This window comes from Cavia porcellus, unplaced genomic scaffold (genome assembly GCF_034190915.1).
Source record: "Cavia porcellus strain 051 isolate PalLab524CR breed Dunkin Hartley unplaced genomic scaffold, mCavPor4.1 scaffold_25, whole genome shotgun sequence".
Classification (NCBI taxonomy): Eukaryota; Metazoa; Chordata; class Mammalia; order Rodentia; family Caviidae; genus Cavia; species Cavia porcellus.
Genome location: NW_026947508.1, coordinates 32,624,626 through 32,690,519, shown reverse-complemented (window position 1 = coordinate 32,690,519; position 65,894 = coordinate 32,624,626). Strand labels below are relative to the sequence as shown.

General features: G+C 41.6%; 1 protein-coding gene and 1 long non-coding RNA gene across 4 annotated transcripts in view; both read right to left on the bottom strand.

The window, feature by feature from the left end:
- Nucleotides 1–5,574: 5,574 nt before the first annotated feature.
- On the bottom strand, nucleotides 5,575–51,537 carry Smap2 (small ArfGAP2). Of its 3 annotated transcripts, XM_005000117.3 has the most exons (12): nucleotides 51,355–51,520; nucleotides 44,889–44,953; nucleotides 44,395–44,501; nucleotides 23,709–23,842; nucleotides 21,827–21,912; nucleotides 20,671–20,749; nucleotides 17,332–17,418; nucleotides 16,215–16,296; nucleotides 14,852–14,961; nucleotides 13,343–13,508; nucleotides 12,590–12,906; nucleotides 5,575–6,829 (listed from the first exon to the last, which is right to left on the bottom strand). In XM_005000117.3, exons 3-12 carry the CDS (start codon nucleotides 44,483–44,485, stop codon nucleotides 6,704–6,706), a joined length of 1,278 nt encoding a protein of 425 aa, XP_005000174.1. In that variant the 5' UTR covers nucleotides 44,486–44,501; nucleotides 44,889–44,953; nucleotides 51,355–51,520; the 3' UTR covers nucleotides 5,575–6,703. The 3 variants fall into 3 exon arrangements, with proteins under 3 accessions (XP_005000174.1, XP_005000175.1, XP_003462327.1); XM_005000118.3 differs by lacking the exon at nucleotides 44,889–44,953 and having other exon boundaries at nucleotides 51,355–51,493; XM_003462279.5 differs by lacking the exons at nucleotides 44,395–44,501; nucleotides 44,889–44,953 and having other exon boundaries at nucleotides 51,355–51,537.
- Nucleotides 51,538–62,806: 11,269 nt separating this feature from the next.
- LOC134473023 (uncharacterized) overlaps nucleotides 62,807–65,894 on the bottom strand; it is an 11,246-nt gene continuing 8,158 nt past the window's right edge. The window contains exon 2 of the long non-coding RNA XR_010043107.1: nucleotides 62,807–65,894. This exon is cut by the window's right edge and continues 2,971 nt beyond it. This is a non-coding gene — a long non-coding RNA (uncharacterized LOC134473023).

The window sequence follows — 65,894 nt, the reverse complement described above, 5'->3', positions numbered from 1 at the left end:
ATTGCTAGACTGTCAGGAAAAAGAAATGAGGTGTGATGACCTCTAAAATTTTATTTGGTGGTCCAGTGATTTTAAAACAATATGAAAGCATGTAGTTCTGGAAGGTCTATGTTGACAAAAAAATAGGAAATCTGACTCTTCGTGCTGTCCTGATCAGAGACCATGGGCCATCCCAGCAGGATGGCAGTCTACAGAGCATGAATTCTACACTTAGATATTTCACACCAAAGAACTCCCCCTTCCTTACAGGCAGCACTGCCCCAAACTACCGGTGTCTCACTGTGTGTGGCACCAAAATATGAATCAGTAAGGGGGAACACAGGTTCAGGAGGAATTTCAGGCACAGAGCTCGCCTGGCTGCCCTGTAATCACCTGAACTCCCAGATGCAAAGTGCAGTATAAGACAATAGCTTTGGGGTGTATGGGAGAAACAAGAGGCAGAAAACTACTTTGTGGGACAATAAAGGGAAAAAGGATGAATCTACCAGGGCTTAGAATACATCAAGCCACGACTGACAGCTGAGTGTAATGGAGGTAGGATAAAAGACATACAGACCGATATAAGGGATACAATGAAAATCATGATTAAAACATTTGTACTTGTGAGACAGCAACTCCAAGAACCAGTCACAGTTACCCAAGGTCATCCATATCAGTATTCTCTAGGTATGTTCATGCTTTTCTTCTAGGTTTATCATACCTAAAATTTCCTAAAGATTCTGTATGTCTGAAAACTGCTTTAATGACAAAGGGCAGAAACCTAATCTCAAGGGAACACATTAAGAGAGTTCAAAAACATTTTAGGCAAATCATGTTAGATGATCCATCAAAAACCTTGTTAGGGCTTCTGTGTTTCAGCTGTAAAATGGGTCATTTTCTTATGAATGCATCATCCTGTTTCTCATGAATCAAGCCAAAGAAGCAACTTCATACACATGCACAAATTCCACAGATTTAAACACCCAGAGACATATGTATTGCCAACTCCAAACTAATCAACGCCTCTGTCTATCTCTATCGAGTGTCCACTCAGTTTCTTTGAGGGTGTACATTTATACTTCTGCATCATAAATCCCTTTAATTTAATCCCTTACTAACTCACACTAAAAATTATTTTACCTTGATGGGAGTCTTTGATCCTTCAATTTATTCTACGTCTAGGATGGGTTTAGGTGGTATATTACCACTATGGGAACAACCAGAAGCCTTCTCGGTGACAGAATGGTTTTCATGGGTGTCATCTGCATGTAGTTTTCTTCCTTCAGCAGCACAGTATCTGAGTTTGAGGGATTTACAAGCACTCATAAGAGGTGAACTGAGTACGCTATTCCTTTGTCCCACTGGAGGTTTTGAATCATGTTGGATGCCAATTTGGAATATCAAAAGAAAAAATATCCTCCAAAGTTTGCTTTAAACATGAATCTCTTGAAAAGCTCAGTTCCTGAGGTCACTTTCTGACAAAAAAAAAAAAAAACACAAAACCCTGCAGACAGATTGGCTTGTGTTTCACGAAGCTACCAGGAAAGTCCCATCTTCTATGACGCAGGACAATAGGGAGTGACCTGTTGAATGACACAAAGGGAAGGCACTTCCCGTGCACCACTGTCCTGTCCGAATGTGCATGATGATTATCTTCATCCTGTCTCTCTGAAAGGCCACTGTTTCTCCACTGTGACTTCTCCTACATACCCCTTCCTCTCTCTCCAGAGGGCTTAGCTCTCAAATCTGTGTAAGGCATCAAAAGCTTGAGTGATTCTGAAGCGACCATGAAGATTCTTCTTATCAAAAGTGTAAGAATGTAGTAATTTTATTCATCATCAATGGAGAAATAATGATTTGTTTAGCCCTTACGTGAACCAACAAAACTTAGGGTAGAATGTCGAAGAATGAGTCTGAGTAAGTGTTCAGGGGCATATGAGCCATCAGAACAGTGCAAGTAGAGGTAGAGAAGGAATCCACATTGGTTTGACCCTCCGTCCTTTGTTTCTGAACCAAATGATTTAATTGGAACTGAGTTTATAGTCAGCATAGATTAGGGTTAGGGTTAGGGTTAGGGTTAGACGAGGAGAGCATGAGTGAAACTTTGCATACTGAACTTGAGACTCCCAACTTTCTCAGAATGCTCCTGCCCAATATAGGATCCCACACCCTCTGTGCAGTGAAACTGGAGGAACATCACTGGTGACTCGAGTCAGCCCAAGACAAAAGATCTGAAGGTAAGGTGTTAGTGTCAGGCAGATGTTCACCACCATAACAAATACCTAAGACAGTCAACTTATAAAGAAAGTAGGTGTACTTTGGGGGCCTCAGTTCATAATTAGTTAGAAGGGGTTGGGGTCCACTATTCCCCTCAAAGGCACACCTCCATGACCTTCCAGTAGGCTCTCATTAAAGATTCCTCCAACTCCAGCAGCATCACTCTGAGGACCAATCTTTTAACATACAGACCTTTGGGGGACACTTCTACAGCATGGATTCAGTGGGTTCCCAATGACATAGAGCAGGCAGACCACCACACGCTTCATCATGGAAAGTTCTGGTCACTGGGCACCAATGTTCTCATGACCTGGGTTTCAACCACACTAGGCCAAGAGGGAACAGTGACTTGTCAACGCTTGTCAAAAACCATAGCTTACTCTTGTGCATCTTTCCTTGGGGTTTGTTAGTATCTCCATGCAGTGCGTAAATCTGCTACTGGATCTGCTGAAGCTTAACAGCTGGGGGCAGAGTTGCCCATATCCTGAAGAAGACTTCCATCTTCCTTGCATTCACTTGAAATAGGCAGCTTTTCAGGATCCCCCAAAACTTGTTGAGTCAATACACCCAGATATAATACATGTATGCCACCAACCCAGACACAACCCCCGAGGTCCCTCCTCAGCCTCCCAGAGTGCCGAGATCACAGGTGTATGTCACCACGCTTGGCCCAGTTGCATTTTCTTATTCCAATGTTTCCCTCTTTATTGGTTTGGAATTTACATCATTTCCATTCTTAAAAGCTTACCAAATACAGGATGTGATTTTTAAAAATGTTAAATTTTTGAATTTTAAAATATCTATCACAGTAAAAGGCACATCGACATTAATCCCCTTCACAGTCTCCCCCCTCACTTTGAGCGCAATTATCCCCCCATCGTTGCCACTTTCTGAAGTGCTTTCGGTTCTCTTTCATGAGTGCCTTTAGTTGTGCCACTGTGGTTGCCTTGATGTCCTGAATTAATTCAAAACATTTACTTTTCATGGTCTGATGTTAAAAAACCGAAATTGCAGTGCCAGACAGGTGAATGGGGTGGGTGAAGGGCAGCTGGTAAGGTTTTTGTGAACCTGCTTTTCCACTGGACGGCACTTGGTGGCAGCATTCACACTTTGGAGAATACCTCATAGAGCAACTCACAGAGAGAACTTCCAGAAGCGCTTCAGAAAGAAGCAGTGATGGCCAAGTGTGTTCAGAGTGAGGGAGAGCGCTTTGAAGAGGGCTAATGTCCGTGTGTCTGTGCTGTAATACTTGTTTATTTAAATGTTCGAGCTTGTTTCTCTACTTTTTCAGACTTTTGCTAATCTTCAGTCCACTGTAACCTGGCTTCAGGCCCTGCTACTTCATTGACGCTGCTTTTATCGAACTTTCCAAATGCCGCTTTCAGGGGTCCCTTTATCTCACAGGATTTCCTTGCCCATTTGACATCTGTGGTCATCTCTGCTAGATACCCTAGTCCCGAGGGTTAGCTGGCCTTATCTTTTGTCTTGTTTCCCAAGATTTCTTCCTGCCTCTGACCCCCTCCTCGACTCCTATTACGAGTATTTTCCAACTAGTTTCGGCTCCCATCTACTGCTCTTACTTGACAAATCTATCCTGTGCAATCCCCTCCCATGGCATCAACTACATCTCTGTGGGGCTCTCAACTTCTCCCGCCCAGCCTCTCCCTTGAACCTGACTCTAAAATCCAGTTGCCAGCTGATCTACAAGACTTCCTGGATATATCGTGGGGAATTCAACTTTAGCATGCCAAACACCCAACTTCCAATTATCTACTTTTCCTCTTTCTGTAAATTCTAGAAACTCAGATTTTTTTAAATCCCTTCCCTTCCCTGTATTCCACGTATTCCATTATGGAGACCTTCCAACTCTAACTCTACCTCTGTGCTGCCTGCTTTGCCCAGAAAGTCCCCCATGGCTATACTGTATTCCAGAAAAGTGTTTCCCTGATAAAATAATTGTTGGTAGATGTTAGAAAACTAGCAAAAGAAATTACCTCCATCTCAGGTCTCTTCAGCAGCATCACTGTGTAGATGTATTCTGAACATAACAAGCTGTCTTTTCAAGCTTATTCTAGCAAGTCAAAGGAATACCTTGTGGCATTGAATGTGCCTTGTAATTGGGAATGAAATGCTGCTCTAAGTCACTCCATTCTCCTCCACACCTGCCCATGGCCTGGTTGGGCTCTTGTCCTCTCTTTGGTCCCCTAGCTGTGGTCTTGTTTCTTTAAACACACTGTGTACAGAGCAGTGCAAATGAGCTGCCTGGCACTCAGGTCCTTATTATCGCCTCACTGCCCACACAGCATGCTGAGTTCCTTTGAAGGGTTTATGGGTATCCCCGAAGGCTATACCTGTATATGTATGTTAAATTCCTTCCTTCCAGACCTTTGGTCTCACCTCACAGCACACCACAGACTCACATCATAGCTTAGAAATAACGAGCCGCTTGTGTGTGCCCCACGTGGCCTGCACCCTTGCAGCGCTTTGCTCACAGGGTACAGTCTGGAGTCTCTCCACACCCCACTTCTGGCTGCCATCGTCCCTGTAACACTCTCCTCCAGCACCGTCCTCAGGAAGGCTCCCTGGCTGGCCTCGGGGCTCCTGCTTAGCTCACATAACTCACCAGTGTGGAAGTACAGCCCTCCTTGTTCTGACAGCTTTCAGACTATCATCAGACAAAGCTCTTCTCTTGGCAGACTGGAGTTTTTAAACTCCTTGAAGTACCCAGGCACAGGGAAAGAACAAGAGACCGGAAGCCCAGCGTCTTGGGAGTCAAGCGTGGGCTCTGCCAAGTATTCTGTAGTGGATCCCTGACCAACTGCTTCTTTTTTTCTGGCATTTCTCTACCGATGGGAAAAGTATGCTCAGTCCTGGAGTTTTGCAGCCCTCCCAGGTTCCTTTAACTCTGAACAGCCCTTTTCTGACCACTCAGGCTTGGACCTGGACTCTGGTATATCAAGAATAGAATGTTTTTTCAACTATAAGAAGTGAGGGTTGGACACTGCCCACCTGTAACTTCAGCACTCTGGGAAGAGGATCACAAGTTCAAGCACAGGCTGAGCAATTGATCGACTTAGCAAGATCCTTCCAGAAGAAAAATACTGTCAGGGGCTGGAGATTTAGGTCAGCGGCATAAGCACCTGCCTGCAAGCAGGCAGTCGTGAGTTCGATCCCTGGTACCGATAAAAAGGAAAAAGACAAAAAAAAAAAAAAAAAAAAGAAAAGAAAAAACAAAAACAGGAAAGTAGAAAGCAGAAAATCTGTATGTACCTCTCCTCCTCCACAAGGGACACCCAGAAACAGTCAGCCAAGCAATGGTCCTTCCCTGCAGTATTTATTGAGAAATTTACACATACACAGGAGAAAGGCAACCAGGCGTTGTGGTTCCTACACATGACATCTTTTAAGCAAAGTTTTCTTGCTTGACTTTTCAGACGGAATGAACAATGGCTGAGGAGGAAGCTGCCCAGGCTCTGTCCCCTCACCTGGAAAAGGTGGGCAACAGAGCCGCCAGGTCCATGGGCGGAGCAGGAGGGAATGGAGATAGGGAGCTATCCGTGAGACCACAAAATTTTGAAACTGTAAGAAAAACTGGCAACAGTTTTCAGCTTTTCATAAATTAACTCCCCTCTTTTGTAAACCTGAAACAGAAACAAAAACACCAGAGCAAACGGGAGGGCGGGACATGGGATCCACACGCATGTGCACACGAGCAGTGCACACACTGAGCTCTGCGGTCCTGCGAAGGGCTGGGTCCTGCTGCCGGCGGCCAGGGTCTGTCTCTGTGGAGGACCTTCAGAGTCTTTGGTGCTAATAAAGGTGACTGAAGCGGGGATGCTAAAGCCCCAGGCCCAGAAAGCAATTCGGAGCAAAGCAGAGTAGCATGTTTGCTCATCTTCATAAGGTGGAGCTGGCTTTGCGCCAAGGCTAGGGTCAACCTGATCCAAGATCCAAAAGGGGTTTAACGTGATTGCAGTTGTTTCTTCATTGCTGTAAAGCGTGAGAACACAATGCCGCCCTCTTCAATCCAAAGTTCAAGCACGTGGCGACGTCTTATGAACACGTAGAAGGCCCTCTGCCTCATACACCTCTCCAGACTCACGTGAGGGCCCGACACGGGAGGAACTGAAAGACGTGCACACTTTTCCCGCAGTTCCAGTGCCTTCTGCTGACGATTTCTAAGGTGCTGGTGCAGGATAGAGTAAGGGCTGTGGCTGGGGAGGTGCTGGGATGGCTTCAGACATGAACAACGTAAAGCAACAGAGAGGTCTGAGTGTTTGGGAAGTGGCTGGGCTGGGCAAGATGCCAAACCCTAAATGACTTATTGAGCAATTTCTAAACCAAACATAGAGGTAGGAGAGGGGGATGGGTGAAGAAGGGGATGGGGAAAGAAGAGAGAGGGGAGAGTGAGGGTGGAAGAGACTGGCAGTCATACAGGTGTCTGTGTTTATTTCCACATCTGAGGACTGAGGGTTTGACTCGCTGCCTGTCCGTTTCCGCCGCTCATTGGCTGTCCATAATTCATCATGCCATTGGCTCCATAGAAGTTCATCCCAGCCATCTGCTGGGTCATCTGGAAGGGAGAGAGGACAGCTCAGGTCAGGTTGTGGGCATCCAGCCAGTTAGTGCAGAAGGCTGGGTAGGAGTTCTGTCTGCAGCTGGGGGAGGAGCAGGCAAAGGCAGACTGTCCCAGTACACAATGGCCCCACACCTTGCCAGTGCACAGGACTGAGTGTGAGCCTCCTTCTTTCCGGCCCCGCATCCTAACCATTGGCCGTCCCTTAACTGCCACAGCCAACCCTAAGGTAGAGAGCAAGTCCCCACAGCAGGGCATCTCTCCTCCAGCAGAGGGCGCTCCCTCAGCACGAGCCTGCACAGGATCCCGCTGGCAGAGGGGAAGAGGAACAGCAATGAATTATTCTAAAAGGACTGGGGAAAGGGGGAAGGGGCTGAGAGAAGAGCCAGCATGATGGGGCTCGGTGGACGGTGGACGGGACCTCTGTCTGATGAAATTAAACCACTGGCTCCTTGCCATCAACACAAAAATCAATTTGTCAAAGAAAAATACCAGAAATCTCCTGAGCATAGTACATTTGCTTTGCAAGAAGGTCTATATTCTTCCACTGATTTTTTTGAAATTCAAACTAAAATAGTATAATGAAAGTCATATATCTCTTCCTTAAATCTACAAATTAACATTTTGCCACATTGTCTCCCCCATTTATAAAAAGTTTATAACTTTGATGAGACTCAAAAATTGTAGGTACCATGACATTTGTCCGCTTGATAAGTCAGGAGGTATTCTGTGAGAACAAATTCATTTCTAGAACCATACCGGGACTGATACCCTAGAACAGTCAGGGCAAAACTATGGCAACTGCTGTTATTTACTTTCAAGACAAAAGATGTTAATGTAGGGTTTTTTTCTAAACTAAAAACCTCAGCATTCAGGTTTAATTGCAGTGCTGGTACTTCTGGGCTGCAGTTTGGGCACTCACCTTTAAAAGGTCTGCCATCCTGCCCTACAGAAATACTAATACAGTATTCTAAGATACATTACATTTCCTTTCCACCTTAATCTCCTTTAACTTGTACCAGTTCCCCCACCACCTTTCCTTTCCCCGCTTGACAGTGACATTTAAAAAGATTCCAGCCAGTTACATTGCAGAGTTATGTCTCAATTTGTATTTTCATACTTTCTCAACACAGGATCCAAGTCACGTATTTTTGGCAAGAATTCTACATAAGATAATGTGTTTTTCTCAGGACAAGATATCAAGAAACAAATGATATTAATTTGTCCTTTGCTAAGTCTCTATCATACTTGCTAAAGTCTCTATCATACTTGCTAAAGTCTCTATCATACTTCCTAAAGTATAACAAAGTAATGAGTCGTATCTGAGTGAATGAATACCTTGTTCTTTCTACAATTATTGGCTATCATTCTTGTGTAAAGAAGACTATCTCTCCCTCAATTCCACACTTTTCTCCCCTTAGTATTACTATGCATTCGCAGATTTTTTCCCATTCAGTGTATAATAATTCATTACTACGATTATTCTTTTTGATGTTCAAATTGGCTAGTGGGAACCTCTAGAAACTAGCTCATATGTCCTTTAAACACGGTCCCCTCCAGTACTATAACATTTCCTATTTACATAAATAAAAATGAAAGAAGGAAAGAAAGTGAATTAAAATATCAATGATGAAAGCTAGAAAAAGAATAATAAACTGAAAGAAGCATACAGAAGCAATCAATGAAACAAGACAAAATTTCAGGTAGCAGTGAAAATGGCTGGGTGCAGCAGCATGTGATTGTAATCACAGTGCTCGGAAGGCTGAGGCAGGAGGATCGCCCCAAGTTTGAGGCCAGGCTGGTCTACAGAGTAAGTCCTAGAACAACCTGAACTGCTCTGCAACATCCTGTCTCAAAAAAAGAAAAAAAGAAAGAGAAAAATGTAGAGCCAATAAACAAATCAAAACCCCAGAGCTTTTTAAAAAATTAACAAGGTTGATTGGCAAAACTTTTGATAAATACATTTGAAAATTTTGATGAATTGGGTAATCTGAGAAAACACAGTTTTCCAAAGGTGACTTCTAATAAAGAAAAACTACAAAGGAACTACTAAAACATGACATAGGGCCACACAATTTCACATGGGAATTCTACTAAATTTCAAAGACCAATACTACTTAAATTAGTCCGGACTAAAGAAAATGAAAACACAAAAATACTTTAAATGAAGTTAAGTCTGTGTACTGTTTCCCTTATTCTGCAGCTTAAGTCCCAATAAAGCCTCTTTGGGATGGAAAAAACACAAAATAAAAATAAACATAAACTGTAGGTTTGGCACAGTGGCACACATGTCTCGCCCCAGATGCTCAGCAGCCTGAGGCAGGAGGATGACCTGAGCCCAAGAGCTGAGGCCAACCTGGGCAACACAACAGTCGTAACACGGAGCACCTCTTATAAGCCAAGCACAGTGCTCACACTACTCTGCAGAAGGCAGCATGAGGACACAGCACCACTCCTCCAGAATTCCTGTGCCCATCCCTTCACGTCCACGCTGAATGACTTGCTTCAACTCTTTTCTTCTTTGCACAAGCACACAATTCAGTGTTGCTTTGTGACCCAACCTGAACATCCTTTCTCCTAACAGAGGAGCTGCCTGTGGATGTGAGTGATGTATTTGGTTGCAACTGTGTTATATATTATTGTTTATTATATAAGCCACACTTTGTACTCGACGGATTCTACTTTGTTTTTAAAAATTCTTTTGGTATTTAGAAAATTTCCCATTTCTGGTCTAATGATTATTTTTATATTAATATTGCTTGTAAGGCCCTGGCCTCCGCCTCCCTTACTTAAACATCTACGATTGGGTTTGAGCGCATGTTACATACACCCTTTGACTTCCATTTCTTTTGCAGTAATTAACTTATCACGCTTTCCTTTTTTCCTCCTCTTTCCTTCCATTAGTTTTGGTTGTATTACTGCTGGTCAGAACACAACATGTCCTCTTCTGCCCCGTCACTACCTTTGTCTTAGTCTTAGATGCCCACTTAGACGTTCAGTGCTTACTACCAGCCCTTCTTCTACAAACACCCAGTCACTAGGTGGAGTAGATGAAGTTTCTCTTCTGCTACATTGCTCAGGAAAGGCCAGTAAAAATGATATTTCCATAATTCTGATAAATTTAAGATCGTTTGCTTCACAACCTTCATATAACGGGAGCTTGATATAAAGTATTTGCACGTATGTGAGTGTCCTGAAGGAAGCACTCGTGCTGTGGCGCCGCCTTGCAGTTGCTAAGTCTGCTGTCAACCTGGGTGTTCTTGTTTTGTTCTGTTTTGTTTTGTTTCATATTTGTGCAGGGTGAGGGGTGGAAAACATCAAGAAGCTGAAGACCTGAGGACTGTTCTTATTTTGGAAAGTGTAAAGGTTTACTAAGATGTTTTAGAGTTGACTGTTCTGGGTCAGTTTTCCCAGAATTGCAGTGGGCTCTTTAAATATTAGATTTAAGTCTTATTTCACGAACGTTTTCTGAGTTTTTTTGTTTGTTTGCTGGTCGGCTGGTTGGTACTGGGAACCGAACCCATGACTGTGCCTGCCAGGAAGGTGCTGTGCTGCTGAGCTTTATTCTCAGCCTAAGAAAGTTCTCTTGCACTTACAGTTGGAAATATATTAATTCTGTCCCTCTCTGCTATTTTTATTGCTTGGGTATCTCCAAGTATATGTACATTAGGTTTTCTTTGCCTACTTTCTGTATTATTCCTATCTATGTTTATTTTTCATTCTCTTAAGCTGTTCTACATCTTTTCTCAATGATGTGTGTTGTGTATCCCCAGCTCAGTCTGTCCTCTGGTTACTTATACATGAGTATTTCTAACATGATTTTGTCTTTGTTTTCTTTCCTGACTTCAGTAAGCTTTCACAATTTCTAGTTTTTGTCCAGTTTAGTTCTAAGTGTTTGAATTTTTGATTCAAACTGTTTTGTCTTATTTGCAGATGCTTTTATTAGTACATGATGATTACATTCTCTGTGAGGAGCTGTTCTGTGCAAGTAACACATCTCAAATCCTTTTCATCCCTTTCTTTTTCCCTTCCTCCATGTCTTGGTCACCTTCCCTTTTGCAAAAGTTCTGTCCAGATATTTATTAAAGTTGGTGGGCTATGCAACAATATTTTCCTACTTCATGACATTTTTAAAGGAGAATTTTTATTAACTGAAATCATTTTCTTCAGTGCTGGGAATTTAACTCAGGGCTTTACACATGTCAAGCAAGTGCTCTGCTGCTGAACTGCGTCCCTCCCCTTTTTATTCTTTGGACAGGGTATTGCTAAATTGCTCAGGCTGAGCTTGTGATCCTCCCCTCTCAGCCTCCCATACAGCTGAGATTACAGCTATGTGCCACTGCATCTGTCTACCTGAAATGTTTTGATTTTTTTCTATTTTCTTCTCATAGTAGTTTTGTATAAAACCCACCCGCTACAGTCTATTTATTTTGTGGTGCTTTATTTTTCTGGATCAGCAGTAATGCAAACAGGTGTTGTGAGAGATGGGTGAGGCTTACTACAGTTCTGAGTTCAAGAGTATTCTCTTATGTTCCTGAAATGATTAATGATTATTTGGGAGAAGGACAGAGTAACTTCTATCTTTTCAGTGGTGGTGGGGACCAGGGATCAAAGTTATGTCACACTTACCAGGCAAGCACTTGAGCTGCTGAGCTAAATCCCCAGCCCTGATTTTGTTTACTTTTGAGGCAGAGCCTCACTGTACAATATGGGCCTTGAACTCACTATGTAGGCCAAGCTGGCCTTAAACTTGCAGCAATCCTCCTGCCTCAGCCTTCTGAGTACTGGGATTACAGTTGTGCACCATCACACGCAGTCTAACCTCGGATTCTGAGACATTCCTTTCCATTTGCCTCATCTGTTTCCCCTCACCACCTCATCTCCAGAGTCCCTCCTCTTTCTGCATCATGTTTCTCTACCCAACATGCAATGCTTTTCCAAAGCTACCACCTATGACCCTATGTATTTCCAGTCTCTTGTTTTGGGTCCCCCAAGTAAAGGGAGCTCTAACCTACCGAGTCTCAGACTCAGTAATGTCTCCATTAGGGTGGGTCTCCTCCTTCTAGGGCACGACTTTCTCATCCCAGGCCTCTGTTTCCTCTCCTCTTTGTGTAGTCTCCTTTAAGCCACTGGCTATTACGGTTTAGGTCTAAAATGTTCCCCCCAAATCTTGTGTGTTTGGAGGGTGACTGGATTCATCCACTGCTGAGTTCAGCAGCCAAATGTGCTGTCAGGAAGCGGGGCCTGGATGGAGATCAGTACCTGGAGATGTGACTTGGAGAAGGGTACTCTTGTCCCTGGCTTCCCCATTCTGTCTGCTGCCAGGCTACCAGGAGATGCAGCTGTCCTCTGATCAGGATCCCATGACAAGAAAGTGACTAATGCACTGGCTCTGCTGCATTTGGGTTTTTCTGTTTCTAATGCCAGGCCATTTAGGGTTTTTATAGTGGTGGGCAGTAGGTTATAATGGTCTTATTAGAATTTCTCGTTTGTCTACATATGTATTTCTCTAGGGCTTTTTATCTTTTTGAGAAGATATAGAGAGATTCAGATTTAGGTAATTACCCTGCTTTCTAGGAACTATGAACTCCTCAGAAATTCTGATGTTGGACAGGCCTTCTAGGAAAAACAAACAAACCTCAGTGTTTCTTGGATAATCTCATCTGCCTGGAAAAATTCATGGGATAAGGGAGAGTCAAAAAGTGAAACCTGGGGAATGCTTGTACGTCATGTCCCAGGAAAAATGGGGCAGCTTACCTGAGTAAGATTCCACTGCAGCTGCTGAGCAGGCTGAACCCCATACATAGTCTGGGGCATAGCTGCCATGCCTGCCATGTAGCCAGGCTGCTGGGTGGCCATCATCCCATTCGGCACACCCATCATTGACGCCTGCATGCCGCCCATATAACCTGCAGGCATGGCCATGGGGGCAACCATTCCAGAGGCTCCCGGCTGAGCTACCATGCCCACTGGTGGGGGCATCATGCTCCCCATCATGTTGCTAGGAGGTGTCACCCCTGGGAAGCTGGGATAGGCTGCAGGATATGCCATCTGAGCAGGAGCCATGAACATTGCTGCCAAGAAAACACACATATCAGTCTGTTAAAGAGGAAAGGACAGAAAGTTATCTCATGTTCACTAGCTACCCTTTCCAGTTAGAATTTTTCAAAATTACTCAACTTTGAATGCTGCCGTACGTAGCAAAACAGCCACACAGATTCTCTACAAGACTTGCTGTGGCTTACCTGAGAGGTACCAACCTGCCACTTCCCATCAGGGAAGATCTAGACCTTGAGACAGATTTCATGGAAGGGTGACAGAAGGTGGCTCTGGGTTACATTGCTCATCTATCTGCTGATACTCTGTAACTCTACCAGTAATGTCACACTCAGGCTTGTCTGGTGTATGAGGTTCCTGTCCCCAAAGTAACTGTCCCTGACACAACAAATAATTCTTTGATACAGTTCTCATGACTCTCCCTGGCACATACCAGGACTCCAGGGACTCTACCTTGGGCAGGCATCTGAGGCGTCTGTGATCCATACAGCGAAAGGATGGAGTCTTTAGAGAGCTGCTTCTTGCCTACTTCCTCTGATTTGCTCCCTGGCTCCGGAAACAGGTTCAAGTTTTCAGGAACAGAGCCGGCGCTCCCTGCGGTTGGCATGGAACCTACCACCTGGGGGCACAGAGGGCAGAGGCAGAGTTGGAATAGTCCCCACAGAGGTCCATGAATTCCCTCACAGGGCTAGGCAGATCCTCTTAATAAGAGTGGGCCTCTGCCAGCTGGTCAAGCTGAAGTCCTCTCCCGCGTCTGATCTTCTGTCAGTTCCTCAAGCTAATGTCCCTTGATGTTTTCTCTTACTTTCTTCTTCTTTTTCCCTTTCCTTGCTTTCTAATTAAAGCTTTTCCCTATTACAAAAATAAAAACAAAGACTTCCTTCACCTTTCACTGCTTCTAACATTTGCAATAAGAATTCATGGCTAATGTCAAATTAATACTTTCGTGACACCTTTACCATACAAATAGCTGATAGTGCCTTATAGATAAGCTCTGGTACAACTCTTTGTTCTTCAGGAAAAGAATGTAATTTGATTTTTTAAAATGATGTATCAAAGAGATGAGTTTAGTTCCCAGTGTGGCCATTTACCAGGTGTACATTCAGAGGCCCAGTCACATAATTTTTCTGAGAATGTTTCTTCATCTATATAGAACGTCCATTTTGTGGCCTTCTAATGAATATTTAAAATTATTAACGAAATATTCAAAATGGACTGGTGTGGTGATGCATGCCTACAATTTCAACTTCTCAGGAGGCTAAGGCAGGAGGATCAAAAGTTTGAGGCCAGCTTGGACAACTTACTGAGACTCTGTCTCCAAATAATATTTTCAAAAGGGTTAAGGACCCAGTACTCAGAAGCTGAGGCAGGACAACTGCTGCAAACTCAAGGCCAGCCTGGGCTACACAGTGAGTTCAGGGGTAGCCTGAACCATACAGCAAGACCATGTCTCAAAAAAAAAAAAAAAAAAAAAATGTTAAGGATATAGCTCAGCAAACACCTGGCACTGTTCCTTGTACACAGCAGCCATTATACAAATGGTGGCCCTTAAAGCCTCAATTTTTTTTTTACTGATAGTATCCTGACTGGAACTCAGGTTGAGGAGCTGACTTAAAAGTATAGATGTGACAACAGGACACATTTTTGATAGGCTACTCAAAGGGCTACCCTTTTGGGACAGGAGACAAAATGGCATGAATAGCCAACCAAAGGACCTATATAATCCCAGCACTTTGAGAGGCTGAGACAGGAGGATCATAAGTTTGAGCCCAGCCTAAGCAACTTAATAAGGGGAAGAAAGAAAGAAAGGACAATGGACAGTAATCTTAAATTGTGACAGAGATGACACAGTATGAAGAAAACCAAAGTCCAATTCCATGAAGGAAGCATAACTTGGTTCCATGATTAAATTATCACTCTTTCTGGAATGCTCTTTAATCCTGAGAAACCCTGAAGACTCACCTTTCTGGAACCTGACGAAGATGGAGATGGAACAGAGGTCAAAAGGTCTAAATCCTTCTCCAGGGTATTGCTGGTCTTACTATTTGTGATAGAGCAAGCCACTGGAGCATCTAGAAAGAGAGAGAAGTCAACATGTGGCACTGCTTATTAAGGCCGCATCTTCCTTCTATATATATAAAGAGAGGTCAGAGAAGGTCTAATGTCTTATATGAACATGAAAACAGAGTTCTCAGCAACTACTTAGCTGTGATAGAGCTGCTCCCAAGCGGCCTCACCCCACATTCCTGGTGGCGCTCCAGGGCGGCCTAGAGCCCAGCTAACAGACGCAGGGCAGCAGAAACCGAGGCCTGAAGGCTAAAGGGTTGGCCGGCTCCCTTCTGGCTTGTGAAAGGCAAAGTGTACAGAAAAGTACAGAAACTAGCTGTCTAGGCAGCCAGTAACCTAAATCAGCAGCAGTGGACTGAAACAAAGTATAACCGTTGGTGCAGTAAGAGGTAGGAAACAGGCTTTCTTTCTGAAAGGAGTAAAATCACTAGCTCAGCATTTCAAAGGGGAAACAGCCACAATGTAACAACGCCATCTCAAAAACTGGTTGCAGGGAGCTAGGCATGCTGGTGCATATCTAATCTCAGCATTCTGGGAGGCTAAGACAAGAGGGTTACAAGTTTCAGCCCAACCTGGTAATTTAGTAAGACCCTTTGTCAAAATGAAAATGAGAAAAAGAGCTGGAAATACAGCTCAGGGTGAAGGCCTTGGGTTCAAGCCCCACTACCACACGTTAAAAAAAAAATGGGGGCTGGGGATTTAGCTCAGCGGGGTAAGTGCCTGCCTAGGAAGCACAAGGTTGTGAGTTCAATCCCTGGTATCCTCCCCCCCAAAAAAAGGGTTGTACCTGAAAAATCAAGTGGTAAAAGTAAGAAGCAGAATTCAGGAAAGTGCAAAATGTTCCACAGAGCCCCTCAGGGGGGCTGCAAACATTTACTGAGTGCTGAGTATGTGCCAGGCACGGGGTCAAGCGCTTTGGGGGCGTCACTCCGCTTAATCCTAACATCTATGAAGTAGGGATTCTCATCATTGCCAGGAAAGTGATGCTCAGAGTAAGGAGTGCAGCTCAACGTGATACAGACAGTTAACGGGCACAGCTGGAGCTCTGGCTCCAATGCATGCTACACTGGTGCCCTGAAAAATGTCACAGTAAACACTTCCTTTGAGTAACTGCTCAGATGAAAACAACAGGAAGAACACGAGAGGATTATCTTAGTGAAAAAGACACAAAGAGTCCTCTTTCCACCAGTGTTCCCAGGGTCACTGAGAATTCATCAAAGTTTGTAAGGATTTGGGAGCTGAACAAACTAACTCTTACCAAGGCCCAACAAATCCATGACTGGCGCTGCGGATTTCGGGGAGCTTTTCCGAGGTAGCTGTGCATCTTCCTTTTTCTGTGGCTACAGAGAAAATAAAGAAATAGGCACGTGTTTCTGAATTATTTTCCTCCCCCCACTGTAAAAACCACAGGTTTTCTTCCTGCTTAGCTTTCTAGAGTGGCAGGGATTTCTGAAGCCAACAAGTGAGTAGGAGATTTGACAGAAAGTGCAGTTTTTTGGTCCCTCCCCTCAAAAATCAAGGATAAAGGTAGGTAGAACGGTCAGGAGCCAATAAATCTTCCAGTAGTTAGAAAACTTTTAACAATAAAAGGGCCGCTGGGAGTGGTGGTGCAAGTCTATATCCTAGCACCTTGGGAAGCTGTGGCAGCAGGACTGAAAGTTTAAGTTCCACTGGGGCAACTCAGTGATGTGGCAAAACCAATCTCAAAATAAAAAAGGGGCTGGGGCTGGGGCTGTAGCTCAGTGTGAAGGCCCTGGGATCAATCCCCAGAAGAGGACAGCAGGGAAGGGGGCAGGAGAGGAGAAGGGAAGGAAAAGATGAAAGAAGAAAAGAGAAAAAAGGAAAATACATTTAAAAATTACCTAATTCACCCTGCCCTATCACCTGTAACTGGCTGCACAGGCACCGCAATTCACAGACTCTTCCTTAAGCAATAGTAAAAAGTCCACTCCCCTAACAGTCCAAGCTTGTAGAGAACCCACCACTACCGCCACAGTGCATTCTATCGTAAAAGGAGTTACTGTGGCCTGACGTGGGCTCCTTTTAACTGGAAAAGGAACACAAGGTACAGGAGACCTAACAAGAGACAGCCTAATGTGGGGCAGCCTCTGCTCTGAAGGTGACATGCAGCCACTACATTCTGGTGCAGAAGGTGCCTCTTGCTTAGATGGGACAGATGCAGTTCCCAAGTTTCCAACTGGCCCCACAGGAAAGTTTTAGAGCACAGTAGGGATAACGGCAATGGTCTGATCTAAATGTGGAGCCCTGTGCAGCACGGTATCGAATCCCCCTATTGCATGCTCTCCTCTTCTCCCTTTCCATGCATGTGAACACACCCACCATCATCCACATGATGCAATTACTTTTCTACTTACCATTTTCACTTTCTCAAAAACAACAGGTTCCATTTTCTTCTCCGTAGCTGGCTCATTTCCTCTTTTCCATTTGTCATCTTTTTCTTTCTGAAATGATTTAATAAGACAATGAACATGGTGACTTAATAGTTCAGTAAATGATAATTCCAAATGTCCAAAAGGTACAAGAATTCCAAATGTTCCTAATGAGTCTGGCATAGGACTGTGACAACTGTGGGACTGTCTCTTGGGATGGGGATTTCTTCCACATGAACCTTACTAAGCAATACATATTCCAAACATGTTAGACACTCACCCTCTAGGTTTGTCTAACCCACTTATGACTCCTGAAATTTGCAGCATAAGTTACTTACAGAGGCCAAAAAGATCGTTCCTCATTTGTGTCCGGAATTTGTCTCCATCTCATCTTGATAATTTGGTTAGTAAATTCATGTTCATCTTACTCAATTTATGTCCTTGTGACTTTTAAAATTTAACCATAGATCCCTCTTACAATTCATCTCCTTTTTTTAAAAGTCAGAGAAAAAAATCCCTAGTTTCAAGACTTAACATGAGAAAAACCAAAATTAAGGAAATAATGTGAGAAAGAATTAGGGAATTCTAAACAGGAGTTATACTATGTTTTTAAAGATGTCCTGAATGAGTCACTGTATAAAACCAAAAAACATATCAAAAATAAAACATTGGGAAGTCTCTCTCAGTTCTTGTTATTTTCAGAGGCAATTTCATAATGCTTTCATAGATGATAAGACTATTGGTCACATGTTGACATCAAATAAACATCTACTAAATGGAAAATAGAACCAAAACGTAAACTTGAGGGCTGTGGATGTAGCTCAATAGTAGAGCACTTGCCTATCAAGAATGAGGTCCGGGGTCTGGGGAGTTAGCTCAGCGGCATAAGTGCCTGCTTGGCAAAGGTGAGGTCGTGAGTTCAATCCCTGGTACCAAAAAAAAAAATATAGACTCAGGAGGCTACGAGGTCACTATGATCACTATGAAAGCCAGCCTGGACTACACAGTGAGACCTCCATGTGGAAAACAAACAAAATCATCATCATCATCATAGAAGGCACACAGATGGCTCATGCCTATAATCTCAGTACATGAGAAGCTGAGGCAAGTTCAAGTCCAGCCTGAGAAACTCAGTGACTTAATGAGATCCTGTCTTAAAATAAAAATGAACTTTAAAGGAGGCCTGGGGATATAACTCAATGCAAAGGCCTAGGTTCAAATCCTAGCACGACAGAACGGAACGTAACCAAATCAAACAAAACAAAATGTGTAGCATGTGTATGAAAAAAATGCAGTCATGGTGACTGAAAATGCATTTTCAGTAGGAGAAAGATACTAACAGTAATGATACCTAATGTTAGTAGGGATGAAGTAAAGCTAGTATTCTTTTTTTTTTTTTTTTTTTTGTCTTTTTCCTTTTTATCGGTACTGGGGATCGAACTCACGACTGCCTGCTCGCAAGGCAGGCACTTATGCCACTGAGCTAAATCCCCAGCCCCAAAGCTAGTATTCTTATACAATGCTGAAAAGACTAAAATGGTACAATTTTTGGAAAGTAAATTGGAAAAGGTATGAAGACACAAATGTTAAAATCCTTTGATCTAAACAGCACTTTAATGAATTTTTAAAAAAATAATCTAAAATATGAAGAAAGTTATACACACCAAGACATTAATCTCAGAATTATTTATGGCTAAATAACAACCTTTATGGCACAGAAAGGGAACAGTAAACTATGATAATACCTACTGAAAGATGTATAACATCATAATGTGTGACGTGTTAAGTGGAATGGAAGCAAGAGACATCCTACACTAGATTTTCATTGTGTTTCTAGAAACTATATATGCAAAAGGGGATGTATCAAGATAATCATTATCAAAGACAAAGAATCTGCATAATTTTTAATTTTCTGTAAAAATGCATAGCACACACAGCTTTGTCTTTTTCATACAGAAGACTTTACATTGCAAATGAAAATCTTCTATTAAAAAAATACTTGCTTGGATTCATGCACCTCGGGAAAAAAAAATACTTGCAAGAAAAATAAAAAAGTTAACTTGGGCTGAGGCTTTAGTCTAGGGGTTGTGCCTAGGAAGCACAAGGCTATAGGTTTGATTCCCAGCACCACCACAAAATAAACAAACAAAAAAGGATATACTTTAAGAAAGCCAGTTTTTCTTTGAAATTTTCACTTGGCAAATATCAATTCTTCACATAAAAATCTTCATGCATATTAAAAAAATCTAAATACATCACATTAAAAGATGTTGATACAGCTTTCCAGCAAGCAGGAGGAATATACTTCCTTACCAAAAGAAAAGGTCTGTTTTTGTGGGGATGGTACCCTCGCCATGTACTTATGAACACCTTAGGGACTGTCTTCATGCAGCAACTATTTCCTGATCTCATCTGATTTTATATTTCAGGCACAATGAACACACATACCATAGTTTTCAACAAATAAAAGGAAATGTGTGTGCTCTAGTTCTAAACCCTTTATGATAACGCCATTTAAACCATAGCTGTATGCTGGGTTATTTCTTCCTAGGAACATTTATGATATAACTGACAAAGTCTTTTTCTGGACAACTGTGAGGGAATAGCCCCTCATATTTAGTTGGGCAGGAATTATTTTTCCCTAACTACATGTAATACCCGGTACTGACTTGCCTGTGTTGAAATTCACCTATCAGCTAATGCCTATTTCACACAGCTTCTGTCTTATGTTTCAGATCTTAACCATGCTTCAGATGGAACGTGTTCTTTGCAGTCAGTATCAGTTTCCCACCAAAACCCTTCTCAGCAGCAAGAATGAGTACCCTCGGCAATCAGTCCATTGACACTCTGGTCATCAGCAGGTAAAGACACAAGTACACACTGGTCAAACTGAAGGGCACTCTGCTGATTTAATTACACCTGTTTCTGCTTACATTATTTACAGAAAAAGAACATCTACATATATATCAGTGTATATGCACTATCGACATATATGTATACACATACATGTACACGCTTACCATTCTGTTTGGCCTATTATGCCCGTGTTCATTTTAAGAAAAAAACTGGAACTGGGAATCAATCACACCTACACACAGATTAAGGTGAAGAATCTACTGGTGGTTTTCCCTGCCTGTCCTCAAGGCAAGAGTCTGTTTAAGGATACTGCACGGTCTTTCCTCAATAACATTTTCTACTTTTGCATTATTTACACAAAAGTGACGATTTTAGAGTACTTTTGCACCAATTCTTCAAATTCCTCCCTGGCCTTATTAATAAGCAAATTACTTATTTTGATTAAAATCTGAAAGATTTACAACCAACCCTAAAGGCATTGATGTCCAGACTTCGGTCCATGTATTTCTTCTTCTCATATTTATCTCGAATAAATCCCTCAACCGCTCTGCAAAAAGCTCATTAAGGATTAATCAAGTCCTTCCCACAGTAAGAACATGAAAGGTCCGTTTGTACCACATGCAGTACTATTCTCTTCCTTCCCGCCTGCCTGGTTTCCCCACATGACTCATGTCTCTTCCTATGCAGTTTTCTTGCCCCAAATCTTAAAATGCTTCCTTCAAGATACTGCAGAGAAACTTTTATTTTGTATGATTTCCCTTTAGAGTGAGGACAGCAGCAAGTCAGGTCAACCTGCACATTGACATCAGATTCACAGCAGCTGATCCTTATTACAGGTAAAGCAGTCAGTTATCTATCTCAAGGCCCTTAGATCACAGGACTCAAACAAAGCCATCTAAATCCTCTTCAAAAACACAAACATTTGTACTTCACTGCCAGATTCTGATCAAGTGCGTCTTCTGATCAAGTGGGTCTTTGAAGTTAACAGGTTCAACTTCCATGTAACAAAAGGTAAGACAATTGTCTATAAACCACATTTTGAGAAGCCACATTTTTATAGGATTTGGTTTTCTGTCTAGGTATTAGGGAAAGGGTGTTAAATCTATGGCACACATGCCACAATAGTGGGCTGTTCGTATTACTGAAAACTAAAAGGTTCGCCTCATTGTGTTATGGGGTTCCCCTGTTGAGGGGATGGAGGAAGAACATTATTGATAAAACTGGTCTACAAGTTAATTCACAGTAAGATATAAAAAGGTTATAAAAACAAATGATAGTTTGCTGACTGCCAGAATTCAATACAGTACAATAAACTATTCTTTTTATCAAACAATTGTTTCAGAGTTATACAAACTAATGATGTCACTTTATAAAAAAATTCACAGTGAAATCATGCAGTTACAATTCCTGAGTTTTCTCTATGTGGTCCTACATGACAATCTTAACATCAGCAAGCATACGTATAGTTTTTCTGATGTCTTGGTTGCAGGAGAAAGGAAAACCCAGGCCTCTGACTAATCCATACAGAGATGGTCTAGTTAGATCATAAGGACTTCAGGCTTGTCTAATGCTCCCTGAACATCAAAATACCACTTAGCGTTCTAAGTTGCTCCACAAAAGATACGGGTCTATCTGAGGTCGCCGAAAGGTCTCAGGAAGATAGGCTTCATAAAGTCGGTTTGCTTTTCCATTTCCCATCTCTTGCATGCACTGTGATCAAAGAGAATATAGAAAAACATGGAATGTCAGATTAGGAAAGAAAACTGTCTCATCCAATTCTCCCACTGTACAATTAAAAAACCAATCTAGACAGAGCCAGAAATAATATTCAAATTTGTATATTCTGGTTTCCAATCCATGATTTTTACTGCCCTGCTAGGAATTTCCAATCACTTATCCCCACATCTGTCTTTCCTCACTCTATGAGTTCCTTTTGTAGAAAAATTTGCCTGCCAAGATACATTTAACTCAGTAATAATTCAAGATTTCACTTGAAAGTCCAAGATACATAGCTGCCAATAAAAAATGTCAAGTTGGCAGCCAATAATGGGTGTCATAATTCTAACTTTCTACTACTGTGCTAATTAGCCCCATTACTAGCAAATGTGTATTTCTCATTAGATTTTTGAAACAGATCCCTTAAAACTTGTGAAGGATAAGCCCCAAGAGCTAATAATCTTCAAACTCCTGAATATCTCCATGATTTGTAACTTCCTTCATAACATACAGTAAGTGAATCACAACTGCACAATGTAACTCACCATTTTAGACCTTTTAATACAGTCTGAACATTTCTAAGGACAGTTTCTGATTTGAATAACCTCATTTCTTTTCTTTTTTTTTTTTTTTTTTTAATCTTTTTGGTACCAGGGATCGAACTCTTGACCTTGCGTTTGCCAGGCAGGCATCTGTGCCACTGAACTAAATCCCCAGCCTTGAATAACTTCTTATTTTTATCATCAACTTTGGCAATTAGGTTTTTTTTTTTTAGACCCTACACTTTTACCACAGTCGCCCCATGAAGAGAAAAAAAACTGAAATTTTCAATGTAGGCAGGAATAAAGAACAACAAAATCAAGGTGTAGAGTAGGTCAGTTGGAATTAACTTAAGCCTCTCCTAGCTCACCAAGTTAACAGGGAGCAAGATATGTGCTTGAGTCCAGACTAGGTTAACCAGTGAGTTTAAGGCCAGCCCCAACTACATAGTGAGATCTTCCCTCAAAGAAAAAAACAAAATTACTATGTGTATTTTAGTAATAAAACAATACTGTAAGTCTCTTATTTGAGAGGTTGGTTGTTTGAGGGCTGGAGTTTGAACCTCAGACCTCATGCTCTCCTCATGCTCTACCAATGAGCTAAATTCACAGCTGGGAATTTTTTTTTTTTAAGTGAACACCTATATTTAAAACTATAAATGCAAGATCTGCAAATGCCAAAGGTCTTAGAAAATAATCCAAAGAATACTTCTTAATCCTTTCATGGATTCATGGGGTTCTAGAACATAGATTGTGAGGTTTTTGGTTTGTTTGATGTATTTGTTTTGTTTTGTTTTGCAGTACTGAGAAATTGAACCCAGGGCCTTCACACAGAGCTACAATTCCAGCTGTTTTTCACTTTACTTTGAAACAGAGTCCCACTAAAATGAGTTGTCCGGGATGGACTCCTGCCTTCAATAAGATTAAAAATTTCTCTACTAAGGTACAAGAATTTGGTTGGCTTTTTCTTTGTCTGTTTGTTCGAGACAGAGTCAGGATTCAGGCTGCCCTTGAACTCACTACTGAGCTCAGGCTGGCCTCAAACTCATAACGATCCTCCAGCCTCAGCCTCCCAAGTGCTAGGATTACAGGTGTGCACCACCACACTTGGCCAAGAGTTTGACATAGTGTTTAACAACTAAATTTTTCCTCATTATTACCTTTGTGCCCTTTTCACTAAAATTCATCTTAAACTAATTTTATGTACAGGATATATGGGAACAGCTGACACTCCCTTAGCTGTGTAAGTACCTGGATCTGTTCTTGAGTCCACTGATCGAGGTTAACTGATTTTACCCTGGATATGTGCACCCCCAGATTCCTGTGGATTCCAGCACATCGAATGCAGATAAACACACCAATGTTCCAGGAGGCCCATCGTGGCCCTGTGAGGGTCAGGAATAAGACAATCAAATATAAGTTACAAAACTCAATGCTCAAACCATATTATTTAGATTATCAAGCAACATTTTTTTTTTTGTAGTACCAGGAACTGAACTCAGTTCCCTGGCCCCTTCAAGCAACATTTCAGCTAGAACAAAAGTGGAAGTTTTTATCACAATGACCTCTTTATTAACTTTGTTCACTCCTCCACAGATCAACCTTTTTTTTTCTTAATTTAAATTAAGTATAGAGTACAGTAGTTTTTAGTATATTCAGATAGTTGTGCAAAGTCCACCACTATCTAATTCTGGAACACGTCCTCTCTCCTTCTTTCCCTCCCTAGATTGTTTTGTTTTTGTAGTACTAGAAATTGAACTCAAGACCTCATGTTGAGCTATATTTCCAGCCTTTTTATTTTTTGAGACAAGTTCTCCCTAAATTCCAGGCGGGGCTCAAACCTGAGATCTTTTTGCATCAGTCTCCCAAAGTGTTGGGATTACAAATAAGTGCCACCACCCCTAGCTTTTTTTTTTTTTTTTTTTTGAGGTGAAGTCTTGCTATGTTGCCTAGGTTGGTGTCAAACTCATGAGCTCATGAGTACAACGGATCTTGCTATGTTGGATTTCCATGCAGCTGGGACTATGGGCACATGCTATCATGTCTGACCTAATTCTAGAACATTAAATTGCATAAAAGAAAACCTAAACCCATGAGCAGGCACTCCATTTATTTCCAGTCTTTACCTGCTTACCCCTGGGAATCATGGATCTACATCCATCTCAATGGATTTGCCATAGAGACACTTAGCATAAAGAAAATTATGCAATATGCTGACATTTGCACAATGATGAGTGTTAAAAGCAGATATTGTAACACTCTGTTACATAGAGAAACAAAAAACCAGCAGGACAGTGCAAACTCAAGTCACATTCCAGCACCCTTATATCAACAGTCTCCCCCAAGAAATTCTCCAACCTAGCAGGTCTGGATCCTGTTTTCCAAATAGGAAAAAAGATACAGAGGCGGCTTGCTGGCCTAAAGCTCACCCTGAAACAGAAAACTGTGTCCTCTTCTTCCCTCCAGGCCTATAAAATATGCATCCATATTAACTTAACAGGATCCTTTCCCCTTGGGCTGATGTCCCTGCTTTACCCAACTGCAGAATTATCTAGATTCAAAATTGCCAAATAATGCAATTATTTCAGTGCTTATTGGAACAAAAGAGAAATCTCTCATACGAATTTTAATAAACTGTCACAGAATCTCCTACCCCCTGACAATTCTGTTCACTCTAATAATCACTCTGTAAAATTCTCAAAGTCCTCTGTACAAATTATATATGGAAAAAAGTGACTTACTTTTAATGACACCTGCCAGACTTACTAAAATAATCTGAAATAATTCCTTCTTCCTCATTCCACAGAAATTTACCACATAAAGTCTGCATCATATAAAATTAAGTGGTTGCAATAAAGAGAAGAAAAGACACAAATTGATGCTCTGCAGAGTTAAGCAGGGCCTGTGTCTGGAATAAGGAAGACTTGAATTCTGCAAACACAGACAATTATCTGGTTAGCTCACATGATTTGATGGTCATTATAATGAAGGAATATTAGATTGCTGTGGTAAAAATTATTCTTAAAAATTTGAGTCCACAATTATTATAAGAATGTAATTTTTTGATAAAGCTTTCATTTACTGAAGCACTACTACAAATTCAGAAGGCTTATTTCTCCTGATCACCACCAGGTGGGGATCTCTACCTGAAATTTTATCCCAATACCTTCCTTCAATTTTCTTGATAGGCTGATTTATCATCTAAGACAATCTTCAACCCCTTCAAAACCTTAAACGATTTTCAGCTCACCTTCCGTATGATAAACACACAAAGACTCACACACTTGTTTCAGGTGTTGGGGTATCATACAAATGCAAACTAAAAGTGAACAAATGTGGCTGAGACTTCTTAGGGCTCTCTATATCTAGTTTTACTAACAGTCTTCAGAATGCCAATAAAATCTGTTACGTAAGATTTAAAATGGAACCCCTTTATTCTATGGTCTTTCTGTTAGTGTTTATTCTAGTGTATTTATTTGCTAACAAAGTCAGAAGCCAAAAACACTGATTAAAAGTTAGCTGAGGATGTTAACATTGTCTGCTTCCTCATGAGAAGGCAATTCCCAGTGTAAGCCACCGTGACAACTGTGGAATTTCCCTAAATCCTTAGTTTTTTGCCCCTGAGGAATGTCAAGACTGAGAATCGATGCTCTGACAAGCCCGTAGAGCAAACGACAGCAACTATGTTCTCATGAAAAGCCAGAGGAGCGCCTCCTCAGCCCCTCTAACAGTGCCCCACCTGACATCTTCCTACCACCTCTTCCCAGTCCAATAGTGACTTCTAGCCTAGACACCTAGGCTTTTAGTTTAGAACCACTACACGTATTAGTCAGTAACTGCTTGATTCTGAAAGATTCTGAAGTTAGAGAAGAGAAAAATACAAGAGACCAAAGTTACAGCAGCTGGGTGTCGCGGTGTACACCTGTAAGCCCAGCACTTGGGAGGCTGAGGCAAAAGGACATCTGTGAGTGAGGCCAGCCTGAGCTTCAGAGCAAGTTCAAGGCTAGTTCAAACTATGTAGTGAGACCTGACTCAAAAACAAAACAGAACAGTTGAGCATTACTCATAGACTGAGGGGTTTTGGTCAGAGGCAGAGTGCTTGCCTATCTTACGTAAGGCCCTGGGATTGATCCCTAGCACTAGGGAAAAGGTTATTTATATATTGGGAAATACGGAGAATGGTGGAGTTATTAGAAGGACGAACTTTTCAGCCAGAAAACACGAGTATAAATGCAGCTCCCACCAATGGTTACCCAGGTGACTTTCAGTAAGATACTTAAACTTGCCAGACCATAGTTAATATAGTAACATTCTCTCAATAGCTCCTAGAACATAGAGAGCTAATAATGACAGCTAATGTGTGAGAATATGATATAGAATGAGGTTCCAAGAACCTATTTCCCATCCACCCTCACTGATAAAAGCCAGTTAATTCATTCATGCATTTGTACCATCACTCTATGTAATTTTTTTTTCGGTACCAGGGATCAAACTTACAACCTCATGCTTGCCAGGTAGGTGCTTATGCCACTGAGCTAAATCCCCAGCCCATCCAGCACTCTTATGTAACACGACAAAATGCTTGCTTTTGGATAGGAAAATGATCCTAAAATGTCAAAACTAAAAAACTGAATTATCAGAAAGGAATTTACCCTAGACACAATTGTTTCCTTATTTTAAAATAAATTTTATTGTGTATATTTAAAGTATACAACATGATGCTATAAGATGCATATATAGTAAAATAGTTACTGCTATAATGGAGTGAACCCAATTTCCTTTTTTCTTTTGTTTCTTCCTTTTTTTTTTAATCAGTACTGGGGATTGAACTCACGACCGCCTGCTTGCAAGGCAGGTGCTCATGCCACTGAGCTAAATATCCAGCCCCCTCTTTTTTTTTCTTTTGACACAAGGCCTTGCCCTGTAATTCAGGCTGCCCTTGAATTCACTATGTAGTCCAAACTGGCCTTGAACTTGTGGTGAGCCTCCTGCCTCAGCCTCCTGATTATGGATCAATTTATTTTCCTCAAAGTAGTCTCTGAAAACGCACTATCTAAAGCTCCCTCTGTTCCCCTCCTCTGCTCCATTCCCCACCCAGCCCTTGTGTCCACATGTGCCCCATAGCACACACAAAGGAAGAAGGGCTAGAGCTGTCTGCTTGAAGGTGGGGTTCTTAGATTCTGCAGCACTAGCATCACTGCCACAAGACCAGCCTAGTTACATCTGGAATACTTACAAAATAAACCAACTGCTCACACACACACTGATTATGGAAAACAAGGAGAAAAAAGATACCACTTGAAATTGTAAATGGAAAGAGATGCTGAGACGGTATTCTAAACAACGCTGTAAGCAAAAATGATAGAGAAATGAAATAAACTGGTAGTGATTTGCACAATATGAAACTAAGGTCACAGGCTGTGGATGTAGCTCAGTGGTAGAGCACTTGCCTGGCCTGTGTGAGGCATTACATTTGATCTCCAGCACTACTAAATAACATCAACTGTAGAAAATGCAATTCAATATGCAGAAACCTGAGCTCAGCCTGGTTGCATACATTTTGCTAAGACTTTCTAGGGCTTACAGTCTCCATTTGAAAAATGGGAAACATGTAAATAACATCTAAGTTAATATCAACTTCCAGACAGCATCACATATCAAGTTACTGCTGTTCTCCTGTAAATCTCCCTTGCTGCTAAACTTCCCTCACCACCAGAGCAGCCAGGATTAGAAGGGTTCCAGGCTTGCGAACTCAGAAGAGGAAGAACTAGATACAGACTATTGCTTCCAGCTACCATGATAATAATTACAGCCTGTTGATCTCTCACTTACAGAGTTCAGGTAAGTAAAATTTGGAAAAATGATAAATTTATGGCTATCTATATTTTGACTTGACATACTATGGTGTTATGAACAAGATGAAGGAAGAGAAAGAAAAATATTTTCCATCTTCCATCCAACCTCTGTTGAATGTACCTTGGAACCTTCTAGAATTTATCTGTTTCTTTCTAGACCTTTTCATCTCTTCCCCTATAAGCATTCATTCTATCAGCATTATTTATTGTATACCTGGTCCCAACTACTCTTCTTATGTGTATGGGGGATACAAAAGTAAAGAAATGAGATTTCTCCATTTGAAAAAAAGATTAAAAAGTAAGTAGGTACTAGACTCTTATAAGAATCTTTCTAAAGCCAGGCATAGTGGCACATGCTTGTAATCCCAGCATTTGGAAGGCTGAGGCAGGAAGACTGCTGCAAGTTTGAGGCCAGCCTGGGCTACAAAGTAAGTTCAGGGCCAGCCTGAGCTGCATAGTGAAACTGTCTCAAAAAGACCCAAAAAAAAAATCTTTCTAAAACAAATCTGTACAGACCAGACCTCTGAATATAAACCTTCCACGTGATCTCACACACAAAGGTAAAAAGTAAAGTGATGCCAGGCATGGTGGCACATGCTTATAATCTCAGCATTTAGGAGGCTGAGTCAAGAGGATTGCTGGGATTTCAAGGCCAGCCTGGGCTATAAAAAGAGTTCAAGGCCAACCTGACCTGCAAAGTGAGATTTTGTCTCAAAAAAAAAAAAAAAAAAAAAAAAAAAAATCAGGGCTGGGGATTTGGCTCAGTGGCAGAAGCACTTGCCTTGCTAGCAAACAGACGATGACACAGGATGAATGTCTGTTAAATGAACTCGTGAGCAACATAAATCCATTGTTATTTAAAAGAAACGAATACATGTATAAATTTGAACAGGAACCATGTCTAGAAACATAATATGCAAATACTAAAAGTTATTAACTCTGGGAAATGAGATAGTAAATTATCTATTTCCTTTCAATTCAGAAAGTATATGAAATGAACTTGTATTAATCATGTACTGAGAAACAAAAATATATGTTTGTTCATTTATTTTGTAGCACTGAGGATGGACTTAGGCGTCACATATACTACACTGTTATGGATTAAAAACTGGTGGTCAACCTAACACCAGCTAAATTAAATCAGCAAGGTGCTGAGCATAGATGGCCTACCTGAGGAAAGTTGCCAGCATAAATAGAGATGTGGAGAAGGAAAAGGGACATGTTGTGGGTTCTCCTACGTTTTGCTGTTTGAGCCACTGGTTCTCCTAGAGGAGCCTGTTGTTATGAATTAAGAACTGGTGGTCAACTTAATGCCAGCCGGATTACATCAGCAGGGCATTGAGCATAGATGTTCCACCTGAGGAAAGTTGCCAGCATAAATAGACATGAAGAAGGAGAAGCTGTTGCGTTGAGGCACTGTGGGTTCTCCTATGAGCTGCTGTTTGAGCTATTGGTTCTCCTGGAGAAGCTTTAGTCCTCACATCGAGCATTGCTTCCTGGCTCAGAAGGGGAAGAAGTGTGCCACTTGGTCTCCAGGATGAACTCATCACGCTGGCTTCCTGGCAGGTACTTGACTATGCTTGTCGGCGAGGAGCTCGGGGCCTCCGTGTCACTAAGGATGGCTGTGGTGCTTTTCAGGACTGGTCTTTGTTGTGAGTGTGACTTGTCAGATCCAGTGTTGAACCCACAACCCATCAGCACAGCTCCTTTACCCTGCTGGCATGGACTTTCTGGCTTCCACTGCTGACCTTTGGGCCTTCCCAGCTGTAAAAGAGCCTAGCATGAGTCCTTCTTGTGGGCTCTAGACCTCCAGTTGGAATTGTGGGAGGCACTGTCATGAGTTCTGGGTCTTCATCTGGACTTATGTAGGACATTGCTGTGGGATTCAGGCCCTTGGCTAAATATTCTATGTCGCTGATGTTGTGGATAGATTTTCTGCATTTTCTTGTGTTAACTCCAGGTGACCATCACAAAAATATTATAAACTCCATGTCCTGATTGTAATTGCTCTCTGTACAACCCCTGTCTACAACATCTGTCATGACTAGCTTCCCCAGGTTGAGTTCGACCATTGTCTTCGGAGGAGCCTGGAACCTTGTTGGTGAGAGTGGTTGTGGTTCACTTTGAGGAAGCTCTGGTCCTTACTTTGAGCATCACTTCCTGGCTCCTGAGGGGAAGATGTATACTGTCTAATCTCCAAGACAGACTTATCATGCTGGCTTCTGGCATGTACTTGACTGTGCTTATCATCAGAGGATCTTGGGACCTCTGTGTCGCTGAGGATGACTGTGGTGCTTTGCAAGACAACCCTGTCTTCTTGGCTCCAGCTGAGAACCTACTGGCACAGCTCCTTCACCCTGCTGGCATGGACCTTCTGGCTTCCACCACTGGCTTTGGGCCTTCCCAGCATGGATCCGTAAAACAGACTGGTGTGAGTCTTTCTTGTGGACTCTAGACCTCCAGTTGGACATTGCCATGGGTTCTAGATTTTCATCTAGATTTAAATAGGACATTGCTGTGGGATTTAAGCCCTTGGCTAAATATCCTATGTCTTTAGTGTTATGGATAAATTTCCTACACTTTCTTGTGTTAACTCTGGGTAACCATCATAAATAATATTATGAATAGATTCTGTGTCCTGATTGTAATTGTTCTCCCCACAACCCCTGATTACAACACTCCCACTGAGCCATACTTCCAGACTCAAAAGTACAGATATTTTAACCATGTGTGGTGGTACACGTCTGTAATCCCAGCATCGGTAAGCTGACAAAGGAGAATTGCTGCAAATTCGGAGCCAGCCTGGGCTACAGAGTGAGTCCAAGGCCACCTGAACTGAACTATATAGTGAGACCCTGTCTCAAAAGAAAAAAAAATACAGATATTTTAAAAACAACATTCTATAGCTCTGTATTGGCTTCAGGGTAATATCAAACTCCTGTACATGATATATAAAGCTGATTAAGGAAGCTAGGGATAGTGGCACACACCAGGAGAGGCTGAAGTGGGAGGATCACAAGTTCCAGTCCAGCAATTTAGCAAAACCATGTCTCAAAATAAAAAATAAAAAGGGCTGGAGGCGTAGCTCAGTGTAAAGGCTCTGGGGAATGGGGGTCTTGGGCCTATGCTTTCACATGCTAAGTATCATTCTGAAATACACTGCCTGTACCAATCTTTCCACCAGGAAAGGCTTTGTCCTCTACTTCTTGCTTGACAGATTTCAAAATACAGTACAATGTCACTCTCTGAGGCTCTCCTATGAAATAAATCTTGACCTTCTGTATGGCTACCACTGAGCTGCACCCTTGTTCTTCTGACACTTAACAGCTTATAAAAGTTAGCTACCTACAGGTTTCTCTTGCACTAAATACACTGCAACTACAGAAGGCAAGAACCATATCCCTCCATTATTTTATCCCACACATTTAGCCCAATGCTAGCAAACAGACGATGACACAGGATAAATGCCTGTTAAATGAACTCATGAGCAACATAAAAGTATGTAATTGTTTTTTTGAAAAATGAAGGAAGATGTAGTTTTCAAACACCCTAGAGGCTGAGCAATCACACAAAAAAGGGCTGAACTTACTCTAGTGAGATTTCTAAGGCAGAACTAGCTCACTGAATGCAAGTTGATTTTACCATACTCTGGGGAAGAATTTTCTAACAATTAAGGTTGTGTGAAAACAAATGTAGCATATCCAGAAACAGTAAAACCCAAGCAGGGGAAGAGGCTGGGTAATCTACTCTCAGGGCATGGCAGAAAAAACAACACTCACAGAGTAAACTGGGTGAACAGTGAGCCTGAGGGTCCTTTGTACTATGACAGTTTTAGCTGGTGATTTATAGGTAATTTTTACTCCATTTTCTGATTAACAGTCAACAACTCTGAAGATGCAACATGGGGAAATCAATTTACAAAAATGTTAGTGTTGATGCACCTAAAACACTGAATCAGATTCAGTTCAATTTGCCTCAGACTGGCATTGAAAACTGGCTTCAATGTAATACCTACAAGAGGAAGATCCCAAACCAAAAAACTCCGATAATAAAACTTGTCATTAATTTGACACAAAATTTGGAAGACAAAGTAAAAAAGGAGTATTTAAGAAGAAATTTAATGCCAGTTACCTTAGCTCACCCTTTATCTGCCTCCATTCTCTAGATTCTACACAGAATGCTCAGAAACACAATTATCTTTATGAAACTAGGTAGGATGACTGAGAGGTATATTTATCAGCCTATTTTCATCTATATGAAAGCAAATTCATCCAATTCCCTATTTCAAATAACAATAAATGTCACTTTTACATTTAAAAAAAAAAAAAAAAAAAACTAACTTGAACTTCCGTAAGCATTTTAAGGAACCATGAGACCAAAATAAAGAGTTGCCCAATCAACCTCTGTTCTTAGTGTGCTCTGCAAGAGAAGTCCCTTTTCATCTAGGCCACCTTGCATGAATGCTGTTTCCATAGTCAAACACAGATACTGTCCATGTTCAGAAATTAAACACGGAAATTAAAAGTTTCCAAATGTTTGAGACAAAGCAAACTGCAACATTTCTAAGACTGATTAAGGAATAAGGGTAAATACAACACTAAAAAATTTAAAATTATGAAATCAGAAGTGGAAAGAGCCTCTCCCACTGAACGCAGGAAACGTTTCTATGATGACCACCCAGCCCATGAAATGCCCAATTAGGAAGCATTTCACCAGTCAGTCAGATTAGATGGCATAGACTACAAGAAGTCTTCCTTTGTCTCCTATTTCCTGGTGCTGTTTTTTTATTCCTTCCATATTTATATAAAACTATCAAATGAGACAAGATGAAGGCGAAGGTTGGGAAATTCTAGCAGAAGAGCACAGCTATTCATATACTCAACCAAAATACAAGTCAGCAGAGCCAACATAACCCAAGTGACCACCGGAAGAACAGATATAGTAAACAGACTATGACATTGGTGAAGAAGAAACAAAGCAACCCTACCCTCCTACCAGATAACCAGAAAAAGCAGCTGTAAAGTATGGAACACTGCAAAGTAGTCATTGACAAAATGACTACAGATGTAGTCCTTCTACATCTGTACCTATTTCAGCATTTACCTTAAGGTGGTTTTTCTCAAAACACATTAAGGGCTACAACACTCGTATATCAGCAGGGAGGCAGATGGAATGTGGTGGAAAAAAGGAAGGACAGCGACATTCTGTCTTTTTTTAGATTGTTAGCAGTGCTCACAGATAGTGGGGCAGCCTTGACTTTGCTCAGTTCTGGGCAAGGGAAATCCCAAAATGAAAAAGAGAGATGAAAGGAACACAGAAAGTAATACAGCTCCAAAGCAATAAAATAGCCGAATGGCTAGAGTGGAAAAGAGCTCGTGTCCAGCTCTGGGTGCAGCGGTTTATATCCCCTATTAATCTCCTTCAAATCCTAGGAAACCAGTACTTCCTCTGAGCTTGTCTAGTTTGTACATATCTTAGGTTATTTACCCAGCCCCTTCTACTCAAGGAACTAAAGATAGGGGTTATCTAAACTGTACTACTAATTTACTGTGTGATTTCAGACAAGTCAGTTTACTTCTCTGAAAGTCAATTTTCTTTTTTTCTCTCTCTCTTTCTTTCTTTCTTTCTTTCTTTCATTTTGTTTTTCTGAGACGGGGTCTTGCTATGTAGTGGACTGGCCTTGAACTCACTTATGCACTCCATACTGTCCTCAAACTCATATCAGTCCTCCTGTCTCAGCCTCCCAAGTTCTGGGATAACAGGCATGAGTCACCACACCCAGCTGAGAGCCAGTTTTCTTAGATAATCTCTAAAATCTACCTCTTCTAAAAGATAGTAACTGTATCTCTAACTTCACTAAACTGGGCCTGGGAGGTAGCTCAGTGGCGTAACGCCTGCTTGCCAAGCACAAAGTCCTGAGTTCAATTTCCGGTACTGACACAAAACAAAGCAAAAAAACAAATAAGTAAATAAAATAAAATTCACTAAACTGCTGAGCATGGCAGCACACGCCTGTAAGTCTAGCACTTAGGAGGCTGAGGCAGGACTGCCATGAGTTCAAGCCCGTCTGGAAGCTACAGCAAAAACCTTTGTCAACAACAAATCATATATATGATATATTACATGTCATATATCATATATTATATATGATAGATAACTATAGTATTAATCTCCATTAGTTTATCAAAAAGAACAGTTTATGCTTCGTTTGATCATTTTTTCATGCATAAATTTTGAATCTGAACAACTAAAGATAACAATAGGCAATACATTAACTAGTGTTAATTTCCTATTATTTTGTTTTGAAATTCTGTACCATTTTTTTTTTTTGGTTTTTAATAAAAAATTTTAAAAAACAAATCCATGTAAGCATGTATCAACCCATCATGTAGAACACTACAAAGATACACAATTTTCATTTGCCAATTATATCTTAATAAAAAAATATTATGCATAGGCCTTGGTTTCAATGCCCAGAGGGCACACCCCACACACACACTGGCACACACACTCACATATATTTCCAGCTGGTCCTGGGTAGCTGTGCAGAGGTCTTGGTGGTACCAGCTCTTGGCAGCACCCTAAGAGACTGTTACACGCTTCTACAACCTGTGTTTGTAGTAAACTGCAGACTATTTTAAAGAGGAAAACAAGGCACCCTAAAGATTTTCTCTGTGTGTTGAAGAATCTCATGAAATCAGTGAGATCCGAGCCTCCCTATTCCACCTTCCCTGGCACTTCATGACCTCTCCTAAGTCTCACTCATCTGTGCTGAGTTCTGTTGTTAACAGCCCTTTATTTTTATTGAAAATATAGGATCTCAATGTTACTTACATGCATGGACTGAGCTTGAACTTGAGATCATCCTGCCTCAGTTTCCAGAGTATTTTCTTGTGATTGAGTTTTAAATGATTTATTACAGAAACTAAAGTAATTTACCCTAATTTATATGTTTTGAAATTTTGTTTTAGTTTTAGTTTCTTTTTCTTCATCTTCTTCTTTTTCTTTATCCTTGAAATAAAATGGATTTGGGGAAATAAAGTAATTTAAACATTTTACACTGAAAGTCTAAGGAAAAGGGGCCCATAATGTTCCTTGTCTCCTGGTTCAGCCCATCATATTTTGACTCTAGCCAATTTCCTCCACACAAAGAATGCTTAAAGCATTTATGAATAATGTAGAAATATGGCTTCTCTGAAAAGGAGAGGGAGAAAACAAAAAATAGCTGCTTTCATTGGAGGCAGGAAGGAGGTTATGTCATCAGAGGTCAAACAGTGACACTATCTCAGTACAAACAATCATTCAACTTGAAGGCTCCATGTGAGCAATTACTCCAGCAAAGGAGCTGGAATGGAACAGTCTACCAGGACCCAAGGACAGGGACTGAAGTATCAAGAGTCATAGCTTTGGATCCCAGCACATCCCTGCCAGGATGCCCATAGAACACTCTGCCCGCTTGGCATCACTCTACACCTGACCCACTGAAGAACACAGGTTTAAAGAGTTGGGGTGCTACATGCCTGTAATACTAGCACTCTGGGAGGCTGAGGCAGGAGAATTGTACATTGAAGCCCAGCTTGGGCAATTTAGTGAGACCCTGTTTCAAAAAAACACAAAAAGGTAGGTGATGTAACTCAGTGTACATGTATTCAATCTCTAGTCCAGAGAAAGAAAGAGAAATAAGAGAGACAAAGAGACAGAGAAACAAAGACAGAGTGAAGAAAATTTGGGGGCAAATTCAAGTTATTCAACATATACAAACATTTCATTGCAAATGTAACAAGTACAAAACACATCTCTTGAGAAATCTAATACATTTCCATCACTAGTACATGAGCTAACAGCTGGCTGGAGGGAGTAGGTATGCACAGGGGGACCACTGAGCTAACAGCTAGATAAGCCTTTCAAGCTGGTCAGTGGACCTGATATTTTAAAACTTGATATTAGAACTGAATTAATTTCCTAGAGCTCATGACCTCACTTCAGGTAATAGATGCAAACTTGGTTTGCCAGATGTCTTCACCCTCCAAGGACATTCAGTTCTCTTTATACTTCTAAAATTAAAATTATTTCACACTAAAGCTTTAATTTCTTTTTTGCAATAACCACTATCTACTCATATCTCAAAAACATAGTTAAGAGTCTACTCACTGCAGAATATCTTTAGAAGCCACCAAAGGAGGGCGAGACAGTCACTGATAGGTGATGTTGCTTTTCATTCACTGTGTATCCCTTGGATATATTCCTGACCCAGCACACCGACGACAGGTTAATTTCTTTTCCTGGGCAGCTAAAGAGCTACCGGAACACAACTACTATAACACTAGATTCTAATGCCCAAGTCCCAGTCCTGCTCAGCTCTCTAATTCACAAACCCAGGGCTGCCTCCACTGCTACATGATAGCCTTTGCAAGAAAATATTTTTGTACATTTTAATCATACCTCAACCAATGACTGACAGCAGGCAGAGGGAGTAGGAGTAGGGAAGAACTGGTGGGCCAACAGCTATACCATCATGTCAAGATCAGCCAGGTGGACTCAATAGTTCAAAATCTGGCATCATTATCATTAAACTTCACATAATCAAGTCTTGGTATTCATCTGTGTTATACACTGACTAAACACTTGATGATAAAGTACGTAGTGAGTAGAAAGACAACAAGAAAACTGACTTTTTTTTTTTTTTGAGACAGGGTCTAATTCTGTAGTTCAGGCTAGTTTTGAACTCACTATGTAGCCCAAGCTGGCCTGAAACTCCTACTGATCCTCCTGCCTCGGCTCCCCTAGTGCTAGGATTATAGGCATATCTGTCAAAACCTGACATTTTTTTAAAAGCCCTAGTAGGCATGATGGCACACACCAGTAGTATCAGAATCTCTCAAAGACAGAGGACAGGAGGATGACAAGTTTGAGCCCCAACCCAGCAACCCAGGGACTTGGCACAACTGTTTCAAAATAAAAATAATCATTTAAAAAAGCTGGGGATATAGTTCAATGTAAAGACATGGGCACAAGAGAGAACAGCCCATGCTTAAATAGTCTGAGGCTTCTGGGAAGATGGCAAAGTGGTGAACAGCAGAGAAAGAGCCTAAGATTTGGTGTCCAGACACTAGATTATAGCAATGTGAGGAATAGAAGGAGGGAAATAGGTTCTGAGGACCCGGCAAGGATCTGAAGCAAAAAGTGAAGCCCAGAGGAAATAAAAGAGAAAGATTTCAACACAGAAGAGGCAAGCAGCACTTTCTCCCTGAGCCCTGACTCACTATGTGCAGACCCACAGTGACAACTGGTAACCGCAAAGACTGCCACAGAGAAATGCACCAGTGGAACTGAGCAGTAGGCACTGTGGACTGCAATAGCTGGTGAATTATTCAGGTTGAGATGTCCTCCAGAAAGGGTGACTGGCCAGTAGCTATCTTAAAGAGGGGCCAACTGAGCTCAGAACTCAGAGCAGCTGTGAGCTGTCTCCATTTAGTAGCTTCCAATGTCAGAGTGAGGCAATACCAATTCAAGTTGGCAGGAGGTCAAGGAACCAAGTTCAGGCCAGCAAGAGGCACATGGAGTATTGCAGGCTGAATGAATCAGGTTCCAGCCTCGAAGCCAAAAACCAGCCTGAACTTTAGTGGAACTACAGGTGCAGGCTTGCTGGGATTATGCAGTACCTGACTGTATATTTATGGCTGGCTTGGTGGGATTAATCAACATGGATCTGGGCTTTCTCTGCCCGCTCTTGTCTACCAGTGACAGCAAAGGCACAACCTGAAGTGGATGGACATTTTGTCTTCTTTTTGTTTTCTCTTTATTGTTTGTTTTTTTTTTTTAATATATATAAATGTGGTGGGCTGGGTATTTAGCTCAGCGGCATAAGCACCTGCCTTGCAAGCAGGCGGTCGTGAGTTCAATCCCTGGTACCGATAAAAAGTTAAAAAATTTTATCAGGATACCAAGGGAAAAAAAAAGTTTAAAAAAAAGAAAAAGAAATATATATAAATGTGAACATTTTCTGATTTTTGTTGTTGTTCTGTTCTTATTTTTATTTCTTCCTTCTCTCCTGTCTCCTTCACCAGTTTCCCAAAGTTCATGAACTCTTCCCTTACCCTCCAGCCTTGCTTTTAGTCCCTTCCCTTTCTATTTCTCTAGTTTGCCCCCAATTCCCCTGAGGGTAAAATCACCATATTAAGAGCATATTTACTGTGTACAACTTTCTAGTTTGTTTTAGACTTTGTTATATAATCAGAAATACACTTGATATAATTAAAGGTGGCAATTAAGTTACCATAGTCTGTCATCTTTTAGTCTGTATCTGATGCTCTTGTTATTGCTGACTGTACAACATGACGTAACTGTTTTATTCAGTTGTTCTTCCTGGTATGCCAAGACTGAGATTGTCTAAGGGTCCTAAAAAATACTATAGGCTAGTGCCAAAGAACCAAGGGATAGACCAAACAGGCAGCAACTTCTCATCACCAATAAATTGAAAAGATACAATCTTGCAACAGACACAAAAGCCATCCCTAGAAGACATCCCTGAGAAGCAGTCACATCCTAAGGGTTCTAAATAATAGCAATAAAGCTGCTTTCCATGAGCAATTTATAAGCATCAAACTAGAAAGTAAACTAAAAAAGAAAAAAAAAGAAGCTGGGATTTAGCTCAGTGCCAAGAAAGAAAGAAAATGAAAAATAAAAAGAGGACACTTGGGGCTGGGGATTTAGCTCAGCAGCATGAGAACCTGACTTGCAAGCAGGTGGTTGTGAGTTCAATCCCCGGTACTGATTTAAAAAAAAAAAAGGGGGGGGGGGGCTGGGGATTTAGCTCAGTGGCATAAGCACCTGCCTTGCAAGCAGGCGGTCATGAGTTCAACCCCTGGTACCGATAAAAATGAAAAAGACAAAAAAAATTAAAAAAAAAAAAAAAAAACCTGTTCACAGACGTAACAAACAGCAGGAAACTGTCCATGCATGCAAAAAGAATTTGACATATATATATAAGCAAGGCACACAGAACTCTAATCAACCATGGTAAAAAAAAAAAAAAAAAAAAAAAAAAAAAAAAAAAAAAAAAAAACCTATACCAGGCATATAATAATCAAGATTCTGGACATTCAACAAGAGAACAGAATATTAAAAGCTGTTAGAGAAAATAAACAAATCACCTATGAAGGAAAGCCCATCAGAAACACAACTGACTTCTCAACACAAACCCTCAAGTCAAGGGAAGCTTGAAGTAAACTATTTCAAGCCCTAAAAGAAAATAATCTCCAACCCTGATTGATGTGCCCCACAAAACTATCTTTCAAAATTGATGAAGAAAAAGGATACTTCCGTGACAAAAAATACCTGAGGAAATCCATGACCACCAAACCTACACTCCAAAAGGTTCTAGACATTCTAGGACATTCTAGAAAAAGATCATGAGGACTACAACTTCATGAACACAAACAAAATGAATCCACTAGGAAAGCAAGTAATTAGAGGGGACATCAGTAACAGGAAAATAACATGACAAATATAAGTCAATACATATCAGTTATAAATAGTCTCAATTTACCCATCAAAAGAAACAGACTGGCAGAGTGAATCAAGAAGCTAAATCTAGGGGTTGAAGAGAGGGTAGAGAAATACAAAAAAAAGAAACAAGTTACATCACGTACATGTACATGTGATCATCTATGATGAATGTGATCATCATATATACTTGTCAATAAAATCTGATTATAAAAAGCAAGATCCAACAACATGCTACATTTAAGAAACACATTTAATTCAAAGAGAAATTCACAAACTGTAAGTCAAAGGATGGAAACAATATTCCATTCAACAGGAACCCAGAAACAAAAAAGCAGGGGTAACTATACTATTTGCAGACAAAGTGAATTTCAAGCCAAGACTGATTAAGACAAAGATCACTACATCCTTATAAAGGGAACAATTAAAGAGGATGACACATAAATAGTCCCACTCTTCTTCTGATCCAGTGGTTCCCAACCAAAGCAATTTCTCCTCAGAGGGAAAACTGAAAACTTTCTGGTTGTCACATCTGTCAGGAGTTAAAGAACTGCTAGGCATCTCAGTGGGCAGAAGCCAGAGGAGGCTGCTACGCCATGTGCTGCAGTCATGATGCACACCCCTGCCAAAGGCGTAGCAACCTGGGGCCATCTGAGCTTGAACCGGAACCTCCAAAACCATGATCCAAAACAAATCTTTTCTCCTTGTAATTGAACTGTTTTAACTATTTTGTTACAGTGACAAAAAAAAAAAAAAAAAAAGTCTGATAAAAATACAGAACTCTAAAACTGGAAAGAACTTTGGAGTCTTTTCTAGTCGAGGCACAGTTAGAGAACCAAGGCCCAGAGCAATAGTCATGTGGCCAAGTTCCTAGAAGAAATGACCATCAGCTGGCCTGGAATTAGAACCATCTTTACTACCCCAAATATGTGGTACACCCAGGTGCTCAGTTACTAAATCAGTATTTTGTTCTGTAGGTGTTCTTTCTCATTACAACATACAATTCAACACCCAAGATTGTTATGAAGAGTTATTCACACTCCTTCTCATCCACACTCTCCTTCCCCAAAAGGTTGCAGGAAGGGGAGAAGCAGGTAACATACTAACAGGACCAAGAGACTCCACAGTTTTTCAGTGGTTTCCAGGGCAGTGCACACCTATGCAAAAGTTTCTAAATCAACAAATGAACTCTCCTATGAGGAAATGGGCATGTGCATCTCCCTCCATGCACCAGGGACAGTGGCTTTCTTACCATGTCAGAGGAGCCCAACCAATGTCAAACTCAGGGAGAATCGTTGTCACTTTACTGAATCATAACCCAAACTTCTATTCTTAAACAAACGATGAATAGACGTGTGTTCTCGAATTAAAGTACAAACACGTTAGTCCACTGGCATGTTGAAAAGTTCATCATTAAAACAGCTCTGCCTTAAAGACAGAGGGCAAAAGGCAGAGATTTGCCCTTTCACAAATAAAAGACTCACCAGAATATTTCAAAATCTAGGTATTTTAGAAGTGAATTTAATAATGTATAGAGGTCAAAAGGTGTGACACAAGGTGTGAGGCAAAAATGCGATGTGAATGGAAAGATCTTACATAAAACATTATGCAGAGGAACCAGGGCAGGCCTCTAGGAAAATAATCATAGCTTCAAAAGAGTCAAGGTAAGATTCTTCAAGTCAACCGGACCTGTTTCAGTGGGTGCAGGAGAACTTCTAAAATGCTGCAAGGTTGTTATTAATTTCTATGTCACCTGAGAGCGATGTCTAAACATTGACTCCCATCCCACCAAAAGACCAAGGATTACCAGTACTGTCTCTTATTTCATACCCCCTGCTACATTTCATCCAACATGATGTGTCATACTAATACCTCCTACTTAGAAGGCACAAGACTGGCTTCATGACTGGCTCCACTTTCAGTGTGGGAGACACACAAATGAAATGGTACCAAGAAGCATTGAGCACAAAACAAGATTCACCTGCTCAGCTTCCTGGAATGTCACAGGTCTTTAAATATATGACTTAATAGTATGAAGATAGCTGTCAAAAAACAATATGACCTGAACAGAGACACTCTGTATTAGGTATGCAGACACTCATAGTCTTCATCCAGTCTAAGGAAAGTCCTTGTTAAAAAAAAAAAAAAAGGCAGCAGTTAGTAGTTATCCCCTTTCTACTAATGTGGGCCTCTAATCCACCTTCCCAGGGGATGGATTTAAGTGAAAGAAGACTCTGTGAACAACATGAGAGGCTAATCAATAACACAACAGTATCCCTGCACACCAGACGTCTACTGTGACATGCTGGGGCATCATGCTGTTATATGAACCATAAAGCTGTCCTTGTGGTCAATCTTTGCATCAGCAGATGTCTAATGCAATGAATCATGTTAAAATAACAATCTATACAGCAAAGCTACCTCCAACCCAGAGGACCTCATGATAGGCAAGCACTATACAAGGAGCCACCTCCTTAGTCCTATGTTTTAAAATTAGAGGGCCCGCATGCCTACTCAAATCTGAATACATAAATAACCAATCAGCAACAACAACATAAACATTTACATTATACTATTATTTGTAACACTGAAAAACTAAACACCAAAACGTTTAACAATTGGGCTGGGGGTAAGTAATAATGACATAGTATCATGATGGAATAAACTAAATGTATTTAAATATTATAACATCATGAAAATGCTTATGACAAATGCTAAACAAAACAATACTGATAATAAGGGCCACGGATATAGCTCAATGGCACAGTGCCTGCCTGGCAAGTACAAGATTATGAGTTTGATCCCCAATATCCCCACCTCCAAAAAATACTGATACAAGTTCAAGTAAGTAATGGGTGATGAGGATAATGGAAGCTATCTCTGGCATCATTCTGTGTTTCATACTTTCCAGTAATTTTTATCATAAATATAGACAATTTTCATAGAAAAGGTGAAATCTCTGCTTTTTAAAGAAACAGCATTTAATGTTCAGATAATAAGCATGAAAAGCTTTCCACTTCCTCACTCCCCCAAATCCCACAAGACAAAAAAAACCTAGTCTAGGAGTCTGTTTCTATGGCAACACATTTCCCCTCTTAAATGTATGAGAAGACTAATGAAACTGGAACTATTTTTACTCTACCATAACACGGACTCGACTTGAGTCACTTGTATCAGGCTACTTCTGTTCGTAGATTGGGCTCAGAACCCAGAAACCTGGTTGCTCAGAGGGGCTAAACTGGAGTCTTCTTGGTTCCAGTGCTGCATTTAATGAAGCCCATGCTCTCTCATATAAGCTAGGAAATTCACAGGGCACTTGCACCGTAAGAAAGACCTTTTCTCAAATTCCTCCTCTGTCTGCAGCAGTGCCTCTGATTCGACTCCTCATTCCCACTTTCAGAGCAACAAAGTCAATTCCTATTCCAAAATGCTATTCTTTGAGCAAAAATAATTTTCTTTTTCAAATTAGTGGTTGTACTCAAACCGGTTTCCATTACATTACCTCTGCCATTTACAGCTATTTTGAACAAAAGCTTCACACTAAGAATAGTGGTTTCCTTCCTGTTTTTCCTCTGAGAGCTTATGTCAGTCATCACATGTTATCAACAACAACAAAAAGACAGCAATGTCCCTTCCCTCAGGAGCTTCATCCAGCAGCATAATAGGTCACCAGCTTACACAGAAAATTCTGTAAGATATTATTTTAATGCACAAGAATAAAACAATCATCTAAACAATATTAAGGCAAACTTTTTAACTCAAAACTAGAAATACTAGAAAACTCATTTCTAAACCCATATTCGGGAACTTCCAGTTAAACAAGAAAAGAGGAAGAAGTTAAACAAGAAAATTTATTGCATGCGCACATAAGGCAAACAAGGTGAAGTAACACTGTAGGATTAACATATAAACCCACAGCTACAGATGTAAGCTCTGAGGAAAGGCTTGGGAATTTATGATCTTCATCACCAGCAAGTACAGCTGGAGACAGCATGCATGACTCTCTGAAGAAAGGAAAAGACTATTTGTTCCAACCACTATGCTAGCACAGGCCTATCAGCTCCAGGCCCACCTATCCCTCCTGCATTTGCTTTACTATGCTTAGTGTATCATAAAACAACAGCATTTCACATTTGGTTTTTTAATGAGGAGAAATGACATGAAGCCTGAAGAATCCAGTTCTTATTTGGAACTTCAAAATTTCTTTTTGAAAGCTCTGATTTGATTTTTTAAAAAAATCAACAAAGTGTTCTCCAATTGGCTAATTCAGTATTTAGATAAACTATACTTTATATGTACTTAAAAACAAACCAGGATTTAAAAAAAAAAGCAACCCAGGATACTTATAGGGAATACACAAATTGAGGATAAAGTTATCCAGTTAACAAAATTGTCAGAGACTCCCTTAAAATTAATTTAAAATGAAAAGAAGCAGTCATAATAAAATCCTATTACACACTACCCAGTGATACACTACAATGGTAGGATCCCAGGGCAAGTTTCAGCCACACAAGAAGGAAGATGGGGGAAGAGGAGAATCGGTGGACAAACTTAGACAACCACCAGGGCAACCTTACGCTGACGGATGGCCACAGCAGAAGGTAGCTGAAGGTAGATTTGGCTCATCTCTGGGGCTTTCCACTGGGGAGAGACCTGCCGTTCAGTCATCAATGGCCCAGCACTCCTGTGGGGGAATACAGGATCCAGAAGAATGGGGTAGGGAAGGAGAAAGTACGGAAAAGGGAAGAGTCAAACATAGTAATGAGAGACTGTAATTACTAAACACGAGGCTTCACAAACGAATAGATGTACCTTTTAGGATATATCTTTGAAGCTGAAAAGAACAGTACTCTGGGAAGAGCTGAATATGCTTTTTTAAAATACTAAATTACATTTTAATTATATCTGTGAGTTATAACAATCCCTGCCAAGAGGAAATTACCTTTTCGTAGAAAAGGGAAAAGCAATGAAACCTATGTGGTATTTACAACTGATGACTTTACTCAGACAATGAATGTCCCTTATCTGTTGCCTCTACAGAAAGTAACAGCCGAAAAGCAGACATACTCACACTGCACTGAAACGTTCTGCTGGCCTAGTTCCACCAGTTCCATTAAGGGCTCATATGCAGGTGACCTGATTGACAAAAAAAGCACTTCTAGAAAGCACTGAATTTGTACCACAAACTCAAGCACTTCTATAATCAAGAAGAAAACTAGTAGCAGGCACTTGGGAAGCTCTTCCTTCAAATGGAGCAGAAGCAACGTTCCTTATACACAAAATATTTTTCTGCCTAGTGTAGAAGAAAATAAAGCCAGTGATTTCACTTCCTTCACCCAGTCTTCACCTACTGAAATTGCAACTGGGGACTATCGACCACCAACTAAAAGGCTAGTAAACATCAGCCCAGATAGAATGGTGCATACCTGCAATCCCAGCAGAGAGGCTGAGACAGCAGGATCAAAAGTTGGAGCCCAAGTCGGGCATAGTGGCGCTCCTGTAATCCCAGCACTTAGGAGGCTGAGACAAGCTGATTGTTGCAAGTTCAAGACCAGCCTGGGCTACAAAGTGAACCCAAGGCCAGCCTGAACTACATAGCAAGGCCTTGTCTCAAAAAGGAAAAAAATAAGTTGGAGTCCAATCTGGGCAACGTAGCAATTTAGTGAGACCCTCTCTCAAAGTATAAGTAATAAATAAATAAATGGCTGGCTGGCTGTGGATAGAGCTCAGTATGAAAGCCCTGGGTTAAATATCCAGTACTGGGTGTATGGGGAGAGTTAAAATGATGTGCAACACAAAGAAAGTTAGCCCCATAACAATGACCTTCACTATCAATTAAAAACTACACTGTACATTATTTAAGGCCACCATCCTCAAACTGTCCATCTTCCAGCTACAAGTGGGGAAGTCCAATGTAAATATACCTTGTCTAAGCCTTTGACTTCCCAGAATTGACAGGGTAGGAACTTATTTTCTGAGTAATCAAAAGATAAATTGCTCCTGGAAGCAACCAATGGTCAAATACAAATTCAACAGAAGCTAATTTGCCTAGTCTCGTGCCATAATTATACAGGTCATGACTGAGCTGTTATATTACTTTCTGGGACTAAATGTTGTTTCCATAACAGTCTCATAAGGCTTCCAAAGCACAGGAAGTTGTCTGTGTCTCAAAACCTTATCTCTTGTCCCTAATCATTTAAATAAGGAGAAAGGATCAAGTCCTAGAGATGTTTTAAGTGCCTGTGTGTCTCTGCCTGTGCTTGCATCCTTCCTTGCTCCACTCTTTGTCACAGGGAACTATACCTCCCGGCTTCCCTGTCAACTGATTTCTGGATAAATTCCCTCAAGGGGAGGTAGTGCTAGGCATAAGAGGCAAGAAGGGACAGGGTTCTTGCTCTTACTTGGCCTGGGTTCCAGTGGCCATGGACAACTCCTCTTTCCATACTTCTAGTTCACACCAGTTGGCTAAGGCTTCTGCTCTTCTATCTTCCATTGGGGCAGAGTATTGCTGATCCTGTGGGTACCTCTTCAGTCTTGGTTAGTTCCTGGCACTTATCTTACCATTATAGTCCATTCCCTGTATTATATTCCTTCTGCTTATATGAGTTACAGTGGCTTTTCATTTCCCTGTCTGGTCCCTTACTGAGGGGACCTTCAAATAGGGACTTCAAAACACATTTGAAAACTTTATCTTTTGGAAAATAATTTTCCAAAGAATTAAAGCAGTTATTCAGATAATGAATGAAAGATTTCTTCCAGTAGGGAACAAAAGATTTATGGATGATAAAATCCACTCATCTATTCAAACAAAAATGTACTGATGGCGTGGTCCTGTCAAGCCCTACTCGTTGCTGGGAAGACTACAATGGACAAAACAGGCCCAACCCTGTCCTCATGGGCTTATATTCTACTGGACATGCCCTGTGTAGCAAATCATGATTCTGAAGTCAGACAACACAGGAACAGTCTTCAGTGATAGAGGAATACAGTGAAAGTGTACTAACATTAAGCTGTTCTACTCTTTGTAGACTTGGTTCCTACCTTTTAAATGTGGTATGCTGAATTGTTAAAGTTCCAAGGGCCAATACAGACATTCTTCAAAGTTTGAATCTATTTAAACTGGCCAGTTATGCAAACAGAAGTAACCACTGTGGTAAGGACTGAAGCAGACAATTACAAAAGTTAGGCATTATATACCTAGACTGATACATGTGTTATATGCAGATTTTTGCTAGGATCCTCTTCACAGGGAATATCACTTGGAAGAAGAGAGACTGACTCAAGTTTTGTTTTTGTTTTTGCGGTACCAGTGATCGAACTCACAACCTCACGCTTGCCAGGTAGGCGCTTATGTCACTGAGCGAAATCCCCAGCCCAACTGACTCAATTTAATAAGCTACTTTATCCCTTCTCAGTGACACAGATAGACTTCATCAACATAACAAAGCTAGCTGCAATGTACATCATGAGTAGCATGTCACAGTCACCAATAACATGACATTATTTCCAAGACGGAATTTTCAGGCAGAAGAGCAGAAACAACCCATGACTCATGTGGTAAGCAGTTATACAGACAACTGTGCCCAAGAAAGCTGCCACCTACATACTAGAATGACATCAAATGCAAAATGCAGACAGAAAATCATTTTCTGATTCATCTGGAAACAAAAGATTTGTGCACAGTATACCCCAGAGGTAAGACTGCAGTTACCTTATAGATCCTAAGCATTTTATGCAACAATAAACATACATCAGATACTCAAAATTTAACCTGCTTGAGCACAAGACCATGTTCAGCCCCCGAAATCGCAACACTGGTTCCAGAAATGGTATAATATCTATGGTTGACACTTCATTAGATTTTTCTGAGATAAGTTAACGTGGCCTAGGGATTTAGCTCAGTGGCATAAGCGCCTGCCTGGCAAGAGCGAAGTAACGTGTTCAATCCTTGGTACCAAGGGAAAAAAAAAAGGTAAGTTAATGTGCCTATGAAGGTAAATTCCCATGGAGATCTTGTGGGTACAATATTCAGACTGTTCTTCCTACTAGCAAATTAGAAAGCGTTTCATGCTTGCAATACAATTCGTTTGAGTAGCAGGTAGACCCATAATACTATGCCGTTCATAATCACAGGGAGTCTAAGGCATGATGCATATTCAAAATCAGTGCCTTAAAGCAAGTCAACTATAGAGCTGGGATTTTAACCTTACTGGCCCTTAACTAGCTGCCAAGTTCTACCCAATACTCCACAACATGTAGTCAAAATACACATCCCCTCTCCACATACACATGACACAGCACAACCTGGAGTTCTGCGCATTCTGTCTCTTCTTCCTAAAATACAGTCTCCTAACCTCACCGGGCAAAGTCCTTCTTTATCCTTTAAAATACAGTCTAACTGTCTCTTTGAAATCATGGCTTCCAGAGGAAGATCTCTTTGCCTTCTTCAATGCTTTCATTTCTCCTTGTACAAGATGCCATAATAGTGATTCCTATGTTGTAACATTTATTTGTTTCAGCGTAAAGTCCTTGGAACTCAAGTCTTTATCTTTGATACCCTTTGATACCCTGGTACCCTGTCTGACTCAAAACAGGTGCTTCAGAAATATTTTTTGAAAATATATGTGTAGTGTAGGATCTTAGGCTTACAAAGAATTCTCCCTAAAGAAGGTATTTTGAACCTTTTTTCTCACCTCACAGAATATGTAAAAGACATAGAGAATAGGAAAGTATCTCCAGGTTCAACATGCTCATATTAAAAGACAATTTAATGGAGACTTTGATAATTACTTTCACTACTACTATGTCAATATAACCATGACTGTCAAATTAAGTCGTATTAGCTGCAAAAACTCAAAAAGTTATTTGATCTTGTCAAAAAAAGGTTTAATGGAAGCAAAATTCTTTCTGTTGTTTAAATCTGGTGGAACTTTCTTTAACCTTTCAAAAGGTGCCAAAGATAGAGCTAAAATAATAAAAATTTATATGAAAGTTTTGTTGTTTTTGGTACTAGGGATCAAACTCATGATCTCAGGCTTGCCAGGCAGGCACTTGTACCACTGAGCTATATCCCTGACCCTATATGAAAGTTTATAATGACACTTAACAAGCAATGATTTATCTGCCAATACAAAACAAATAAGAGGCAAACTAAAGATTAATTTATGTAAGTTAAAATTTACAACTACCACTAGCAAATCTTCAAAAGAAATTCCATGGTGTAATCTTTCCTACAAAATTGAAAAGTCAGAAAACATCCACAAACCATTCTCAAGGGTAATATAAAGTACATTTGCAAAAATGCTAGGCCTCCCATATAGAGGAAATGACTTTGGCTTAAAGACTAGGGAATTACCAACTGAGTCACTCTATCCGTGGCTTCCAGGAACCAAAGTACTATGAGGGAATATAGTCAAAAAATGAAAATAAAAAAAAAACCAACATAAAACAGGATAAACATTTGTAAAAAAAAAAAAGATGCTTACTTTTGAGTAACTCTTTACAAAGCACTTTCCTTTTAAACTGGGAAAATGAGACTGAAAAAGTTAAGTGCCATGTTGAAGATCAGAAAATTCCCATAAGCAAAGCAAAGTTTAGCTAGATAATATCCCATGAAGTCTCCAAGCCTTTTCATTACTCTGCCTCCTGCAATCCGGAAGGTGGGCTTACAATGCTGTGAATAGGCCTGAAACACTTTCTAAGATGACATTAATGAGAAAAGCAGCCTTTCAAATTACTTAAGAATCTCTGTTTCAGGATTCAGAATTTTATCATCAACAGGAAAGACTATAAGCAAGCAGCTACTAGTTCTCATTAAGAACTAGTTTTTAATACCAAGCAAGGGAAATTTGGAGGAAGAAGTAGTGAATCAATCTCTCTCTTCCATATGCTCGATTTTAGTGGAATAAGAGTAATATGAGAAATGCAGGGTTATTAATCATCAAAGTGGCATGTGATCCTCAAATGTAGCAATGCTCACTCCAATGGGCATTTACTGTGACTCAAGATCTGTCAAGCAAGAACATGGGGAATTTGAGTAAAGCCAAGGAACATTGCTAAGTCTTTTCATTTGTCTGTTTGAGACAGGATTTTACTCATTATCCGCCTGCCTCAGCTGTGTGCTGGGATTACACAAGTCCACCACTATACCCAGCACATTTCTAAATTTTAAAATGAATCTACTGACAAATCTGGCACAAGATCTAATAAGAATAAACCTCTAAGAAATTAGCCAACTCAACACAAATTGATTCTAAAGTACTTTTTTAAACTGAGTTTTTCCCAATGTAAAAATGCAAGACAAGAAGTTTGGGAATCTGCTTTCTTAATGACACGTTTCATTTACATTTATCTAATAGTAGAGGTCACAAGAATATGCTACGAGGTGTTTACATCAATGCATCATTTCTGTCCTCCTTATATAACCTTCTTCTAAAATAAATGGTAAGCCAGTGAAAACATCGATTAAGCAGCTACGTCCTTTCTTGAAATAGATAAATGAAAATATATTTGAATTTTTGTTTTATACTATATGCCCAATATACTACACGGCAACAATCCTGGCAAATCCACCCGGTTAGCAACAAAAATAAAGGAATTAAAAGCCCCCAAAATATAGCAACTTGCATCTGTAAATGTCAAGTGCAAACATTTCACCAATAACCAAGCTTGTCGATCATACTGATTTTTAGTTGTATTAAACCATTCATCGTTGAGGGCGAAAGAAACAAAGACTAAATGATTCTGCCAATTTACCAAAATCTCATTTCACCTTCAGAAATGTAATCACCATGGAAGCAACGAATCTGATGAATTCTTTGCTTCCTTTACTTTACTCCTTCAGCACGACAGCCCAAATCTGCTATTTTTCTGGCAACACATACACACACACACACACACACACACACACACACACGGCCTCCCTTGCACTCTACAAGCCAGGGCTACGCTGTCTTAGAAATCTGCACTGTGTCACTGCATAAGGCAATTTCCCGCTGCACACATTTAGAAGAAGAATGCCACCTAAGCACTCTGTCAGATCTCAACAGGGCTGAAAAATGACAGGAGTTGCTCGCGAAACAGCAGGCAACAACAATCACCACCTTTAAAAAACATTCAAGCAGTTTTCCCCTCCGTCATCTCACCTCCCTCTATGCCTTCTTGCGCGCTCTCTTTCTCTCTCTTTCTCTCTCTCTCTCTCTCTCTCTCTCTCTCACACACACACACACACACACACACACACACACACACTGCAGTTCATCCATAGCTTTGCGAGTGAATGACTGGCTAGCAGCGAGCAGAGTATTAAGATACATTCTTACTTGAATACGCCAGGCCACTTCCACCCCCACCCGTGCCTCAACCCCCATTCTACTCTGCCCCCTGCCCCCACCGACACGCACACGATCGCCCACACCAAACCCCAAGGCAGGCTCATCAGCCAGAGCATCAGGCGCTGCCATTTAGAGATGACTCGGGCGCGCTGAGCCCCGGAAGCCCCCTCCCCAGGCGCGGCCCCGCCAGGAGCGACGCGCTACCTTTAGACTGGCAGTCCGCGCAGAACTTGTTATCCTCCTCCAGCAGCAGGTTGGCCAGGACAGCCTGGTACCGGTCCACGTCCTTCACCGACTTGCCCGTCATAGCCAGGGTGCCGGCGGGGGCAGAGGGCGACGCGCCCCCCTCGCCCCCAGAGACCCTTGCCCCAGCCCAGGGGTGAGGACTCCCGGGCCCCCGCCCAGAACAGCTCCCTAGCGAGAGCGAACCTGCTTCTCGGGCCTAGTCCCGCGCCCCTGCTCTGTCAGCAGCGTTCGCCCCTCACTCCGCCGCCCCTCTGTGCGGCGCCCCCTGGCGGCCTCAAAGAAAGACCTGGGTCCGGCGGTGGTCGCTGGACCAGAGACCCTTGGCCCGGGCAAGAGTGCCCTCGGCCTGCTGGGTGCCGGGCACCGAGACGAACACCGGCCTGCCTTTTCTGCTGGCCGTGAGTCCCGCGCCCCGGTTTCCCCAGCAGCTGCTGCCCGCCCGGCCACTACTTCTACCGCCTACTTCCGGCAGCCCGTCCTCTCCACCTCCACCCAGCCCGGCCTGCGCATGCGCCCGTCCCATCCGCACCGCCCAGAGCTCATCTCTCGGCTCCGCCTCCCCAAAAACCAATCTTTGGCGGGCCAGGGGTGGGGCTTAAGGGCGGGAGGACACGCCCCCTGCTTGTCCTTGGAAAAGAATGAATGGAGCGGGTTGGGAAGGAGGAGGGGGGGGGGAAGTGGAAGAAAAAAGGAAAACAACTGACGTTGGCTGAGTTCTCACTGTGCCAGGCTCTGTACTAAACAGTTTACATAAATTATCCCAATATTATCCTCATTGCGGTTAAGTAGTTATCATGCAGTGTAACCCGAGGATTGAGGATACCACAAAGTCTTCCAGGTAATTCTTTCCTTCAACCACAAATAGAAGAGTCCAAGCCCTTACCCCAAATTAAGGAGACAATCACTTTCCCTGATTTTCTTTCTTTCTTCTTTCTTTTTTCCCAGTGTTTTGAAACAAGGTCTTGAGGGGCTGGGGATTTAGCTCAGTGGCATAAACGCCTGCCTTGCAAGCACACAGTCATGAGTTCAATCCCCAGTACCGATTAAGAAAAGAGAGAGAGAGAGAGAGAGAGAGAGAGAGAGAGAGAGAGAGAGAGAGAGAGAGAGAGAGAGAGAGACAAGGTCTTGCTATATAATTCTAGCTACCAGGAGTTTAGCTCAGCAGTACAAGCACTTGCCTAGTAAGTGCAAGGTTGTGAGTTTGATCCCCGGTATCAAAAAATAGTAATAATAATTATTCCAGCTGGCCTTGAACTCAGTATGTGTAGCCCAAGCTGGTCTCAAACTTGCAGCGATCCTCCTGCTTCATCCTCCCAAGTACTAGAGTTACAGACATCTGATTTTCATAAGATGCTGGTCACCTCTCATTTGGAACACCTGCTTCCACTGACTTTCATTAACTCTTTCCTTGTGACTACTGCAATCTTTGAACATTGTTCAAGTATCTAGTCCTTTTTTCATGTGTGTGTGTGTGTGTGTGTGTGTGTGTGTGTGTGTGTGCTTTGCTGAGGACTGAGCATTCTACATCTGACCTACATCTCCAGCCTTTTACAAAAATTAATTTTGAGGCAAGGTCTCACTAAGTCACTAAATGATCCAAGCTAGACTTATATTTGGGATCCTTCAGCCTCAGCCTCCCAGAATGCTAGATTAGAAATGCACCACCATGTTTGACTTCCTCTTCAATTCTTTAGAACCAATACAGTTTTGTGTAGCTAACTTTTACCGAAGGTTACAGGGGAGAGTGGTGATTATTTAATAGCACTGAATAGGCAACTACTTAAAATGATTATTAAACATCATCCAAAACTATCCTTACTGTAGATAATGTTTAGCACCTGTAATTTTCTTTAGGAGTTCACCTGGTATCTTAGTCATGCTTTTATTCATTCACTCATTAAATTGTTACTTAGAAACAGCTAAGAATCAGGCACTGTATTGTGGGAGAGGGTGAAAACAACCTGATTTGTAAGTTTAAAGGACTATTGTAAAGGCTGAGAGTGTAGTTCAGTGGTAAAACACTTTCCCCATATGTGTGAGGCCTTGGGTTTGATCCCTAGTATTACAAAAAGAAAATAAAAATCCTTCTGTATAGAAATGATGGACCAGGAAGGCTGGAAAAATGAAAGACTCAGGGCTGGGAATTTAGCTCAGCAGCATAAGCACCTGCCTTGCAAGCATGTGGTCGTGAGTTCGATTCCCGGTACCAGTATAAAAAAAAAAAAAAGAAAGACTCAGAGTTATCTTATCTCTAGTATAATCCTTTCCTTCATTTTGACTTTCTGCCAAGACCAGGCTCCCTGCAAAACTTCCCTCATACCAGGAGAAAATGAAAATTGTTACTTTATTAATCAAAAAAATTTAATTCTGGTCGGGCGTAGTGGCTCATGCCTATAATCCCAGCACTCAGTAGCCTGACCCAGGAGAATCGTTGAGTTTGAGACCAACCTGAGCTATAAAGTGAGCTCAAGGCCCGCCTGAACTACATAGTGACACCCTGTCTCAGAAAGACAAAATAAATAAAAATAAAAAGTCAAAAAAATTCTAATTCTGTTGTTTCCATTCAACCCATGCCTAGTGGACTTTCATAAACATAAATTCTAAGTTGTTTTCCTAAGGAAAAAAATCCTCAAAATAGATGTTATCTTAGCTACTTTCAGTTGATGACACAGAGGATCAAGTTATTTGTGATGAGAGGCTCAGTCTAGGTTCTCATCTTCATCCCTTCACTCTGCAAATAGCTTCCATGCTTCTCATCTAACCAGCTACACTGACCCTTCACCTTGCTCTTTAAAAAGAGCTTGGAAATGGGCAAATCTCATTGGCTCATGCTACCTGCTTATAATGCTTTAGTGGCTCTCTATCACCTATAGCGATGCTTCTCAAACTTTTCCCTCTTGTGAGAGATGGCATAGTCTAAAGGTTGAGCATGGATACCAAGGGGCCAGAATATGTGGGTTTTAAATCTTCAGCTTCAACACTTACTGTCTGACTATAACAGGTTACTTAACTTCTCTGTGACTCCATTAGTTCACTTGTAAAATGGGAATGATGATGATGCCAGTAACACCTATGGCACAGGATCACTGCAAAATTTAGCTGACATAATGTGTGTAAGGTATACTCAGAACAGTTCTTGACATATAGTGAAGGATAGTATTTTTCACCAAGTATTTCTGGCTTTTGCCTTCTGGTATATGATAGGGTTTCATTTCCTAGCCTTCTTAGGGTTTGGTATGGCCAATGCATTTGAGCAGAAGGGATATGTCACTTTGTGCCTAAAGTACTTGTTGCTCTAAGATTCCTCTGATTCCCCTTTCCTTGGGCATGGCAAAGATCAACATTTTGGATGTTGCTCGTATATTAGCCTAGATACCTGAATAAGTGATAGGCAAGAGCCCTCTGCAAGTTCATAAAGGATAAGTAACATGATGAAGAAATAAACCTTAAAAAAAAGAAATAAACCTTAGTATTGAGTCATGGGTATAGTCCATCAGTCCACTGTCTATTCAACCTAGCCTAAAGGAACTGTTACATCAAATAGCAACTCTTTTTTAAGTTTCATTTTTTTAGTGCTGGACTTTAGATGTGCTAGGCCAGAGCTTGACCCTGGAGAGACACCCTTATAGCCCAACTGTCATTTTTAATGGCAGAGAAAGTAGCCTGGGTGTGGTAGCCCACATCTGCAGTTCCAGCACTCAGAAGAAGATTGAGGTAGGAGAATTGTAATTTTGAAGGCAAGTTGGGCTACCTAGTGAGTTTAAGGCCAATCTGGACTACAAAGCAAGACCCTGTCTTAAAATCACAAAAGCAAAAACAAAAACACAAATGCTAGAGGAAATAAACATATTTCTCAATTCCTGAGCATATGGATTAGACAAACGTCTTTTCTTCCAAAGCACAGTACTTAGTAAAGTCTTGTATTTTCCCTTGACAATTCTTACAAAAATGTTTACACTACTCCATAACATATTGGGTTATCACAAAATTGTTCAGTGTTTTGTTTTGTTTTGTTTTGTTTGGTACCAGAGATCAAACTCAGGACCTCATGCTTGCCAGGCAGGTGCTTGTACTGCTGAGCTAAGCCTTCCTGCCCAATAAAATTGTTTCACATTACTTTGCTATCTGTCCTAGCAGCTAGTGGGCACAGTTTGATTGCATTGTGTTTATGGAAAGAATTGTAGAGTCATCTCATATCATGCTTGACTCCCAGATGGTTTTTCTTCTTCATTTCTAAGTAAGAATATTTTTTCAGCTGCAGCTCACATAGATAAGAGATCAAAACAGAAATGTGATTTTGAAACTGTTATATTACAGTAACTATAGTAATAAATGTTTAGAATATTATCCAAAAGGTGGCAGGATGAATAGTTTGGGACTATTGCCAAAGGAGATTTTCACTAATATATCTTCTAGCTAATAGATCTCTCGGGTCATATGATGAACTAAAACTGTTTTAGATCCACTGGTCAGTCACTTTACCAATTCAGGGTGATACTAACAAAATGGCTTTTCATTAGGAAAGCTGGATAATTATGTTCTCCATTTTGCTGTCAGTTCTGTACTATTTGTCACATTAAATGAACTAAGGGGTCTCAATGAACCATACTCTGTTCAATCAACTCTCTTCCAATGACTCTCAAACCTTTTTTAGTGTACAGAACTTGGTATGAGTATTAGTAAGTCCCCACTGCCCTGCAGGGGATTGTGTTTGCAGCTTTGAAAACAGGTCTGCTCGGGAAGCCAGTTCTGGATGCCTCTGCCACCTGCTCCCTCTTTTCTGTACTTGCATATGTCTATCTACAGCCTGACTCTCCTGGAAACGCCTCCATTTGTCTGGCTAAGGATGCCCACCTTGACAAAGCCATTATCTTTCCCAGAGTCACTGGTTCCTGCTGCTCAAAGCATCAGTACTGCTCAGGATTCTAGGTGACCAGAGATCAGCAGCCACTGGTCCCTTAGGAAGAGAAAATGGCCTTTCCTCAACTCTGTGTCTTACATTGTCATCTGGCCCCAAAATAGCCCAACTTGTATACAGTCCCACAAAGTCTTACACAGTGTGGGGCTAAGGACTCAGCTGTCAGGGACCCTGCAGTGAGTCCCCTGTTTCCTACAAGGTGTTATAGTGTACAGAAAAAAAGGGTGAGGGAAGACAATATGGTGATACTTCAGGGATCTGGGATTCACAGAGAACAAAAAAGCCTTGAGGTGGCCAGAACCTCATATTTATTGATCACATTTACATTGAGGAAAATGGTGAGGAGATTAACAGGTGACTCAGAGGTAATGGTGGAGAGAGGTGGCAGGTTAATGAGAAATCTGTCCCCCAGGTAGAATCTTTTTTTAAATTACTACTCGGGTTCTCAAGGAACCAGGATGTAATCTTTTTTTTTTTTTTTTTTTTTTTTTTGTGCCAGAACTTAGAACTCAGAACCTGGCACTTGCCAGGCAGGCATTGTGCCACTGAGCTATATCCCTGGCCCATTCGACTGATGGACTCTGACCCTGGAGTGTCACAGCATCATCCAAGTGAGGAGACCCAAATGTGACCAAAGGCACACGGAGTTAGGTTTCCACATACTATCGCCAGTTTACATGGCAAGATACTAGGCCTCAGCAAGCTCTAGTCACAATTTAATTGTGAGTGAAATTATTTTTCTCAAAAAATAGAAATGGCCCTTGACACTTAGGCCCAATGCCAGGGCCAGAGTATAAACTGGGAAGAGATTTCACGCTGTGCCAACTTACCAATCTTCCATTTACTCCACAAAACTTGTGGCCTCTCCCCTACCAAACTTCTCCCTCTTCCCTCCTGTGTCCTGATTGCATAATGAAGTCTCCATGACTATTCGATGGTAGAGTCCCTGGAGAAAAATTGCGGCCATTTGCACCTGCAGTGTCTGAATCCTGGCTCAGCTCACCACTGAGGTGAGCTCACTGTGTTGTCCACAGGTGCACAATGACGGACAGCATCCACAGGCATTTGCATTGCACTCTGTAATGGCACAGGATGGTGCGTACCTACAACAAGAGGTCCTGTATGTCCAGTGCCTAGGAACTGGGCAAGTATACCTGGCCAGTGTCTGTCCGGGAACTCTAGATAACAAAATCAACCCACATGAAAATATCTCAAAACAGCAGAACACTAGGAACAAAGGAAGGCAAGATCTGAAATTTCCAGAGGTGAAACAAACCACATAAAAAAGGATCAGGCCTCAGAAGAGCGTAGAGTTCTCAACAGCAACTCTGGAAGTGGGGCCTCCAAACTTCTGAGAGAAAGTGGTTACCAGCCCACAATTCTCTACTGGCTAAACTACACTACAGGCAGTATGGAATAAGACACTTTCAGATGCCCTGGATTTCAAACTTCTGCTCCCTGTGCCAGCTTCTGTGCTGTTGCCCTCTCAATTCTCTCTGTCCTTTACTCTACCCCAGGCCCTGAGAGGAGATTTTGTTGGGTGGTGTAGGCCTGGTCCCTGCACATGGTTTCTCTTGTATTTAGCTTCCAGGGAAGGAAGAAGTGTCCCTAATCCTGTAATTCCAGATGCTTGTTTTATCAGCAAGACAAAAGCTTTCCCAGAGGCTCCTTTTATCAGGAGGATAAAGCAGGAAGATCACAAATTCTGGGCCAGCTGGGCTACAGAGTGAGCTACTATCTCAAAAACAAAACAAAACAAAGCCCACGTATCTAACAACCCCAGTCTTTTCATTATAAATCTGCATGGTCTCCCAGACATGGTTGCAAGCATTTCCTGTTGACAGTTTTCAGATACCAAATCAAGAGACAGAAGTAGAGCGAAGAGAGAAGTTGAACTGTTTATTTTTTCTGCTTTCTTCTGGCTGGCAGAGCCACTTCCTCCTGCAAAAATCAGAATGTTTGAGAGGGCGGCCCCTCCTGCCAGCACAGCATGGCTCTCATCACAGACCCACAACACCCTCCCCTGCTGCTCCCTCTGACTTGCTGGGCTGACAGATTTCTAGACACATCACAGTCTCTGGACACATCACGGTTTTCTATAACCTTTGAACTCTGCTCAATTGCCTTTTTTTGTGGCTGTGTACTTCCTGCTGGAACCCAGCCAACATGCCTTTCATCACCACACTTTATCAAAAATGACAGATGCCTCGGGCCTGTGACCCCAGAGCTCAGGCAGCCAAGGCTGAAGGATTGCTGTGAGTTCAAGGCCAGCTGAACTACCCAAAATAAATACATAGCTTAAAAAGACAGTAAACCAATAAAAGAAAAGGCACCCCAAATAGAAAATTAGAGAAAAATCAGGGAAAAAATGGAATCAATGAATATGAGATTCAAGTCAATAATATTTAATCAAATTATCAAAATTAGCTGGGCATGGTGGTGCACATCTGTAATCCCAGAACTCAGGAGGTTGAGGCAGGAGGATTGCCGTGAGGCCCGCCTGAGCTATCTAGTGAGTTCAAGGCCAGCCTGAACTGCATGGTGAAGCCGTCTCTCAAAAAAAAAATCAATATCAACAAAATATTGTTGCTTAACTATATCAGGTCAATGTGGGGGCCTGGAAATATATTTAGTGGCAAAACAATTGCCTGTCACACATGAGGCCCTAAGTTCAGTCTCCAGCACTGCAAAATAAACAAGACAGATACAGAGGCTAGAGATAGCAGAGCATATGTTTAACATGTCTGAAGCCCTGGATTTTAATCTCCTGAACCAAAAAATAAAAAAATGTGACAGAATAAATCGGAGGAGCAGTATAAAGTATATAAATCCTCACTGTCCATAGCAGAAAGTGCATATAGGAAGCTGGAAAGGCAATGCCAGTGTAAGCGTGTCCTTTAGATAAATTCCTAGATGACAGAAGAAAAAAGTTGGATGTGCTGAGACAGTACTTGGGAGGATAAGGCAGGAAGATCACAAGTTCGAGGGCAGCCTGGGCTACACAGTGAGGTCCTATCTAAAAATAATAATCATATAAAAACTGTACAGCCTTCCTATTATCAACACCTGTGGTCCCTCGGACATGGTTCCAAGCACCTCGTATAGACACAATGTTCACAGGCCAGACAAGCACCTCTCTGAACTCTCCTTTCCTTCAGTCCTCACCACCATCCAGCTCTTGGAAAGCTCACAACTGAACTCAACTAATCAATCAGAGTTTAAACAGGGAGGGACTTATTTTCTCACAGAACAAGAAATCCAGAGGCGGGGCCATTGTTTACATGGATTCAAGGCCATCCTGACAAGGCCATCCGGTCCAACTCTGTCATTCTGCTCTGCAACTTTCTGTTCTTTGGTCTCAGCATGTGGTCTGCAGACATGCAGCATAAGCATTGCCTGGAAAGTTGTTAGAAGTGCAAGCTTTCACACCTACTACAGACCTATGAATGGGAAATTCAGGGCACAGCCCAGCAATATGTGTTTTGAGAAGCCCTCTGGGTGAATCTGATGCACTCTAGGTTGAGAATCACTTTTTGGTGCTAATCACCTCATGGTCACAAGATGGTCACCACAACTCCAAAGATTACATCATTTTTCAGGGGAGGAAGAAGAAGGAAGTGTCCCTAATTCTAGATGCTCATTTTACCAGGAAAACAAATTTTCCCAGAGGCTCTCAGCAGATATTTCCTCAAGAATCCATGGCTTGTGGACATGATTGTATAATCCTAGCCCTCTGGAAGGCTTGAGGCAGGAGGGGAATGTAAGGACTCAGGCTAGCTGGTGACAAGAAAATCAGTGAGACACAGAAATCCCTCTCTCATTAGTATTGTTGCACTCTGTGGCATAGTCTTGGTTGTGTTGCATTATGCTAAAAGAATTTCTTTTCATCAAACCTGAACAGGAGGGAAAAGAGGACTAATTGACCCACTGGTTTGAAGATAAGTTATTTTGCATTTTGACACAGATTTTAGTGTGGACATTTGATATTGTGGCTGCTTTGACACCACTGATGGAACAGCCCATCAAAACCCCTGCTTTGAGGGCTTTGGAGACTGAGGGTGTAGGGTAGCTACTAGTGGACCGGTGCTTACTTGGCATCCACGAGACCCCAGGTTTGATCGCTAAACCTGGAGAGGAAAGTTTGCTTTGGTATACACGCTGCACACAAGGAAACAGTGATTAGTATGTGCAAAAGTGCAGAAAGGAGAAAGGAGAACTGTGGGTGTTCAAGGGTCTGTGTGACACGCAGTAGGAGAAACCAGAGAGGGCAAAGGTCAGCATACAAAGGGTCATATGTGCTTCACTGAGGAGGTTCACTTATTTTTCTTTTTATTAATTGCTACTAACTGTTGTACTGGGATTGAACGCTTTAATTTTTTTTTTTTAATTTTGAGACAGGATTTTATTAGTCACTAAAATTGCTCAGGGTGGCCTGAATTTTCAATCCTCTTGACTCAGCTTCCCAGAGAGCTGGGAGTAGGGTATACACTACCGTAGTTTTATTTTTGTTTTTTTATCGGTACCGGTGATCGAACTCACGACCACACACTTGCAAGGCAGGGGCTTATGCCGCTGATCTAAATCCCCAGCACCCATTTATCTTCTTGACCCGAAGAGAAATCACTTCACAAAAATCACACCAAGCAGCTGTGCATGGTGGTAGTAACTTAGCAACAAGACCCTGTATCATAAAAAAAGAACCCTGTATCAAAAGAAAGAAAGAAAAGCACAGAGAAGAAAAGAAAAATAAATTAAAGGGGTTGGGGATACAGTTCAGTGCAGAGGCCCTGAGTTTAATCTTCAGTACACACACGCGTACACTTGCAAGTGCACGCGCACACACGCACACAGCAACAGAATACAAAAATAAGTTTGTTTTAGGACAAGATACACATTCTTCAGATGCCCAAACCAGCTCACTAGTGTTGTTTGGGTTCTTTCTGATTAGGTCCTGAGTTTAAGACGCTCTTTCAGTGCCACACACCTGCACTCTCATCCAGGTGGACCCCACAGATGTGCAAGCACTGCACTAAGGTAGGCACTTCCTTTACTCACTGGCCCGCCCCCTGTCCCGGTGTGTTACACAACTGGTTGCCTCCCAGGAAGTGGCTCAGATTTGCAAATCACCGCCCAAAAGCAGTTCTGCCGCAGCAACATCAACTTCCTCTTGGCTTTGACTCTCGCCAGGAAGTAGATGGGTCACCGTCAGTGGCAGCCTCACGGTCCTCCCTGCTCCCCGGGCCTCCTCCGGTCCTGCTGTGCTGCGTTGTGGGGCAGGGGCCGCAGGTGCACACCGCCCCCACATCCTGCGTTGTTCTCCAGCGAGGCGCAGCAGGCTCGCCCGACTCCCACGCAACTCACGTCAGATACCCCGCTGACCCCGCTGCAGCCCTCGACTCAGAAACCCGTGGCTCCCCCTCGCGAGCTCGGCTTCCTCAGCCTGCTCTCTGAGCTACGCCTCGAAACCCACTGAGCTCCCCCACCTGGGCAGCCGTCGCCAATGCATCTGCCCGACCCGAGCCCTGGCCGAGGCGCACCTGCGCCTCCTCCTGGAATCGGGGTTCCCCTGCCCCTCAGAGAGGGTGGGGAACGGTCCAGCGCCCACCACAGGCACTCTGGAAAGGTGCGAGATGGTCCAACCCGCTGCCACTTCCAACCAACTGCCAGCGTGGAAATACCGCGGCGGGTAAAATGCACCTATAAGTGAATTTAGAAAAGAAGACAAACTTGAAGCGTGGAGAAAATAACATTAAACAACTTGTGATGAGGACGCCAGCTGAGTAGTCCAGGTGCAACCGATGCCATTTCCCTGCTGTGTGACTCCAGGCAAGATACTCAAACTCTGTGTGCTTTGGATTCATCTGTAACGTGGAGAGAAATGCCTTCTATATGCTCATAAAAATTATAAAACATGCATATGAGAACTATCTGGGATATTGTCATGCTCAACAAATTGCACCTTTGGGGGCTGGGGATTTAGCTCTCTGGCTTAAGTGCCTGCCTTGGAAGTGGGCGGTCATGAGTTCGATCCCTGATACTGATTAAAAAAAATTTTTTTTCACCTTTTTTTTTTCTTCAGTGGTGAGAATCAAACCCAGGGCCTTGTACATGCTAGGAAGTGCTCTACCATGGAGCCACACTCCTAGCCCCTATCATTAACTGTGAACAGCAGGCCTATTTTATCCCAGTTTTATCGGTGAGGTTACAAATTTTTATGCATTGACTAACCCACCAACGAGCTGAGTATCATAGCACATGCCTCCGCGCTCAGGAAGCTGACACAGAAAGACCTCAAGTATGAGGCTGGCCTGGGCTACATAGCAAGTTCAAGGCCAGCCTGGACTGCTTGGGAAGATCCCTTATCCAAAGGGCCAAGAGTGTAGGAGGATAGCACAGTGGTACTTTCCTAGCATGCATGAGGCCCTGGGTTCCATCCCCAGAACCTTCAAACTCATACACACAGACTGAGAGAGAGACAGAGAGAGACCTGTATCATAAAGCAATGATTAAACTTTAACCATTATTTTCAATTGCTGACAAAGTGAAGACATCAAAATACATTTGAAAAAATATGACTAGAAGATACAACTAACTGTGCCTCATGACCCTTTGCTCCAAATCACCATCTTGCCGAGTTCAAGTGTGGAAGGAACTTTTCTAGTAGGAAGAGAGGGGAGAGGAATACATTAAGACACTGAACAGCCCCAGGGCCTTTCATCTCCCTTCCTTCCCCACAGAAACTACTCTGGCCCTGGGGCAACCATGTACCCACACACTGCTCCTTCATCCACACTTGGGGATGCTTCTGCCCTAGGCCTGGAAGTCTGAGCCAGTAGCTGGTGTTCATAGAAAATAATCCTTTTTTTTTTTTTTTTTTTTGGTACCGGAAATTGAACTGAGGACCTTGCACTTGTCAGGCAGGCACTATGCTGCAGAACTATACCCCTGGCCCAAGAATTTTAACTTTTAAAATGTTTTGGCATTTTTCTTTTCTTTTTTAGGCACTGAGTATTGAACTTGAAATCTCATGCTTGCCAGGCAGGCACTTGTGCCACTGAACTAGGCCCTTGGCTTGTTTTGGGTTTTCTTTGAGACACAGTCTTGCTATGTAGCCTAGGGTGGCCTTGGACTCACTGCAATCCCCCTGCTGAATCCTGGTATTGCAGCCATATGCCACCATATCTGGCAAGAATTCTTATTTATTTATTTAGTCTTTTTGAGATAGGGTCTCACTGTGTAGTTCAGGCTGGCCTTGAGCTCACTTTGTAGCCCACTTTGTAGGCTGGTCTCAAAATCACAACAATCCTCCTGCTTCAGCCTCCCAAGTCCTGAGATTACAGGCATGAGCCACCATGCCCAGCTAAGAATTCTAATTCTTGAAGTTCTATTTTCTTAACATAAACGCATAGAATAATACATACATACAAATTTTAATATATTTTAAGTGATAAACTATATTAATTGTAGGAAGGCTCAAAAAGGTTGTAAAGGAAAGGAGATAGGAGTCTCCTCTACAGCTTCTAGAAAAGAGCACAGTCTTGCTCATGTCCTGATTTTGGATCAGTGTCAACTGAACTTCTAGTCACAGAACTATAAAATAATAAACTTGGCCGAGACATGGTGGTACACACTGCTAAGTCCAGCAGTCTGAAAGGCTGAGGCAAAAGGATCTCAAATTTGAGCCTAGTCTGAGCCACTCAGTAATTTAGCAAGACCCTGTCTCAAGATTTAAAAATTTTAAAATGGGGCTGGGGATAGAGAACAAGGCAAAGACTTTTGGTTCAGTCCCCAGTACTAAAAGAAAAAAATTATTCTGTGTTCAGCCACTAAGTTTTGTGATGCTTTCTTAGAGGAGCAACAGAAAATGAATACAGGTTTTGGTGCCACCAAACTGGATACTGGAAAGTGGCAGGAAAAATTCTGAGGTGCATGATTTTTAAAAGCCAAGATTGCCATGAACCGACTATTAGCAGAAATACAACTATTAAGGATTCCACTAGTGAAGGCTGGGAAAGAATCTGGGGAACATGGTAAAAAATATATAAACCAGCTAAGAGAGTCCCTGAGTGTTGGTAAAGAGAATTTATGGAAATGTGGATGTGAGGTCCAGGAATATAGTTTAGCAGCACAGTGCCTACCTGGCAAGCATGAGGTCATGAGTTCGACTCCCAGTACCAAAAAGAAAAAGAAATGTGGATTTGAAGGCACTTACAAATAAGAAGGAAGTGCAGAATGTGTTACTGGAAATTGGAACAAAAACGTGATCCTTGTTACATGGAACAAAAAAATTTAGAATTGTGCTTTGCAGTTATGTAGAAAGCAGAACTTACAAACCATGAACATGACTGTGTAGTTGAGCAAACTTCCAAACAAAGTGTTGTAGGGCATGGCTTGGCTTCTTCCTGCTGCTTACAATAAAATGTGAGGGTATAGTATACATTGAGAAAAGAACTGTTAAAATAGCTTGTTTTCAGAACTAGATGAGTTGGGGAAATATCAGCATATCCAGTTTGCAAAAGACGTTAAAATGTCACTGTTTACTGTCAGGAAAGTACATGTCAGAGAAAAGGCTGAAGATATTGCTCATATTTCAGTAAGATTAAAAGGTCAGAGTATTCTCTCACAGAAAAGGCTTTTGGAACAGATTAATTGTGTCATTTTCATATCCTGTTGCCTACCACGATGCAAGCCAAAACTAGAAATGGGTTCTCCAGGGAAATTCTGCAAGGGAACCTTTTGTCTAATGGAGTGAATCCCCAGACACACAGGAGACCCTCAAAGTTATTGACAATTTAATACCAGCAGAAGCACTGGAGCTTGGACTAAAAGGCATACAAAGGATATGAAATGAAAGAAAAAGGCTGTAGATCCCCCAAATGCTGCAGAAGAGAAATATGTTGATGAGCCTGCACAGTTGCAATCTGTGCTGTCTGTCATGAAGAAAGAATACCTGTCCTAGTGGAAGAGTGGCCCGTTTGGAGAGTAGAGTCCCACGCCACAGATTAATCCCAGGTCTGGAAATCTGGTGGACTTTGGCTTCATTTTGAAATTGCTCAGGACTGACTGTTCTGATTCTTCCATTTTGTCCTTCCTCCTGGGGCTGTTGTCCTGTGTCAGTCCCAACTCTGTATTTAAGGGGTAAAATTTGTTTTCTAGTTTCATGTGTCCACAGGGGGAGAGGGATGTGGCTTCACTGTATCATATATATGACAAGTCTCCTTCGGTGCCTAATTTGGTTAACTTTGAAGTACTGAATTTTGCATGAATCTGAGCTGATCAATTCACAAAGTCGAAGAATGAAATCATGGACAAAAATAGGGCGCTAGAAGAGTATTTCTTGGAAACATGAAGAAGAGAAATACCTGCTTTCACCAAGAGGGAACTGAATTTTGAATGGAAGTCCAAATTGTTCTCTGTCCTGCTCTTATAGAATAAGCAGGGGGATGTGGGGAGCTTGTTTCAAAAGGAAAGATTTCAAAGGAAATCAGCTATTTTGCATTTCTAATGTTTCTGGAAGTCTAGTCAGGAGGAAGGAGAAACTGTCCACTAAGCCAACTCTGCATAAAAATCTTCTTCCTAG

Bases quoted from the DNA above. Each gene is read 5' to 3' on its own strand.
- Smap2 (XM_003462279.5), bottom strand. From the start codon at position 51,457: ATGACGGGCAAGTCGGTGAAGGACGTGGACCGGTACCAGGCTGTCCTG. The intron at 20,750-21,826 runs GTATCTTTTGTG...AGCTTTTTGCAG, and splicing joins CGGCGACCTCAGATAGACCC to AGCGGTTGAGGGATTTATTC. The intron at 12,907-13,342 runs GTAGAGTCCCTG...TTTTCTTGGCAG, and splicing joins GCCTCAGATGCCTGCCCAAG to CAATGTTCATGGCTCCTGCT.